This window comes from Rattus norvegicus, chromosome 13 (assembly GCF_036323735.1).
Source record: "Rattus norvegicus strain BN/NHsdMcwi chromosome 13, GRCr8, whole genome shotgun sequence".
NCBI classification, from domain to species: Eukaryota; Metazoa; Chordata; class Mammalia; order Rodentia; family Muridae; genus Rattus; species Rattus norvegicus.
Window position 1 is genome coordinate 104,725,608 of NC_086031.1, and position 72,089 is coordinate 104,797,696.

The 72,089-nt window shown below is 49.1% G+C and overlaps 2 long non-coding RNA genes across 3 annotated transcripts; one reads left to right on the top strand and one right to left on the bottom strand.

Annotated features, from left to right (window-relative positions):
- Positions 1–21,238: 21,238 nt before the first annotated feature.
- Positions 21,239–23,232, bottom strand: LOC134481635 (uncharacterized). The gene is made up of 2 exons (XR_010057338.1): positions 22,424–23,232; positions 21,239–21,446 (listed from the first exon to the last, which is right to left on the bottom strand). It is a non-coding gene; the product is annotated as an uncharacterized LOC134481635 (long non-coding RNA).
- An 80-nt stretch (positions 23,233–23,312) lies between these two features.
- LOC120096349 (uncharacterized) lies at positions 23,313–32,662 on the top strand. Of its 2 annotated transcripts, XR_005492748.2 has the most exons (4): positions 23,313–24,440; positions 25,544–25,648; positions 25,765–25,885; positions 27,075–32,662. It is a non-coding gene; the product is annotated as an uncharacterized LOC120096349 (long non-coding RNA). The 2 variants fall into 2 exon arrangements; XR_010057147.1 differs by having other exon boundaries at positions 25,765–32,662.
- The last annotated feature ends 39,427 nt before the right edge of the window (positions 32,663–72,089 follow it).

Genomic DNA, 72,089 nt, shown 5'->3' on the forward strand with positions numbered 1-72,089 from the left:
GCCTTGCACCAATGTCAGGGTAGCACAGAGCACCCCACCGGGTCTAGGACAGTGCCTCTGAAGGCAACAGACCTGTCCTTGCTACGAAGACCCACCCAGGTCCTCGGACCCAGCAACCCAGGTAATAAACAAAACAACATGTAAAAGTAAAGCAAGATCAGTGCCTCTGGGAGTTCTGACCTAATTTCAAAAGAAACTTGGGTCTCAGCAGGCGACTGTTAGAAACACAAACTCCCAGTGTCTGCCTCTTAAGACTTTGCTGCGGTGCCCAGGAGCCCAGACTCTCAAAACATCTCTGCCAGAGAGTTCTTGTTTACTTTCATTGAAGATAAAAGTTTTTTTTTAAAGCACAGTACAAGTGAATTTATTGGAACATCTAATGAAACTATGATACATTACAGTTCCCATTTTTTATTACTAGATTCAAAAGATGTAAATAGCTCTGTCAACTATTAGGGGGCATTTGAAATGCATGCGTCCTGTGACTGCTTTTATCTTCCTGAGGATTGGTTAGAAGCAGGCAGCTCTAAGTGTGTCGACTGTACTCAGAGTGTCCTAGTGTGGGACCTATTGTCAGTACCATAGGTCGGGCTAAGCCACCCCAGCAATTAGGAAGTAGTCGTTCACAAGTGAACCTAGAGAAGCATTCTTGATTGAAGAAGAGAAACAACTCCCAAAAATTGTCCTCTGGCTTCTATATGCATACCAGCATGAGCACACAAACACACACACACACACACACACACACACATACACTAATATACAAAAATCAAAGTCAACTATGAGTAAAAGAATGTAGAATGTCCAGTTAATCATTTTTATACTGGGTATTGTGAGGGTCAGTGTTCAACGTGACCAATGTCAGTATGACAGAGTCACCTGAAAGAGGGGCCTCTGGGCAGCTGGGGTGGGAGGAGGATTGTCTTGATGACTTTAATTGATATGGTAGAGCCATCTTAGTTGTGGGAGACTCCATGTCCTAGGCAGGGAGCCTAGGCAGAATATTTTGTCACAGTGAGAGGAAAATAAACTAAAACAGCTATGTTGTTAGTTTGGTTTGTTTGAGACAGAGTCTTGGTTTATAACCCAGGGTAACCTGAAACTCACTATGTAGTCTAGGCTAGCCCCAAACTGGCAGGGATCTTCTTGTCTCAGCTTCCCAAATGCTGGGACTACAAGTATGAGACACTGCAGCTAGGCAGGCGTGGGACACTGCAGCCGGCCTAATTGTTAAATGAACATTACCCTCATAGAATCTAGTGGTGCAGGCCTGTAATCCCAGCTACTTAGAACTATCAGGCAGGAGAATCACAAGTTCAAAGCCAACCTGGGATATAAACTTAGAGACCCTTTATCAAAGTAAAAGGAAGCCCAGGGCACCGATGCACATAGCTCAGAGGTTAAGCAGCCACCTGGCATTGTGAGGCCCCGGGTTCAATCCTCAGGACAGTAAAAGAAGAGAGAAACAAGAAGTTGCCCACAGAAGTCATGGCATCCATTACAGGTCTAATAATAGAGAAGGTTCTGCTAAGAAACTATCATGCCTTAAAGTTTCAGGGGCAGCCCCTACTTGAGATTTCAGATGCAACAGAGTTGGGAACTGTCACCTCCAGCAACTGCATGAGCCAGTACCTATACATACATCTATACATACGCCCACACAGTATCCACACACACACACACACACACACACACACACACACACACACACACACACACACTGCTCACACACCCTACACACACTCATACATCTATACATACGCCCACACAGTATCCACACACATACACTGCTCACACACCCTACACACACTCATACATCTATACATATGCCCACACAGTATCCACACACATACACTGCTCACACACCCTACACATACGCTCACACCATACATATACACACTCACACACACACTCACACACACACTGCTCACACACCCTACACACACTCATACACCATACATATACACACACTCACACACCATACATACACACACTCACACACACACTCACACACCATACATACACACACTCACACACACACAGCATACATACACACACTCACACAGACATACATACACACATACCACACACATACATACACTCACACACACAGACATGCACACACCATACATACACACATACACTCACACACCATATATACACACACTCACACACATACATATTCTCACACACATACACTCATACACCACCCCACACATATACACACACACATACATACACTCACACACCATACATACACACACACATTCATACACCATATACACACTCACACACCATTTATTAACATACTCACATACACATACTCAGACATACATGTTGTGGTTTGCCCTGAAGGTAAGAGCCGTGTAGATGCAGGCGAGGTGTACCTGTACTGTATTTTGATGCTAATTCCACTGCCCCAAGAACAGCTGCCTAGTCAAGGACTCAGAACTCAGGTGACTTCACCAGAGCCACCTCTCCATTGAATTTGTAAAATACTGGTGAGGGGCAGGTACAGGATAGAAGGAGGCCTGTTATTGGAGGAGAAGGAAGGATGGGTGGGAGAGAAGTTTGAAAGAAGAGGAGGAGACTAGGGGAGAGAGAAGAGGAGGGGAGGGGAGAAGCCGTGACAGGACAAGATGGCAGGTGATGTTAAGATTCTGCTCTGTGTATTTACAGGTTGTTATTAATGTTCTCAAAGGATGGCTGGTACCGGGCTTTGTATGTTTAAGTGGGCAATTATATCTTACCAATTGGGTCAAAGATTATTGTGTTGTGTGTTCTTTTATGTGAGGGTTTGAGTGTAGGAAAGTGTGAGGCTGGGATGTGTTTCTGCCAAGATATCTAGCAGGTATCTTGGGGCACCGAGGTGCGGACCTAGCGGGGAAAAAGACCAACATTACCGTTTTATTTTTATATTTTTACAACACATACATATACTCACACCACACACACACACACACACACACACACACACACACACACACACACACACACACGGAGAACCTTGACAGCACTTATCTAACACTTGAGAGCCAAGAGCGAACTTACCAAACACCTCACAGCCAGTTTGTCACAGTACTCAGCCTGGTGCTCAGTGCATGGACTTGAATCTCATATTTTCAAAACTCTGGGCACTTGGATTCCCAGAGAGAAGAGAGTGGACCATGAAGAGCTCCCACTTAGATGCCCCCACTCCCGAGACTGCACTAGGGTGTACTGCCAGTCGCAGCTGAGGCTTAGCAGTCTAATTGCAAGAAGAGGTATCTGTTGTGGAAGAGAGGATGCTGGGTCATTCAGGAGACTCAAGCCAGTGCCTGACCTGAGTGTTAAGAGCCGTGTAGATGCAGGCGAGGTGTACCTGGGCGGGGAGCTGGAGTTACTGTGCTCTTGAGGCAGCGGCTGATCTGTAAGGAGTAAGAGGTATCATAGAACCAGAGACCACACAACAGTCAGAGGATGGCAGAATCCAATTCTCTCTGCCTCTCTCATAAGTGAGGGGGAGTTCTGGTGGGGTCCGGGGCTCAGCTCCCTGAGCTGTAGGACATGGTTCCAGGTTACTGTGGCAGTTGTACACAAAGATTTACAGCAGTGAAATGGTCCTGATCTGCAACAACCAATCATGACTTCGAACTCAAACGGAGAGAAGCCGATGCCTCCAGGGAGCGTCATCACGTCACATGGAGCGTCATCACGTCACGTGGGTTGAAGGTTGCGTCGGGCAACGTCACTGCATCGGGCAACGTCACGGCAGCCTCAGTTTCCACATGCAATTGGGCACATTGCACTAACTGTACTGTCATGACACGCAGCGCCAACACACACTGCCTGGAGGACCTCGGCGGAGACCTGACACTTGGGGATTCCTCAAACTGCGGTGTTTCTAGTCTCCAGGATTTTCTGTCCTCACAGAAACATAACTCAGTGCGGACAACAGACTCGTGCTATTTCCCACCACTGTCCTCAGCGTGTGAGCATCAAATGAACACATCTTCGGGTTGGGCCGTGACACTGCTCAGGCTTGAGCACTGCTGCTTGGGCTGTTGAGTTGAGCTTCCTAAAACACCGTTCAAGGAACTTTGGCTTAGGAAAACCTAACCACTTCTGAAAGGCCTTAAAAGTTCTTTGGCCATTTTATTTCAATGTAGTCACCCAAGATGGAATTCTCTGCACGGACAGTTATAAAATGAAAATGTCAAACAACTCTGGATAATGCTAGAACGCTCTAGGCTGCACCAAATTTTTGGCCAAGACTTCTTTTTTATGTAAAATGAGAGAGACATACCCATCAACCTGCATATTTACATTCATATTTAACAACCACTATATGTGTGTGTGTGTGTGTGTGTGCCAAACAATCGTTTTAAATACATTTCCTTATGATTCTTTATCAGCAGAAGTTTGACATATACTTTTTATGCTTCTATACCCAGAGTTGTATAAAGGCCCACCAGTGGGGAAGGTTTAAGAATTGCTAATTTACAGCATCCTTGGTTGGTTTGGGGACCTTCGCTATGAAATAAAAGGTATCTGTACTGTATCACCTTTTTATGCTCAAAAAATATATCATTTCATCTTTATATCCTTCTATTTCCTCAACTATCTGCTAAGGGCTCTCTTTCCTTGATCAGACAAGCACCTTCCTGGCACAAAGTAGGTCAATCGATGTCTGTCTGTGGCGGGATGGAGAAATGAATGAATGAGCGAATGAATGAAGGGGCAGTAGAGTTGGAGACAGTCGTACTCAAAATTATGCAAGAGTAAAAACAAATCATTCCACACATGTGTTCAGGGTTTGTATGTCATATTTCAATAAATATTTTCAAGCTGAAAATGAATTGGGGAGGAAAGAAAAATTGGTGTGGGGGTATGGGTAAAGGCCTGCCTACATGCACTGACACAAGGAAATCTCTCAGAGCTTCCCTTGGCTGCCATGGAGACCCCAAAGGGGACACAGGAGGTGCAGTGGTGGCCAGATTCCGGGATGGAATGGCTGCTGGCCCCTGAAGCCCAGGCTCCAAAGTTTGGACTCGTGCTTGTTTGAGCAGCATGATGCTCTCCCAAAGACTCCAAGAGGCAGCACGGCGTTGGAGATAAGGCTAGGGTTTGGAAGCAGAAGACCTGGAGCACGCATGTGGTACCCAGTGCCCGCCAAGGGTGGGAGGAGACATGGAGGTGGAAGGCCTAGCCTCCTCAGAGCATGAGGCTTCTCCGTCTGTGAACTGGAGATAACACCTCCCACTAGAAAAGGCTTGGGGAGGCTTTGTGCTCAGTGAATGGGAGGGCTACCAGGCACCTGGAGCCAGACATAGGCCTCTTAGCCGCTGTGGGACTCTGCCTTGTGTCTCCAGTCAATTTCCAGCCCCTTAGGCCAAGAGAAAGTATGAAGCACAGTCACGAGGGTGTGGCCTCCAGAAGAACTTCGGATCCCTGCTTTGTTCTGTTCCGTGTCCCCAGTGCAGCATAGGCTAGCCTGTCCTATCTCCTTCCAAGCTGTCGCTCTTGAGATGCAGCCAAGTCGGCCTGCTGTGCACTCACTGTATTCTAAGTCTGTTGCCTTCCCTCTGCTCCAGACTGCCTGGATTTCATCAGTATCCCTCCACGAATGGCTTCTCCCAGCCAAGGGATACCTGAGAAGGTAATAATACCAGTTTCATAAAATATATGTGTTTGTGTGTATGTGTGTGTGTGTGCATGTGTACATGTGTGCATGTGGGCATGTGTGTAGGGGGTTGTGTTATGTTTGTGTGTGTGCAAGCAGGTGGAGGGGGTTGTGTATATGTGTGTGCATGTGTGTGTGTGTGAGTATGTGGGGGGGTTGTGTGTATGTGTGTGTATGTGTGTGTGTGTGAGTGTGCGTGTGTGCATGTGTGTGCAGGATGAAGCATGGGTTGGAATGATCAGACTCAAGAGTAATGCTCAGGGCTTAGTTACCTGTGCCGAGGAAAGGGGATGTGTCTCCCTGAAACTCACTAACAGCACTATGTCTGAGGGGTAGGCAGGCTGTCTGCTCCTTCCCTAGGAACAGCTTCTCAGAGGGAGATCCCCAGTAGCCTGTCCCTCGGTGACCATACCTGGAGCAGTGCTACAAAGAGGCTGAGAGGCTCCGGTGGCCTGCTACTGTTGTTGTTAGTGCTCTCCAATGCTAGAGATGCAACCCAGGGCCTCTCCCGTGCTCGACCACGGAGCCCTGCCTGTATCATGACCACAGAAGTGGCCTTTGCCAGCATGTGGCTGTTGACCCATTCCACAGGAAGAATTTGAGTTTAATTTACCACAATGCTCTCAGCTCCTGTGGACTGGAAAGCTAGACCTACCCAAAAATGACCCTGAAGAACAAAAGTATGGAGCTGTGGTTCCCACAGTGAAGACCAAGGAGCAAACGCACCGCTGGGACACAGAAATGAGTCAGATGAACCCGTGACTGCCTCCGTATGATACGCTGAGAGTTCTCAGGATGAAGTGCAGGTGGAGCCTGAGGGACCCTGAGTTGAGATGGGATTCAGAAATAAGACTGACAACTAAACTAGTGGGCAGAGGTGGGAAGACTTGTGAGTTCAAGGCCAACCTGGTGTATATTGCAAAGGGCTAGCCTGAGCTACACAGTGAGACCCTGTGTAAACACATACATACATATGTGCATGCATACATATATACATACATACACATACATATATGCACGCATCATGCATACACATACATCATATCTGGGGGTGGGAGGACCCCTAATGACTGAAACCCATCAAATCATGAGATAACCTCATTGCTTCTCAGAAGAGAGCCCTAGAACATTCACAGGAGCACAATAACATTCTCACACTCGATGTAAAATATATAGGCTCTCAGGTAAGATCAGAATGACGAGGCTTAGCCAGGCAGAGTGGCACACGCCTGCAATCTCAGAACTCGGGAGATGAAAGTAGCGGGAGCTTGGGTTCAAAGCCACCCTGAGCTACCTACTTAGGAAGGTTCCATCCCCCTAAACAAAACAAGGGCAAGAAAGTAGCAGGCGGCGGGATGAAACATTATCAGCGAAGATGAAAATAACTCGTAACTGGCAGAGGTTACAGTTATCAAAGGGCATTAAAGTAGCTATGATAATTATCATGTGAGGAGCTAAGTCAGGGGAGAGCAATATGAAAAATAAAGAAAATTATAAAAGTGGGCAAGCATTAGTAAATAAAATTAACAGCAGTATAAACAGTGCAGAAGAAGAAGATGAGCGAGCTTGAAAGATGTTAAAAGAACTGTCCGAGACGAAACAGTTTTGCTCCAGCTGCTTTTCCATCACCATTATAAAACTCTGAGCGAAGGCAGGATAGGAGTGGGAAGGGCTCACTGGCTTACAGATCCAGGTAACGTGCAGTCACTTTGAGAAGTCAGGGCAGGAACTGGAGGCAGGAGCCGTGGAGAAAGGCTGCGTGCTGGGCTGAGTGCTGGCCTTCTTTCTTACTTGGCTACCTTTTGTACACAGCCCAGGATCTTCTACCAGAAGAACAGTGCACTCGATGGGGTTAGCAATTAACTGCTAAGAGGGTCCCTCACTGACCAACCCCATCCAGGCAATTCCTCAACTGGGCCTCTCTGAAATAACTGTAGCCTTTGGGGGAGGTGACAACTGAGGACGGCAACTGAGGACACTGAGAATAAACAGAACATTATTGTTTCTAAAACCCCAAAGCCTGAAATAATGCAGTGTATGAGAAGACAGAATAATCTTGGACAAAATCTCACTGTGAAGCACGAGGTGAGCACCCGTCAGTCCCGGCTCTCCTGGCTCCCACCTTCTTGTCACCGATAAAAATATTCTCCCCAGGAGAAAGAACAGTTTCTGACTTTAGCTGTTCCTGGTTCTATACCCAATTTGACTAAAACACTCTTCCAATTCCCCCGCTTCACCTCTCAGCGTACTACAAGGCGAGATTCAGGAAGACGAGCGGTTATGAGACGGGCCCCCATCGAGGTACCGCTGCACCACACAAAACACCGTCCTTTTAAGTGTTCTTACCGAATTAGCGCCATTTAACATGCGTGTGTGGCCGGGGGGTGGGATGTAAAAAATCTATCAACGAGAACAGGAAAATGACTTCAGAGAACCTCTGCGCTCTGTGGGCTGCTGCTTAGCCGTGCGGTTCTACCAGAGATAATGACGTGGTTTACAATTTACAACAAGGTTTGGGGATACACAGCCAAACGTTTGACTTAAAATACCAGGAGTAGATGGGGTAGAACACAAGCTAGACCTCACCCAGATGCAGAGGGCGTTACACACAATCCCCCTGCCTGAAGGCATCAATCACACCAACAACTCATAGACAGAAGTGTTAAGAGCTGCACGTGGGTGACCCACGTGACTGACAGGAAGTCAGTTCCCTCAGTCAGATCGTGGAGAAGGCTCTTTCTGAACGTGCTCTCTCTTTTGTTTGCCATTGGGTTTTGTTTCCTGAGGTAGGCTCTCTTTATTATGTCTCCCTGGCTGTCCTGGAACCCCTGTGTAGACAGTGCTGGCTTTAGACTCAGAGATCCACCTGCCTCTATCCCTTGAGTGTTGAGATAAAAGACGTGTACTACCACACCAGGCCTGTTCCTTTTTTCTTTAAAGATTTTTTTTAAACTGATTTTAATTACGTGTGTGTGTGTGTGCGCACACGCATGTGCGTGTGCACATGCAGAGGACAAGTGCCCTCAGAGGCCAGAGGCATTGGATCTCCCTGGAGAAGGTGTTGCAGGCAGTCGTGAGTCGTTTGACAGGGGTGCTAGGAACTGAGCATGGGTTCTCCAAGTGCCAGACAGTGTTCTTGACCGCTGAGCCATCTCTCTTGCCTTCATGGTTGCTTTCTCTTTTAGGAGATCTATGCCCTAGTGATCCAGTTTGCATACAAAGTGATGAAATTTGTGCTGCAGAATTCCCAGGAACTAGAAAGTTAAGAGACATCTCTCTGTCCACTCTCCCCCCACCCTTCAGTCGTACACATTGAATGTGGGTAAATTCTTCATTCAGATTGGTAAAAATTATGATATACTATAAGGATTCTAGGCCCAGATCCTTTATTTTCTCTGTGTTTGTATGTATGTGTGTATGGGGGTGTGTGTGTTTTGTTTATGTGTGTGTTTATATATGTGTGAGAGAGAAGGTTTAAGTGTAAGAGAGCATGTGTGTGTGTGTGTTTCTGTTGGTGTGTGTTATATGTGTGTTTGTGAGAGAGTCCACATATGTATGAGTTTTCCTTTGTGGTGTGTTTGTGTGTGTGTGTGAGAGAGAGAGAGAGAGAGAGAGAGAGAGAGAGAGAGAGAGAGAACAGTGATACCATCCTAAGGAATAGTCATTCACATTCTCAAACAGGCTCTCTCTCTCTCTCATCGGCCTGGAGCTGTTAGTCTAGATTGGCCCAGGGACCCTCCTGTCCCTATGGTCCCAGCACCGAGATGGCAAGCCACACCTCCACTCCTGACATTTTTTTCATGACTTCTGGGAAATTATTCTTGTGATCTCCTCAGCTCCCAGACCTGAATTCTTAACATCACAGCTTCCTCAAGGTGGCTCCGGAACATTTGGCAAGCCTCTGCCCAACCAAGGCCTTCATTTCCTCCTCAGTAAACCAAGTGGAAGACAGAGATACCTCCCAGGCCCGCCTGGCCCTCTCTGCTCTGTCCAGCTTCAGCTCACCTCCCACCAAGACTGCAGCCTTTCCCGGGCTCATTGGCCTCAAAATAATGATTTCCATTTAAGAAGTGTCCTCCTAGTTCCTGTGGAACTCCAGCTTCTGTAGCAGATGGTAACGACTACAAAAGCAATAAAGAAATTAAGTAAGCTCGAAGATGGTAACTAAGAGAGGAGAGCAAGATTGGCCGGAGATAAACTGTGGCATAATCTGCTTATCGTCAATTGCAAGTTGGCTGTATTTCCCCTCATCTGGGTATTAGTGTGATGCTCAGAGGAGGAAAAATCCAGGGAAACAGGATAGATCGCAATGGCGCAGTGGCACGGAGCAGGGACCGTCCTATTGTTCCAATGGGAGCTCTTTACAGAGTTGTTGCCACTTAGTACTGTTTATGGGAACTCTTTACATAGTTGCTACCCAGTGCTGTTTTGGGGAACTCTTTACATAGTTGCTACTCAGCGCTGTTTATAGGGCCGGCTCCAGAGGCCTAGTGTTTTCTCAGGTCTGTGGTTAGTGTGGAGACCATACATACTCCGGTTCTCTAAGGAATTATGATGCCTACTAAAAGAACCGCAAGCCGTGAGGTCCTTTTCAACAGCAAAGTAGGTAAAAGGCAGTGTCAGAAATTGCTGGTGAATTCCCCAGCTCCAGGAAGGTCAGGGACTCTTCTCATTCTGAGTGGGGATCTGAAAACTCACCCAGCTTTTCAGCTAGCCTGGCTTGGCAGAGTGGCTCCCATAAAAAAGGGGAGGTAACTGGTCCTTCTGCTCTATGCGAGGAGAGAACTAGAGAACCCATCTAAGGGGGCAGGTTCCACAGGCTTTCACAAGGACCCAGAAATTATCCAGGAAAGAGGCAGGAAGTCCAGGTGTGCCCCTAGCAACAGACTCACCAAAGTTGTCTGGACCAATGGATTAAGGGATGTCCTGCCCACACCAAGGAGGATGAGCAGTCACTGCAGGAGCTCTCACCGATGCCCCTGCATCTGGTTCCACTTGGACAATCGGCGGCTATGTTAGTGAGACCTAACCAGCAAGGAGAGACAAGTGGGAAGGGCAGGAATAGGAGGGGAAGGCGTGAGCTCATTACCTCCTGGGGTCTGGCGATGCATGAAGACAGATTTCTTTTAAAGTCTGGGAGGGCCGAGGCTGGAACATGACCCAGAGAATGCTCAAAGGACTCAGCCTGGTTAGGGAAGAGTAAGAACATTATCATGTAGTCTAGCAAACGATGTCCCACCCCAGAAATAAAGAAAAGAAGGGGTTCAAGCCCACCCATCTCACCAGATTCCATGGCTAATCTCTGAACATCTGAGGAAGCCTGTTCTTGGCACAGGAAAAATTTCTTGTTGTATTAGTCCTGGTGTGGTCCAGGGAAAGCTCTGTCTCTTTGCTCTTGGCTCACACCAGAACATTTTCCTGCCATGTATTTAGACACTGCATAAATGCACAGGCTTGTGGGTGGACATGCAGGGGTGCACACACACACACACACACACACATACACATACTCACACACACTAACACACACATACACACACTCACACACACTAACACACAGGCACACACACTTATACACACACTTACACATACTCACACACACTAACACACACACTAACACACTCACACACACTAACACACAGGCACACACACTTATACACACACTTACACACACTAACACACACATACACATACTCACACACACTAATACACACATACACACACTCACACACACTTACACACACACATTCACACACACACACATTCACACACACACACACACAGGCACATACACACTAACACCAGAAGACCTAATAGAAGTATTTGCAAGACTGAGAGCAAAGCAGAGAATTTACAACGGTTCAGACAATGGTAAGGTTTGAGAGACATTAATAGACAAAGATAAACCATCTGTCCTGTGACGGCAGTGGGCTAACCTCACCTTTGAGCTTCCTAGCAGCCAGTGCAGAAAAAGATGATCAGATGTTAATGCAGGCTATACATAGGATTTGGGTGTGTGCGGGTCTTAAACAGAGACTTGGAAGGAATCCTCAGAGGTCTGTATGCAAGACTCCAGGGATAGCCTAGGTATCGCCCACAAGTTGCCAAAGCAACAGTTACCTACAGCTGTCCCAGGTCTCCCGTTTTCCTAAAGATGTACTAGGCGAGCTAGCACCGGTCAACAAAATTCTTCCAATGGCATGTCACGAGGTTTTTTTGTTTTGTTTTGTTTTGTTTTTTTATTGTTTTAGGCTCACATAGCACGTAGTGGGCTTTACTGCAGAATCTCCAGGTGTATGTGCCACTGCTTAGTGCTCTCAATGATCTTCCTCCCCTAGTCTCCTCCATACACTCCCGCCCAGTCCCAGATAGGACCCCTTCCTTTGGCTTTCTTACCACATTATGAAAATTGTGTCCTAAATAAAAAAAGGTGCCAGGGGTGGTTGTAGAAATCTACAGTTCCAGGCACAGAGAGGAGGATCAACAGCCCAAACTTCTCTGGCATACACAGAGGCCACTTTTCTACAAATGGAAGAGTACAGGGGGCCAAATGAGTTGGGAAGAAGGGAGGGGAGGAGGGAGGGAAGGAGAGCAAAAGGAAAGAAATGGGAAGAGGGGGGGGAGGAGGAGGGAGGGGGAGAGAAGGGGAGGGGAGAAGAGAGGAGAAGGGAGACGATAGGAACCTGCCCACCTAGCAAGGCTGCCTTTGGCTGAGGTAAGTTCATGAGTGAGTTTGCTTCCTGCCTCTACCCTGAGAAATCCTTGCCAGTTGGATGGAGGATTTAGCAAGACCTGGTGAGTCTCGGGACCTCCTCTCTTACTCGTGTAAGAGCAACGTTGTTTTTATCTGCTGTTAAGATTTCTATAAAGCAAAGCCCATGCCCACAGGGCAGCTGGGGGCCTCTCCCCAGGGCGTCACTTTCTTGGGATTTTCTGTTTACATTTTCACGGGCAGTAGAGTCAATAGTAATTTATTATTAAATGTGGACTCTTTCGAAGCATATCGGTGCTAACATTTTGCTGTGAAGAAGTAGAGCTCACCACTGTGCTAATTTGCGCTCCTCCGTCTGGTAGGGGGCCGCTAGGGAGTAAAGGAAGTAACCACATAGAGTAAACGCAGAGACCCCAGCAGCCAGTGTGCCCACCTGAGAGAGAAAATACACTGAGCAGTGGGAGCCTGGTAACTCTTAAACGTTTCCCTTAGAGCTCTTTGCTTAAGCTACTGGGAACATCCACATCCCGGCCAGGCTGTCCTACCAGAAAGTGGGAGAACTTCAGAGATGGACATTGGGTCTCCATAAAACTCAGCCCCACCCTCTCTCCCAAACACATCCAATGCTTATGCCCTACCCCCTCCTGATGGCATAGTCAGAACCAGCCCCCAGTCCCAGCCCAGGATACAGAACTGGAGAAAAGGGAGTTTCCTAGCACCTGAGGTCAAGTCGTGTTTAGAGACTGGAAGAGCCCCGCAGAGGCAGACTGGACAACCCGAGCTCAGGAGCCATCGTAAGACTCTAGTGCGTCACGCAGCTCAGTCGGTAGAGCATCCGTCTAACATGTATGAAACCCAGGGTCCTGTACCAAGCACCACGTAAAACCAGGCTTGGTGCCCATGCCTGTCATCCAAGAGCTTGGGAAGTAGAGGCCTGAGGTCAGGAGTTCAAGGTCATCCTCAGCTGTGAGGTAAGTTTTTGTCTTGCCTGGAGTACGAGAAATTATGTCTCAAATAAATAAACAAAGACCGATGGCAAGTTAGGGAGGCCACCACCCAGTCAGGATGCTCACCCTCCTCCTGTCCATGCTCGCACTGGGCCAAGTGCTTGTCATCACCTACCTGAAGAAAAGAGGAGGTCCAGCCACAGAAGAGGGAGAAGACAAGTCAACCTCTTGTTTTTTATGGTGTTTGTTCTGCCTCAACAGCACCCACCCTGAGAGTATGTCTCCTCCAACCCAAGGCCTCCATCCCCACAGGTCACACTTCAGTGTCTACCACAGCCACCATCACCACCACACCAGTAGCCACGGTGATCCTGAACAGACCCCCCCAACCCAACCCAAAATGGCAACTCATTAAAGAACTCATGAACAACATCCAATCGGGGCAGGTTGGCATGCCCCCCCTCCACCCTGCATTGTGTGACCACCTTGGCATGGAAATGGTTAGAGACCATCTCCCTCCACACCGCCTCCTCTCACCGCGGTGGAGAGCTCTTGAGAATGTTATTAGCTGGGTGTGCGCCTTGCCGTTTTTCCACACGAGGCAGATGGGTAATTACGAAGCTAATAGTCTGATTGAGAGAAATCAGATGCAGTGGTTTGCCCAATTAGATGATACATTAGCTTCCTTCTTTGTAAGCAGCTAATGTGTGAAGCAAAGTGGTATTTTCGAGGGTCAGAATCCTTAAACAAGTGCCGAGTTGCAGATTATTGTATCTGTCTTTTTTTTTTCTAATGGAGGAAAAGTGCTAAGTCTTCATTACTAAAAGCATAGAAAATGCAAATCAGCCCCAGAGACAAAAGAGAGAAGGGACAGGCGAGAATATTCGTGTCCGATGTGTCAACCTACAACATCAATTACATTGAAATGCGGTGCGTGGCAGCCTAATCAAGGGGAGTGTAATTGTAATAATTGCGTGCTTTTGTCGGAGAGGCTCTGCTGTTGTTATTTGTCAACCATTTGTTCCTCCTATTGTTAAGGGGGGGAAGACTTTTTTTTTTTAATGTAACTGAGAGATTGTGTAGGTAATGGGTGGGCAGGCAGGCGGCCGTCCTCAGAATGCGGATAAGGGGGCCCTTCTTCCCCAGCCTGGACAGCTCCTCCACAGCCCCGGGGAGCTGTGGGCACAGCCAAGGGAGCTGAAGGCAGGCAAGGATAAGGTGGCCGGCCATGTTGGGTGCGTTCAGTCTTATCTAGGTCCTGATGTTCCGAGACCCAGATGTCCTGAGAGACCGGAGCCTCTTGTTCCCTTCTCCTTTCCAAACGGAAGAGGAAGGTGACAGGGACATCACACCCTCCACCTCACTTTGCTGCTTGATGCTTGGGCCAAATAAGAGACTTTTAATTCTGTGAGTGACCCTTGCCAGCCCATGGGAGATGGGGAAGGAAATACCAAGTCAAATGACAAGATAGCATGAATGAGAGTAAGCCCACCAGCCAGACCATCCCTCACCAGCTTGGGGACCCAGCCTCTCTAGGACCTCACTGTCCCCTTGGGTAGCAGAGGTGACAGCCATCCTGAGCAGGGTCAAGCAGAGGAACAGCAGACTTAGATGCAAAGGGCTCTGGAGATGTGTCTGAGTCCTATAAGCAGGTATCTTTTCCTCTCCCTCTCTGCTGTCCACTTGTTCTCCCTGTGAACAGATGTCTCCTAAAGTGCACTGGTAGGGAAGGAGATGAGAGAAAGGTATCACAAGAAAAAGAGGAAAGGAAATCACAAGCCCAAGCAGCAGAACAAGCCAGGGGTGCTAATCGAAAGCCCGGGTTGTGCTGGGAAACCCATCTCAGGAGTGGCCTCAGCATCCGTATCAGAGAAGAGGTTTATTTCCCACTTCAACTGGTCTTGCCAATAGGTTGAAACGGAGACACAATGGGAATGGGCTGAAACATTTACCAGAGCTGTTAAATCACTAAAAAAGAACAATCCCGGGCCATCTCTACCAAAGGGAGGCTTCCTGGGCTGTGGAAGGCTTTGTGGGGATCCCTGACAATCCTGTACATACTCCAAAACTCACACTAATTAAAAGCAAATAATCAAATACATTCAATTTGAAAAGTTGGCAAACTCGTGAGTATTATTGCGTTAGCACCTTGGCATGGAAACGCTCACATTGTGCTAATCTCGTTGTACACAAGGGCTCTTGAGCTTCTATTCAGCCAGCCCATGCCCCCCTCCTCCTGCTGTCCCCCCTGGGGCCTGCCTCCCCCCATACACACCATTCCCCTCACCCCTCCCAACTCTCCCACCCAAACAGCAGCATAAGGAGAAAGTCTCCCCCAAGGTGGGTACTTGTTTCTACCAGGAGATGTAAATACTGAGATGGACGGATGGCTCCGTCCATCTTCCCAGCTTCTTGTCCGCCTGCCTCGATTGGGAGCTCGAAGTGCACAGGAATGGTCACAAAATGCCGCAGTTTTAAATAAACTTTGCAGCAGCGGCAAACCGAAAAAGAGTGTCCGTCCTCGCCTCGGCCACTGCCGCCACCCTCCTGGGGACTGTCCATGTCAGACTGGTGCCCAAATCTAAGCAATGAGCTGACAGAATGAAAAGACGACGACGCTGCCTCTAGGGTCACTCAGGGAGGGAGGAAATGGTAGAGTTGCCCAGAGGCACATGAAACTCCTGCCACCAAGAATGGGGTGAAATGAGCCCATACTGGGCAGAATTTTTCTGGCAGATCTGTTTCCTAAGGCACATTTGTCTTGTATCCTGGGCTACTGCCAATCACAGTCGCCCAGCATCCAGGGCTCGGAGGAAGATGGGCAGCTTCTCCTTAGTCGGGAACAAAAGAAAAACAAACAAAGTGACATTCAGCCACGTGACTCTCCTGTCAGATAGAAAAGGAATGGGGTCGCGCCGGAACCGCGTTTTCTAGGTAAGGAGCAAACACGTGAGGCAAACGTTGGGTCTGGCGCTCCTCCGGAAGGAGATGCTGGAGGAAGCCACAGGGACACACAGTGACTCCAGGATCTCATGCAACGTTTCCTGGGGACACGTGAACAGATCTTCACACCAGGAAAGGCGCCAGTGACAGACAAAAGAGCGAGTCCTACCCAGGTCGTGCTGGATGAAGAAGCAGGGAAGAGTTTACTGGGAGGAATACTGGTCCTCACAAGCAACCGTCCCACTAGAAAACCTCACCAGTGTGGGCAATGGTTCTGGAAGATCCATCCCTGGAGTTCCCTGCCTACCTTGTAGGCAGCTTCCCTGAAGAGCCCCTGACCTCTCCATTAGGATGACTGTTGCTGTGATGAACATCATGACCACAAGCAACTTGGGGAGCAAAGGGCTTACTGGGCCTATATTTCCACATTGTACCACATTACCTCCCAAGGAAGTCCGGGTGGGAACTCAAACAGGGCAGAAACCTGGAGGCAGGGGTTGGTGCAGAGGCCATGGAGGGGTGCAGCTCTCTGATTGTTCCTCGTGGCTTGCACAGCCCTCTTGCTTACAGAACCCAGGATCTCCAGCTCAGGATGGCACCACCCAGAATGGGCTGGGCCTTCCCCCATCGACTGCTAATTAAGAAAATGCCCTACAGGCTCGCCCAGACCCAGATCTTACAGAGGCATTTTCTCAGTTGGGGTTTTAACGCCTCTCAGATGACTTTAGCTTGTGTCAAGGTCACATAAAACCAGCCAGAACACCTGTCATTTACTGTCATTGAGCCTTACTTGGAGGTGTGTGAATCCTGTACCTTTCTGAGCATGCTAAGCTTCATGAGTTACAAACTCCTTGGTGTCCTGAGTCTTTGGAGCCTCCCTCCTCCCTCCTCCCTCCTCCCTCTTCCCTCCTCCCTCCTCCAGTCTCCCTCCTCCCTCCTCACTTTCCCTCCTCCCTCCTCACTTTCCCTCCTCCCTCCTCACTTTCCCTCCTCCCTCCTCTGTCCTCCCTCCTCTCTCCTCCAGTCTCCCTCCTCCCTCCTCACTCTCCCTCCTCCCTCTTCCCTCTCCCTCCTCCCTCCAGGAGAGCATGTCTCCGTTCAGAGAGAGTAGCAACACAACAAAGCCCTAGACAATTGCTCCCTGCTAAGTCCAAGATTCCACACCAACTCCTCCAGGCCTGTAACAAGGTGTCAATCTCACAGTGCTTTTGCTTCAGCATAAGGGCATTAGGACTAAGAGGTGTCTTGGTTGAATAGGAGCCTGTGCAGACAGCATGGTGGGTAGATCTTGTGTGTTCTTGTATAGTTTGTTGTTCGGCACAGCCTGGGCTCTCTTGAAATGACCCTTTCCTCCTTGACCAGCCTCCTGTCCCACTCAGTAGTTCTTCAATGTACTCATTCAATGATACACGTATTATCTAATTAAATTCAGTAGTATCATAGGGGCCATGCAAGGGAAGTTGACAAGGAGGCTTCTTTGAAGATTTGGGGCCATGCCCCTGGGGGGATCATGGGATACCTTCAGGGCTTGGGAGAGCATCTAGAGGCTGAGATCTGGGAGCATTGGTTTTCCCTGTCTCAAGCACTCATTAATCAAAGAAAGGTCTCCTTAAGAATTGGACTCAGGGCCATCAAGATGCTCTAGTGGGTAAAGGAGCCTACTGAGGAGCAGGCACACAGCACACAGGCACGCACATGCACACACACACACACACACACACACACACGCACACCCATGCGTGCACACATTTATGTGCATGTGTGTAACTTTTTAAAAGGAACCTGGCCTATATTTCCCTGCTCGTTTTCCTCCTCATCTGATTTGCACACTGGAGACACTGGCAGACCTTCCTTGTGGCTGTGTTAGCTAGCTAGTGACATGTGAGAGCGCCTGAAGCTCTCAGTGGGTAGCTTCACAAATGACCTGCCCAGAAACCACACGCCTCAACCTCTAACTCTTGCTTCCATTCCTTCAGAAAGTCTCCCAGATTCTAATCTTGCAGCTGGATTCTCTCTGCAAAATTGTCCAGCTATGGTTGGGTTAAATGTATGGACTTAAGTAGGGCCCAGCTGCCCAGCCTAAACTAGTCTGCAAGCCAAGGGACCCAGGGAGCTCCATCTCCTCTCCCAGTGCCTGACCCAAGCGTGAGATTAAGCTGAGGGCTTTGCGCAGAAACTCCAGGAAAATACTGATAAATTGAAGAGCAATCGACAAAGCACTCAGGCTCCCCCCCTGAGCTCCACCCAGTCCCCCAAAGTTGTATCCAATCTTTTCTTTCCTCTCTCCCACGGAAGCCCTTGTGCGAGTAGAAATGTTTCTACATTAAAGAAAATCAATGAAAACATCTCAAAACAATTTCAAGCTCCTCTTCTTCCCACGGGGTGGCAAAGTCAGACCCTGCCGTGCTGCACAGGGGTCACAAGGAGAGCCAAGCCCATGTGGGTGGCAGAGTTCAGCCAGAACAAAGCCACAGACCCTCCTCCCTGTGGCTCACTCCTCCCTGGCTCTGAAGCCCTGCACTCTGTAAGTCCCACCAGCCTGGGCAAGCCCTCACTCTCCTCCCTGCACACTATAACTGCATTTGAGTACAATCTTTGCCCTTGACCCCAGTGGGCTTGGTCACACGTGAGCACAGCTCCCCTTGGGTGGTTCGGTGCTGAGACAGCAGAAAGCCGCCTGCCTATCTGAGCTCAATAATCGTAGTTGTGAATGTCGGCCCTATACTGAGTTATACAACTTTGTCCCCTGTCACTTTACCTCTCTGTCTCTGGGGGGGGGGGTGTCACATGTCTTTAAAATCAGAATAGATACGTGGATGTTTGCCTGGTTTTTGGAGGAAACGGGAAGAGACCTGAGCACGCAGTAGGCACTCAATAAATGGCTGGTTTTGATCCTGACCCTGGCGGCCCAGCTTCTTCGGAATGAGTGCATGTCAGTGCTAGCTAAGTCAGGTGGGGAAGACGAGATAGGATTGAGACCAAACTGATCACAAACCCCAGCTTACAAGAGCAGAGCCAGACGGCATGGACCACCTGGAAGAAACGCTTCAGGGCCAGCGGTGTGTTTTCGGGTGAGGGACGGCGCTCTGCCTCCAACAAATAGAGGAACACATTCATTTACTAACTGAACCAGGCATGCTCAGGCAGTTGGGCCAGGGGGACACAGCGAGAGGGGGGCAGGGACTGATACTGCAGCAGATGTCTTGGCTGGGAGAGAAAGTTCTAGAGAATGTGGCGTGGGTTGGGGAACGGGGGGCTTGGGCTCGATTCCGAACAGCACAGTTCCCTTCCAGACGTGAAATGGGAGTAGCAGAGGGATCCCCTGAGACCCTGGCGTGCAGGCCTGGCAGCCGTGGGCTGGGGCTTGGGCTGGGGGCAGCCAGACACACTCGGCCTGGACTTGGAAGTGGAGTTGCCTCAGCCGAGAGCCCTAGAGAGCCCTCACCCTGGGGAGGAAAAAGAAGATGGTATTTCTCCTGGGGTCGGAACAGGACCCTGCCAGCCAGAGACAATGCCTCCAAGAGCCCCAACAACTCCACCCCTGTTGACTAGGGAACTCAACACCCTGGAGATCTGCGTGTGAAATCTGTACTGGGGAGAGAGTCCTCATTTAGCAGAGAAAGCGCTGCACTATCTATGTGTGAAAGCTTTTTAACACTGTTCCCTGCTCTCCATATGGCGAACTTCACCCAAATTAGGAAGCATGGATGAACAAAGCTCTGACAACTTGAACATGAGAGGAAGCACCAGGAACCTATCCCAGTGGCTGCTGTAGCCCGTGCCCCAGTGAGTCCAACAGGGCAGAGGATAACCACCCTGCAACGTTAGTCCCCCGAGCCTTCCCCAGAGCCAAACAAGGCTTCTTCTCAGTGGATGAGAGCGTGCTCACTGATGATTAAAATAGAAGAATTACCAACAGTTATTGTGTACCTACTGAGCACAGACACTGCCCTGGGAGCCTACTGAGTGCACACAGCATAGGAACCTACTGGATACAGACACCACACTAGGAACCTGAGTGAAGACACCATTCTAAGAACCTACTGGGTGCAAGACACCACACTAGGAACCTACTGAGTGCACACAGTACACTAGGAACCTACTGGGTGCACGCAGTACACTAGGAACCTACTGGGTGCAAGACACCACACTAGGAACCTACTGGGTGCACGCAGTACACTAGGAACCTACTGGGTGCAAGACACCACACTAGGAACCTACTGGGTGCACACAGTACATTAGGAACCTACTAGGTGCAGATGCTGCATTAGGACATGCACACTTATGTTTTTGGACCCTCTTAAACCAGTATCTTCGTACTGCTTTGGTCAGAGTAAGATGATGGAGAACTAAGAGCATGGCTCTTGTCGAAGAAGGAAAAGGAAGCCTCAGAGGCAGACTGATGACATTCAATGGAGGTCATCCACATCCTCAGAGGAATCCCACTGCTTTGAGATGGAGATGCTCCAGAGAATCAGAGGCAGGTTCTGTCATAAAGCAAGAGGCCAAACCTTGGACAATCTCACATCTCACGGGTCCCATAAGCAATAGACACCAAGTGTGTAAGGGAACGTACTGGCTCATACCCAAGGAAAACCAAGAGTAGGAGAGGTAAAAGGAGGCACAAAGCAAATTATGTTGGTTGGTAAGGTCCCCAGAACCCAACCTTATGTTCTTTCTTAGACACACTGAGTACTTCTGGCAGTAGACAGGAGTTCTTTTCATCCCTGTGTCCCCAGCTCCACTCAACTTCCTCCAAACAGGGCCAGCCCTTCTAAGGGCAGCCCTACAAGAGCAGGTTAGGACTGTCTCAACCTTCCTCCCACCTCCCTTTAACACAGCTGTTTCAAACAGCCTTCCCCCTCTGTTCCTCTAGCTGCACCCCTGGGCTCGCAGGGCCGCACCCTCTCCAGCTTGTTCCTCCTGCTACCACGCTGGCTGAGCACAGCACAACCGAATGAGGCTCAACGCAAAGATGTTTAGAATGTTTATCGTGGTGAGTGTACTATTTACAGCAGCTCGAGCGTCGCTGGGGCATGGTACGGTTTGAAAGACGCTACACAAGCAGAAATCGTGCAGCATTGTTTGTCCCCCCACACTCGGCGACAGAGAACCAATCTAGTAATGACTGTTTTTGCTTCTCAAATCAGGGACGCTCCGTGCTGTGTGCGTGGTGACTAATCTGGAAATAAAGATTTATAACCAAGTGTGAGGAGTTTGGAACGCTGTGGTGGTAGGGGGAGGAACCCACAGGGGGAGAAGGACTCTCTGAATGGGACAGTAGCCCATCCTGGGGTGCCACGAAGCGCCATTTCACCTATCTGTCCCTAGCAAAGCAAACAGGCCCCAGGGAGAGCTCTGGCCCAAACCTGACCAGGGCCAGCTACAGCCCAGCCACCCGCAAAAGCTCCCTGATGCTGGGCCTTCACCCCAAGGTCTACTTCTCTAGGGCTGGGGCTGACCCTCTCAGAGCCTATGCTAAGGAAAGGGACTGAGGAGAGGCAAGGTCATAGCATGGCACAGCCAGAGGAGAGGACCAGACGGCAGTGCATGGGCCTGGAGCTGCCCAGCTGGGCTCTGCTCCTACTGCCTTTGTCCAGCACACAAGAGCACACACAGCATGACCTGTTTATGGTCAGTCACACATGAGGCATGGCCGGGCTCAGAAGAGTGACAAGACTCTGGCAGATCAGGACTGTGACACGCTGGCTGACCTTCCCTTCACCTCTACAGTGTCCCTCCATTATCTTCATCCCCTTTAACCTGCCCTGCCACCCAGCAACCAGCCACCTGCTCACAGCCTGCTTTCTGTGTCCAGACCCAGACCTCTTGGTCCCCTTTACCCCCTTACCTTTCCCCTCTGCAGGCCCCAAACTTCCATATCTTGAATGCCCAACTCATGAGTGCCCAACTCATTTATCACCTTCCCCACCACACCTCCTACAAACCCCTCCCATCCCGTGCCAAGATGACACAGTTACCACTGAGCCCCAGGTCCTCAGTGTGTGTCTCTGCAGATCCTACACTTAGGTGACCCATGGGAATGTCCCTGGAGAACTCCTACTCCTGAGGGGCAGAGAGCTGGCAGAGACCCACCCAGAATCCCTTTCACGTTCCTTGGCAAGGTGCCTGGCAGTGTATGAGGTCGTGGTGGGGTACCTGGGGTCCTCATCTTCACCTCAGGTGCCCTCACTCTTCACCTCAGTCTGCCCCACTCCTGTGCTCCCCATTCAGGAGAGCAGCGTGGCGGTGGTGGTCACAAGAAAGCCACAAGGCCTGAGGACTTCGCTAAAAGCAGCGTCTCCATTGTGATGGAAGTTGGCGATTCACTTGTAGTTCACGTCCTCCACCTGACACATCCCCGTGTGTCATCCGGCAAGTTAAATGGTAGCTGCCAAGCTGCTGTGCAGTGTGAGGCCTCCCTCTCCATTGCTTGAGCGTTTAGAGTGAAGTGATGGTGGTATATGCTGTCCCGGAGCCTGAGGCTCCTCGCTAGCATTCGGGTTCTACTTCCCGACTTTCCGATTGTTCCTGCGGGCACAGGGACTGCAGCTACCCCTGCGTCTCTGAGGTCGGCCCACCCAGGAGGATGTGCTGGACTACCCCACTCCACTCATACCCTTTCACACGTGGGGACTGGAAGCCTCTGCACAGGCAGGGGAGGCTTCTTCTGTGTCTCCTGACCTCACCCCAGCCCTGTCCACCTAGGTTGTGCACAGACAGTCAGTATTTGATGAGAGCAGAGTCCTTCCCACTCTGCCTGAGTTGAAGAACAGAATCCAAGCCCTGACCCCCTGACCTTGGGCACGGGGTCTTTCAGCCCCATAGCCGTCCTCGGCTTTCCACAGCCACTTTTAAAAGTGTTCGCCCTTTCTGAAGAGAAGCCCATCAGATGACGACTGGTGTCAGAAGGAGCATCAAGGATTCTTCCCAGTGGTCCTGGAAGGGCTGCAGCTTGGGGAAATCATCCTGAGCCTAGGTATACGGGGAGAATTGACGTCATAATAAAGGGAGAGAAATAAGTTCCGGGTAAGGGTGGGAGAGTTCAGGGGGTGGAGCTGGGGAGGGGAGAGAACAGCAGAACATGTTTTGTTTGGAGAAAGAAAAAAACACTACAATGAAACCTAACATTCCGTATGCTGATAAAGACAGAACAGAATAGAAAAATTCCACAGCCTCGTCCAGGGCCAATCCTGAATTAATAATGTCGTAATTAGCAAGTGCCCTTTCTGACAAACGCGGTGAGTGGGTCCTTAGAGAGGTCAGACACGGTTTGCCCCTGTGCCTTTGGAACAGAGCGAGCTAGTGCCGAGCCTTCGGACCTGACAGCCCTCCGGAGGATCAACAGCTCGGGGGCTAAGGGCTGAGCTCCATCGTGGAGAGGAAGTGAAGAAGCGGGAACTCGACCCCGAGGTGCCCAGCACACAGGCGATCCTTGGGACTTCCGGGTTTCAAAAGTTCCAGTCTGGAGCGATCCCCTTCCACCCACAACTCCTGCTTCCTGACACTCGCATAGACCAGGGGAAAGTCTGGGAAGATCTTTCAAACAGCTCACCTTCATGCCTGCCTCCTCTGTCCTGTCCCTAGGACAGCCAGTGTAAATGGCTACAAAGCGAGGGGCTTAAGGCAACAACACACAGGTATCCCTCCCTGTTCAGGAAGTAGGGAGCATGGTGCCTAGGTGAGTTCAGGGATGGGTCCTCCTGGAGGCTGCAGATCTGCTCCCCACTTGCTCCCAGCTTCCTCCCGGTGTTGCCAGGGACCTTGGCTACCCTCCACGGGCAGATGCATTACTCCCTGTCAGCCTCCAGCTTCAGCTCACCTCCTTCCCGGAGTTCCTCTGATAATAAAGTGACAAGGATGAGACTATGGTACCAACTCAATTAGAGGCCTTGTTACCAAGGAAGTCAAGAGGACATCACGTGGGCCTGTATGGGATGACACCAGCAAAACCAGACCATGACCTGGTAGAAAAGACCAGACTCATGTGAGAAGAAAAATGGCTCCTAGAGGTGACAGGAACGCCAGAGAAGAACACGGACCCGGGTAGCTAAAGACACAGCCACCTGCTCCAGGCACAGCCTGGCCTGTGACCTGGACCCACTCCTGTCCCTCCATGAACACACTCTGCCTCTGATGAATCCGTCCTCAACAGTCTTCAGACTTACAGGCCTAGGTAAGGCACCCATGAGCCAAGACCTCAACCCCTGCCTGTGGGCGGGGGAGGGGGACCCAGGGAGACCAAGGGGCCAGGTGCCAGGGGTGAGGGCAGCGCACAGAGGTGTTACCCCCCCCCCATCTTCTTCACCTGAATCATTTAACAGAGAGAGGGCTGGATATGAGGGTGTGGGACCTAAACCAGAATTCATTTCTGCCCATGAAACTTACTAGAAGATCACCCTGGGGGACACGTGTGCCTCACTGTGGCCTGCCCAGCCTTCTCGAAGGGACTTAGATCTCAGCCACAGATACTAAGTGATGCAGTCTCCTGGGAACAGACATGGCCAGGCCTCCCCATGCCTGCCCTTTGCCCCAGGGTAAGGGTGACTGCAGCAGCCATTGGACACCTCTCATGGAAAAGTGGGCATTGAGCAAAAGACTTCCATCACTCACAGATGTGCCAGGAGGCCAGCGAGACAGATCATGCCAGGCTCCAGGGCGACCAAGTTCTTCCTTGTCCCCTGCTGATGCGTGTCATGTTCTCGCCCTGTGTCGGAGACTCAGTGACCCTGCGGTCTGACCTAGTCTTTGGCTTCCTAGAGCCTCAGTCACTCCCTCATGTCTAGCCCCAGGCTGTCAAGAAGCACACACTGGCAGCAATAGCTCAGCTTCCCCCAGCAGTCCCTTAGGCTCCTCCTCAGCTGGATAGCCCACAGCTACCAGGCCTCCAGTGCCTCAGCCTCCTCAGCCCGAGCCGCTGATGTCTGTTGTCCTAAGCTAACCCGCCAAGCCACCGAGGCCAGTACCCCAGGTCGGATGCCAGAGAGTGTCCATCCTCATGTCCTCCCCCTCCCCCAGACCCCTGCTCAGGATGACCTTAGCCAAGGACACAGGCCTTGAGAACTCCTGTCTTTCCTCATTTAGGCTGCACCACCTTACCAGTCCTGCACTGCCCTGGCTTGCAGAAGGAGCAAAGGAACTTTAGCCAGAAGCCCAATGGCCTATGTGACCCACACATGCCCCACCCCCTCAGTGGCCCACAGGTCGGAGCTCCCACCCCACGGCTCTTCTCCCTGTCAGGTGTGCGTCTCTGAAGGCACCTGCATTTCTGACTTGCAGCTGCCTTGTTCTTGCCCTTGGACATTCTGGAGACACGGACAGCCTTAGCTTCCCCTGAGATCACCTCTGTGGAGGCTGGAGAGCCATGCAGCAGATAAATGAGAGGTAGGTAAGGGGTCTGCAGTTGACAGCCAATGGAGGAGGGGCAGAAGGCCCTGCACTCCAACCCCACTGTCACTCCCCCTGGCTGCCAGACTCTCAGTCAGGCCACCATTATCCAGGGGCACTTCAGAGACACAAAGACAAACCTTCAATACCACAGCCGGAAACACTAAGTCTGAAGAGTCAGCCGCCTGCTCTGAACAACTCTTACCTTGGTTTCCCTTTTCTGTCCAGAACCAGGTAATTTCTCTCTACCTAGCATCTCCTGTGACTGTGCATTCTGCTCCCACTTGACTGTCTGCCTGTCTGTCTATCTATGTGTATGTGTGCATGTGTGAGTGTACATGTGTGTGTGCATATGGACATGGTTCTGTATGAGTACACACGCCACAGTGTAACCGGAGACAAGAGTCAATTCTCCTTCATCTATGTGGGTCCTGTGGATGGGGTTCGGCAGCAAGCACCTCTACTCACTGAGCCTTTTTGCTGGCCCTGCTATGACTTTAACCATTACCCCCACATCGCTTGGGGTGACTTCAGAGCTGCCTGAATGTGGCTCATGCTTTCCTGAACACCACACACACACACACACACACACACACACACACACACACCATTCCTTTCCAGAGCTATGGCTGACCTCTAGAAACGTCTCCCGGACTCATCTTTGCCTCTCTTGGCAAACTGAGTCATAGTCCAGATGTAGTGGCACGGTGGCTCTGAGAAGACCCGCCTAGGCCTCCCAGTGAATGCCACGTTGTGCTATGGCCTCTTCTTGCCACACTGGCCACCTCTGCCTGCTGTGTGAACGTCTTTGGGACAAAAGTGATACCATCCGCTTAAGGCCACAATAAGGTTCCACCTGGACTGACTTAGAAAAGCATCAAAAATAAGCCAGCCATCTGTCCTGACTCCCCTGCTCCCTCATGGTCCCACCTCTCAATAACTCCCCAAAGTTCTGCCTCAGGCAAAACAAACACCCTCCATAGAAAGTACAGAGACACAGCAATCCAGGGAGAATTTTGAGGAAAAGCCCCGTCTTGCCTCTTTGACTCTTATACAGTCCAGCACACAAGAGTTCTCACACTATGCCCAGAGAAACCTGGTGGGCTCACACTGCTGGTCACACACTCCTTCCTGCTCCTCCAAGCTTTGTGAAGTTTCTGCTCAGATCATATTTACACGGAAGAAAGCCGCCTGACTGAGAAGGGGTTGAGTGAGCAGTTCCTTTCCCATCACCAAGGAGCTGAGGGGCCGCACGTGCAGGCCCGCAGGTCAACCGACAAGCTGAACTAGTAGGACTCCTAACTAAAACAAATTCCGGGTGGGACACTCCCAAGTGGAACGCAGCGGGTAGCCTGTGGAAATTCCCCAGCCTGATTCCCACTCTGTCTGGGTCAGCGGCCCTCACGTGTGTCAGTCTCTTTAGGCGGCAGCTCCAGTTTTCCAGACCCCAGGGAGCAGACACCTTTCCACTTTGTCCTTTGCTGTCACATGCCAGCACCAGGCCCCTTGGATGCTCTCCAGTCCCAGCAGGTGAGAAGTGACCTTTGACCCCTCTCTTGGCTCCCACCCCCAGGCCCCCAGCGTTCTCTTCCCCTCCCACCTACTTTGTGAGTGCACTGTGTGCATCTCTGCCCTGCCCATCGTTCTGATCGACCACACGTTCTGATGGGAGAAAAAAGATGGAGGGAAAGTAAGTGTGGACTTTTCACCATAAATGACCCCACAAGACACCCCCAAACTCCTCTCCCGGACAGTCCTGTCCAATATCCCTCCGACAGAAACGTCACCGCCGCGCCTCCGCCGCCACTGACGCTGCTACTGAAATTAACGGAATCTGGCAGGAGACCCTATTGTTTTTCCAATCCCTAGTTCTGCCAAGCAAACACAGGGATCTTGATGAAAATGGCCGCTCCAGACAACTGTGTTTCAGGGGCACAAGATGCTCCCACATCGCCCTCAGCCTGGGTGCGCGGCGTGAGCGCAAGCTGGAGGCTCTCTGGTTCGGACATGCTGACAAGTTTTTGTGAGGTTTTTTTTTGTTTTGTTTTTTGGTTTTTGGTTTTTGGTTTTTTTTTTTTTTTAATGCAACTAAAATGTTAAACAGGAAGCCTTTCAGGACGCCTGCCACGGACGGCGACCGAGTGCCAAGTTCCCCCTCTCCTGTGGCAGCAGCTCCGAGCCGACATTTTGTGATGTGGGGATGCTGGGTCCAGGTTTAGAGGACTGTAGCCAGAGACCCTGGAAAAAGCCTCGCCGCCTTAACGAAGACCCTTTGTCCTTCGTGTCCCCACACCTATCGATCTGGCCTGAGGTGCCAGTGTCCAAATGAGTGTCCCTCCTGGCACTGCTGGTTTGACTGACAGTGACACACTCAGGCCGCATCAAAAGCGCCTGTTTATTCCCCAGGTGGGAAAAGGATCCTCTCTTCCCACACCTTGAACAGTTCAGAGCCACCATGGTCTCCTCCCCCTTGGTTTTCGACTGTGCTGAGAGAGGATTTGATTACTGGCCGCCCACTTGAAAAGCAGCATTTGTGCCTCAGTCGCCTCTGTCTGTCCTTGCCCCATTGTTTTAGGGCACAACAGAGTGGCAGTCTGCACTGTCACCCCTACAGGAGGAGGCTTTTGTTGAAACAGAAACTTCGTATGGCCTAAAGGAACTGAATGAAGTGGGAACAGAAAGCTAACAATGGACAATCAGTATCACTTGAGAAGAAAGGACAGGAGCACTGGGAAGAGGAGCTGAGACAGCAACTCTGGGGACCAGGCACTTTGCAAGGGACCAGGGAGTTTCATTTCCAATCCTCAAAGATAACCAAGTCCTCCCTGGTCTCTGCTTCCCTCAACTCCTGGGGACACACACTGATCAGTTAATAGGCTGGGGCATCTCTGAGAGAAACAGCCCCACGCTCTTCCTGAATGTTCCTAAATGCTGTGGAAGGAAGAAGAGTGCAGCACTGTGAGCATGAAGGCAGGAGGTTTGCACTCACTGGGAAAACACAGAGGATGGCAACAATTTTCTTGCTCAGGGCCACACTCGCAGGCCCGCCTGACCCTCCACAGTTGCCTCCCTCAACCACCAGCCACTGGAACTAGCACCCCCACATTGCCTCTCACAGATGAAGCGTAGCCAGCAGCCTCTCTCCCAAGGCAGTCCCCAGTGAAGCTCATGATCTGGAGCTCCCCAGGGTCCAGGCAGAAAGTGGCTTGCCCCTGTCTCACCTCTCCTTGGTCTCCCTTGGGCTCTGTCAGCCATGTATATCCAGACACCTACCACAAACTCTGAGAAGACAGGAAGGTGAAGCTAAGAGAGGAGTGGGTCCCCCACTGCATCCACTGATCCACTGGAGCACCTTTCAGTGTGTGCCAAAATGGCGTCACAGCACCATCCCCCCCCCCCCCCAGTTCAAGCATCTATATTAAAAAAAAAAAAAAAAAGAATGGCCACTTCTGTCTTTCATTCTTTCTATAGTGGGGTTTGAACCCAGGGCCTTGCACACACACAGGCAAGCTCAACCATTAAGTTCTGTCTTCAGCCTTAACTTCTTGAGGCAAGATTTTACCATGTGGCCTAGGTTAACCTTAGTCTCAAGATCCCTCTGCCTCAGCTTTCTGAGTGCTTAGATACAGGCATGTGCCACCATGCCCAGTGGGATCCCGATACCGACTGGCACACTTCATGAAAACAGCTACCTTATATATACACAGGAAGACCGAGGAAGGGAGCGGCCCAGCACCCAGGCTGAAACTCGGGAAACCTGGGAGAGGCTTGAAAGTATGAAGAGCTGTGTTGGTGTTATGGAGGCAAGCAGGAAGTACTCTCACTGAGGTCATCCGATGAAGGTTAACAGAGGAAGTCATGGGGTAGCTGTGCAGTTCTTAGGGCAGATGGCAGAAGAGCTGCTACACCTGCTAGTCCCGAAGGGACAAGAGGGGCGAGAGGAAAAATGATCAGATCGGGAACCTGCGTGCATCCTAGGAGGGACACAAAGGAAAACTCTCCAGTCCCACCTCTCCCCAGATACCCAGAATTTACCACTCCAACCCATCTTACTAGCACACCCAAACAAGAAGACAAGAGACTCAAAGGTCAGAGCAGAGTCAGAAGGGGCCGCGTGTAAAGTTGGGCAAACAAAAGAAGCCAACACACATGGGGCCCATGCTTCTTGATACAGTTTTTAAATGTTTGTATGTCTAAACATCTCTGTAGATTAAAAATACCTAACTTTAAAATGTATTTTTAACCATCCTATCTCTTCTCAGCCAGATCTCACGTCAGTTCTAGCATTTTCTAACGGGTCCAATCCAGACTTGTGTGAGAGGTTAGATCTCTACGCTTCCTGGGAAGAAAGTACTCAGCAGAGCGTCTTGCACACCCTCCTCTGTCTACTCAGCTGTACGTGTGTGAGTTCCAGGAGCTGGGGAGACACAGATGCCCCCAGGTGCATCCCTCAGCTCTGTAGAACTCAGGGCTCAAAACCTGAGCAGATCGGGTCCTGCCTCCCCTCCTCGTTCCTAGGTCGCTCCGTGGCCATTGATAGCTTCCTCATCTGAACAGGCTGTTGGCATCTCTGTGCTGTGGGAATGGTAAAGGCTCCAGTCAGGGCCCAACGTAGGTAGCTGCTTCTCTGGGGAGTCGAGGGGGTGTCTGTGTTATCTCCTGGGACTTGGGGGCACAGTGGCATAGTATGTGGGGAAAGGACACATGCATCTGGTTCTGATAAAAACCAAGGTACAGCAAAAGCTGTGACCCAGCTCCCAGCCAACCACACCTCCTCCCTCCTCAGACCCTTCCGGCCCCAAGCTCCATGGAAACCAACATTGCAAGGAGACACAAGACAGGACATGTCACTAACCAGAGAACCAACCCTGTGCCCAAGAGAACACAGAAGAGCACAGCTTCCTGGAAGGCGGTAATGAGGGTTCTATTGTGAACAGACCTAGATTTCCATTCTTCCACCTTGCTTTCGGGTATATTTGACTGTGAGGAAACCACCTCACCCCTCAGTATGCCTCTTCCTCTGATTTGACCTCTCTGGGACTCAGTTTTTTCATCTGTGAAAGGGACACAGGAGTGGCTGTCAGGAAAGAGAAGATGGATCGCCCATCTGTGTGTCTTGACAGGAAGATGAATTCAGGAGCCACACACACCCGCCAGTTCAGTCTCTCTTTGAATTAAGCACAGGGTAAGCACCTGCGGAGTGATTTCAAACTCTCATCTAGAGGAAGGTCCCGGTCTTTCACTTCGCTACAGCCTGCTCTCTTAGGGTAAGGTAAGTGTTGTTCTGGGGGTGCACTGATTCCTCAACATGAAACGAGTTTTTCTCCCACCTCCCTTCCTGCTCAGGGTCCAGCTCTACTTAACCTGGGCAGCCAACGTCTGCAGAGGAAAAAGACAAAAAAAAAATTAATTAAAACTAACCAATCTCAAAGGACCAAGAGTTCCCGATGACATCCCTACCTTCCTGTTGTTTCAACCAATCTCTCTGCTGAGTGGTGGTCCCCCCAAGTAATTTGATGCCCATCCCTCTTTGGCCAGTCTGTCCTTGGAAAACTAACAATGCCCAGGCCCAAGCAGAAATTTTTGCTAAAAATACCCTGCATTCCTGAGTGACAATAGCTCTCTCCTCAAACTCAGGGACAGCCAGGTTAAAAACAGCAGCCGGCAGCTTTAGATGGCAAGAGCAACCAAGACAGGGAGGCCTGCGACCAGCACATCACGCTGAGACATCTGCCATCTTGGCCCATCCCGGCTTCCCTCTTCCCAGAGGCAGTGGGCATCTCAATGGCACAGGAAGCTGGACTTCTCCGCGGGGTCTGTGGGCTCTGCAACGTCTTGGACAGAAGATGAGAATGGCCTGGAAGGAAGCAGCAGAGACCGGATGCCTCAACTATTCACTGGCCCGTGTGCTATCTGGCTCGATGTGCAAATGTCTCTCTAGTAGAAGTGTCAGAAGCAAGGAGAAGTTGAAAGCCATGTCACAATCAGGTGGGCCCAGGAGCTGACACAAGCTGAAGCAGTTTTCAGGAACCATTGACCCCCTGAAGCGAGACCAGACAGACAGAAGTGAGGAGAGTATGCCGTGTTCACTCATGGCTGAGTCCCTTGCCTTCCTGGAAGAAGTCAAACATCCACTTGCTTCCTTTCCTGTCTTGAGAGCCAGTCTTACAGGTTACGCCCTCCTGCGAGCACCTCAGTCCAGCCCTCGATACACTTTAAGGACCAGCTGCTTGCGTAGACCCACAGCCTGTCCCCAGGGGCTGGAATCACCCCGTTGTTGAGAGCTCCTTGAAGGGACATCCGGACTGTGTCTTGGGTGACATGTTCCATGAGGAACACTCAGGGCTTCCTAGGCGCTCAACCCTGTGTCCTGGGCATCTGAGGTGGCAGGAATGACCTTTTCACCTGTGGCTCCTCTGCAAAATTGTAGGCGAAGGGTTCGGTTCACTTGAATCTCTCCTGTCCATGCCCCAGGCTCGTCCAGTTTGTACCTGTGAACCACACTGCCCCAGGGAAGCCGTCTGTGCTATCCATCCCACTTGTAGACCACAGCATCGAGTCACAGTGTCAAGGGCTGGGCACACCTCCTAGGTGGACTTTAAAGGAGACTTTAGCCATGTGTACCCCCTTACGACCCAGTGTTGTTTGCTGAGTTTTCGTGCAGTAGTCAGCAAACCTGCTTATGGATTCTGGTGTACATTGATTCAACAGAGCAGTGAGATCTCACAGGGATTGCTCATTTAATTACAACCTCCATTTATCTTTTATTGGATTACAAATATTGGGTTTCATGATGGCATTTTTCATGCAATATTTGTTGTTGTCGTTCCTCTCCCCTATGCTTCTCACCCTCCTCCCACTGACTCTCATCCTCCTCCCACTGACTCTCACCCTCCTCCCTCTGACTATCACCCTCCCCCCAACCAATTTTCATATTGTGTCATCCTTGCCCCAACTTCCTTAGCACCTCCTGTTTCTCCTTTATGGTATTGACCTAGTTGCATATCCTGCACCCATTTTCTTATTGGATTCTGAAATACTGAGATTATTCATATACACAGACATGAAGAGAAGTGAGAGGCTGAACGACAGGACCTGAGTTCAAATCTCCAGAAACCACATATAGGTTGGCTGCAGTAGCACACAGCTGTAACCCCAGTGCTCTCATGGAAAGGTGGGAGTCGGAGGCAGGAGAATCCCAAAAGATGTCAGGACAGCTAGGGCAGTGCAGGCAAAGTTGAACAAGAGATCTGTCATAAACACACACACATATACACAAGTACACACATGCATATACATACTCATACACTTACACACCCAAACATACACACATACATGCATATACATGCACACACATGCACACACATGCACACAGATACACTCATACATGCGTACATGTGCACATATATGCATACACACATGTACACACATGTATGAATATACACAATACACATGTGCACACACATACATTCACACATATACACATGCACATACATGCATACATACATATACATACATACACACACATGCATGCATTCACACATATACCTGCACACACACATGCATATACACACACTTACACTTATTTTTTTTCTTTTTTCTTTTTTTCGGAGCTGGAGACCGAACCCAGGGCCTTGCGCTTGCTAGGCAAGTGCTCTACCACTGAGCTAAATCCCCAACCCCCACACTTACACTTATACACCCATACATACACATATATGTGCATATACACACACACACTCATATACATGCACACATGTGCACATATACAAATACACACATGTGCACATACACTCATATACATGCACACATGTGCACATATACAAATACACACACATGAACACACATACATGAACATACACACATACACATGAACACATTCACACACACACATATACCTGGACATATACGTGCTCACACACAGAGTAAGTGAAATTAGAGTAAAGAACAACATAGGAGTTGGGGATTTAGCTCAGTGATAGAGTGCTTGCCTAGCAAGCGCAAGGCCCTGGGTTCGGTCCCTAGCTCCGAAAAAAAGAGAAAAAAGAAGAAAAAGAAAAAGAAAAAAGAAGAACAACATATAACTGACTTGTGCACAGCACAGTAGGCCTTCAGAAATAGACAGCTCTCTGAAGCTGAGGCCCCATGGATAACAGAACAATCACAGTTTGAAATATCTAAAAGTCACTGTGTGAATAAGGCGAGTCCTTTAAACCCAGACCTGTAAACATGCACTTCTATGCATGACTCAAAGGGGCCCGGGCATCTCAGCAAACTGCCCACCAGTGACGACACAGACCAAAGCATGTGTCCTTCAAACATGAAGAGAGAAGGAGGGTTCCATACTTCTGTGTGAAAAGTGATCGTTACCGCATCCCAGCAAATAAGAAACCAAAAGCAAAACCTGGTGTAAGATTCTCTGTGTCCTGTGATTATTGTCACTGCGGTTACCTGATGCTCCCCTGACCTTCTAGTGGCCATACCTTCCTTCCCAGGGCCCTGAATGGATTCTCTCCAGGAGGAAGCATGTTGACATAGAAACTGGTGCCAAGGACTGTGTCTTAGAGCTTCGTCCTTAGCTCTGACTCTTTGACTCCTAAGTATCCAATGACAGCGTCCCTATCTGGACCCATAAAGCTTAAGCCCATCCAGCTCTGAGAGGCTTTTCTAGTTTCTCCTCTTCTGCTGTCCGTTGGCCCAAAGAACTGTAACCCATCTCCTGATCTACCTGTCTTATGCCTACCTAGAATCAGTGTGTGTGTGTGTGTGTGTGTGTGTGTGCGTGTGTGTGTGTTTCCAGGCTTATGTATGTGTGAGTGCACTCTGTGCCTATGTGTGTGATATGTCCATATGTGTAGCATGGGTGGGTATTTATGTATGTAGTTTATATAGGCATGTGTATATGTGTTAGGTATGTGGCATACGTGTACTTATATATGTGGATGTATATATTATGTGTGTGTATTCTGTATGTGTATGTGCAGGTATCTATTGTATTTGTGCATGTGTGAACATATTTGGGTGTGGATATGGATCAGTGTGTGTGCCCACATGTGCATGTATGTGTGTGCCCACATGTGCATGTATGTGTGTGCCCATGTGTGCATGTATGTGTGTGTCCACACATGAATATACTCTGGACTCCTGAGCTTACCCTTCATACACTCAGGGCTGATACTCATCCTTTTCGGTGAAACACAATTGGTAATACATTGGAAACACCAGTTACCCTATAAAGAAATGTAGAAACACTCTAGTATGACAGGGATGTTTCCTAAGCTACGGTGATGGCAAGACACTGACTCAGGGAATACCGTGGCCCCTGAGCATTTTAGAACAGCTGATCACAGAAACCATAAGGGAAAACCAAAGGCAAGGAGCAAAAAATCCAGAGAGAGGGCAGTCAACCACTGCCCCATGGAAAGTGGTTTCAGAGTGAAATCACTAGGCCATAGCTGTGCAGACAGGCTACACAACAGAACAGGGGTGGAGGGCCTGCGGTGGACCATTATCAGCCACATAACGGCACAGCCGTCTTCTCCCTCACAGACGTAGTCCTTCCCACAGTGAAGTCTTTCCAGGCTGATCTTTCATCTCAAAGATTTCAAAACGGTTTTGTGGAAGTACCCGGCTTTCCAAGTCAACCGTGGCCAGGCTGCCCTTCTCTGTCTGTGCATACTGATGTGGATTCATACGTGTCTCTCCCCAGCTCTCAGATGGGAGCTCATGGACAGGCCAACGTCTTCTCTTGTCCCCTGGCAACTAGCCCAGGGACAGGCACAGGCCGCCTGTAGACGTTCACAGAAAGATGCCTCGGAGTGGCATCTGTCGGGAGGGGAAAGGACCTGGGCATGGCATGGTCATCCTCAAGATAAGAGGTTCTCCAAGCTGTGGCATGACCTAAGAACCCAGAAGGGCAATGAGAGACGACAGACAGTGTCCTAGAGGCATGCTCTCAGGTGCCACAGCAAGGCAGGTACCAGGATGTGTTTGCTGCATTCTGTGCTGACTGTGGAGAAAAGACGGACACAGAAAACTCAGCCCCCATCATCAGAGACAGTGAAGCCTGAGGAGAAGACAGGTTACCCACAGTAAAGAAAGTGCATGGAGCCAGGCACTGTGCCCACCTTCTACCTATGATCTCTCATTTGATTCTCTCAGCATCCGTCAAAGGTAACGGCAACTCCATTTTGTGGGTGAAGCTTAACAGAGCAAAGACCCAGAGAGCACTCTCTCAAGATTAGAGGAAGGCCAACATTCTTGGTTGCCTTTCTTAGATGTCAGACCCACCACATGCTCCTTCCCCAGGCCACTCCCACATGCTCTGGAGGCTGTCACTTTTGATTCCTACTTCAGGCTCCTAGAGAAACCACTTACCACCTAAAATATCTACCTTCCCTGCATCAGTCCTTTCCTACCAGGGCCATTGACCTGGCCTGGCTCTGAGCCTCCAGGACGGATTCACTGGAGTTGAGCAGTCTCTGTGGTTGTGCTTCCTAACCACCCGGAAACGCTTGGCTGGTGGTGCTTATCCTTCCTGGCAGTTAAACTTCACTATCAACTAACTGGATTGAGAATTCTAGAAGATACACATACCTCAGGTTGTGTCTACAAAGACCTGGAAGCATTTAACCGAGGAGGGAAGACCTTGAATGCAGGTGGCATTACCTAATCCACTGAGGTCTGAAGATGGAGGAAAAGTAGGGATGGAGACTGGGGATGGAGATGAGCGCTGCCTGCATTCATCTCTCTCTGCTTCCTGACTGCAGGGACAAAGTGGACAATCACATGCTTCCACCGTCTGCCCCTTCTCCCCCAACTCCCTCCCCCGCCCCTGCTGCCCTATGCTCCACCCCTGCTGTTCTGCGCTCCCCCCCAATACCAACCCTCCCTTCTCCAAAGCCCCTGCCAGCTGCCCCCACTGCCCCCACTGCATCATGCCCCCACCCACTTCACGCTCCTGCTGCTTTCTCTACCCTTAAACTGGAAGACAAGATAACCCCTTCCTTCCTGAAGTCACTCATCGGATGTTTCGTCTCAGCAATATAGTAATAATAATAATAATAATAATAATAATAATAATAATAATAATAATAATAATAATAAAAATACAGGTGTTCCTGCAGCCTACAGATGTTGCACTTCAAGCTCTCATGGATAAAGGGCCTTTTCTAAATACTTGCTAGGATCAGCTCAGGTTGCATTTTGCAAGTCATTACAGTAGCAACTTGAAATCAGCCATAGTGAGGAAATGTTTATACTCCTGAAACCGATGATGCTTTATCAACAGAGAAACTGAGTCACACACCGCTGCTTTCGGCTCTGGCTTCCCAGTTCGCTCTCTGTCCCGCGTCTCATGCTGCACAGTGCTCCCTGGACTGTCTGTAGGAAATGAGCATGCGTAGACCTGGGGCTTCTCGGAAGTCTAGGTGTTCAGTGAGGGGCAACAGACATCCAGAAGGGGATATTGATCGGAAATTAAGCTTTAGCCTGCCTCATTTGTCCCTTCAAGCAGTACTGTTTGAGATCTGACCAGGCCCTACAAAAAAGGTCACACTTGATTCTCCAAGATGGATTAATAATTTACAACCCTTCTAAAGTTATAGGAATTACCTGTAGGAGCCCAAACCCAGCCCCGGATCTCCACAGCACCGTGGCTGGGACTCTCCGTACTCCATCACTGCAGTCATGACATCACACTCTCTCCATCACTGCAGTCATGACATCACACTTTCTCTATTCCTTCACAGCGGTCATGACATCACACTTTCTCTCCTCCATCACTGCAATCATGACATCACACTCTCTCCATCACCGCAGTCATGACATCACACTTTCTCTACTCTATCACCGCAGTCATGACATCACACTCTCTCTACTCCATCACCGCAGTCATGACATCACACTCTCGATACTCCATCACTGCAGTCATGACATCACACTCTCGATACTCCATCACTGCAGTCATGACATCACACTCTCCGTACTCCATCACTGCAGTCATGATATCACACTCTCTCCATCACTACAGTCATGACATCACACTCTCTCTACTCCATCACTGTGGTCATGACATCACACTTTCTCTCCTCCATCACTGCAGTCATGACATCACACTCTCTCCATCACTGCAGTCATGACATCACACTCTCCGTACTCCATCACTGCAGTCATGACATCACACTCTCCGTACTCCATCACTGCAGTCATGACATCACACTCTCCGTACTCCATCACTGCAGTCATGACATCACACTCTCCGTACTCCATCACTGCAGTCATGACATCACACTCTCCGTACTCCATCACTGCAGTCATGACATCACACTCTCCGTACTCCATCACTGCAGTCATGACATCACACTCTCTCCATCACTGCAGTCATGACATCACACTTTCTCTACTCTATCACTACAGTCATGACATCACACTCTCTCTACTCCATCACTGTGGTGATGACATCACACTCTCCGTACTCCATCACTGCAGTCATGACATCACACTCTCTCTACTCCATCACTGCAGTCATGATATCACACTCTCTCTACTCCATCACTGTGGTGATGACATCACACTCTCTCTACTCCATCACGGCAGTCATGACATCACACTCTCCGTACTCCATCACTGTGGTCATGACATCACACTCTTTCTACTCCATCACTACAGTTATGACATCACATTCTCTCTATTCTGTCACTGCAGAGTTATGACATCACACACTATCTACTCCATCGCTGCTGACATGACATCACACTTCATGTTCTCAGTCCCAGATTCCCTGACTTCTGCTACTGGCCAGTGGCAGACACAGAAGCAGCTGTGACAGGCAGTGGTGGAGGGACAGCATGGGAAGCCAGGTCCAGGTCTCTGGAAGATAGGATCCATCTGTGGAGCCTGCACCAACAGCCCTGTAAGCTGCCACTGTACTGATGGAGCCCTAATCCTCAGCAGGAGGGGTAGCTGCCCTGCTGGCTTCTCTCTGAGTATGTCATACAGCTGAGGCAGAGCAGAGAGAAATCCCTTTCCTGCCACAGAAATAAATAATTAAAACCAAAGTTGGCTAACCTTGCCAGTGGGTAGAGAAAATATGGTGTATCCAAACCAAGTCTCTCACAGAAGCGCACCCGTGGGCACTCGGGCCCGCCACCACCCTGGCAGTGCTCACTGTATGTCTCAGGAGCCAAACTCTGCACCGTGCATCTCACATTGCCACCTGGCCCCCAGGTCGCAAAGGGTTGGGGACCGAGAAAAGGCGGACGCACAGGAGAGCAGAGATACAGCACACTGAGGCTGGGAGGGGCTGGGTGGTGCCACCAACAGGCAAACTGAGCCAAGCAGAACACGCGAGAGCTCAGGATGGCATAGGAGCTGGGTGTCTAACCTCTAGCATTCTGGCAAGCGAAAAATGTGACCTGGAGCTGCTGCCAACTTCTGTGATGTAAATACTCCATGGCTGCTTTCAAGGTACCAACTCTTCAAACACCAGGCTGCAAATCTGACAACAGCACCAGCATCCTGCTATTATAAAGGAGTCCTAGGAAAAACTCTAGTCCGTGGTGAGCCTGGACACACGGTTTGGAAGTAAGTGATGGGGAAGAGTTGCTAAAGAGCAAAAATGGTCAAGAGTCAGCTGGATGGAGTGTGGGACTCTGGGTGCCATCAGCTGTCCAGAAGTCCCCATCCACCCAGCTCTTCCAAGTCCTTGCGTCCCTTAGTCCTGTGGCTCTGCCTTTACTCCTATCTCACCTGGGTTAACCACTTCCTGGTGTCTCATGCTCTGGACCCCATAACATCTCGCCCTGGATACTTAATCTTGACCATCAGCTGGACAGGATCTAGAATCACCTAGGAAACAAGGTGATCTTTTGTTTTCTAGACACATCTCCAGGGAAGCTTCTTGATTAAGTTAACTGAGGTGAAAAGACTCAATGTGGGGTGCCGTTCTATGTGTTGGGGTCCCAGAGTGAATGAAGAGAGGAAAGCCAGCTGAACAGCAGCACTCATCTCTCTGCTGCTGGACTGTGGGTGCCCTGGGACCCTAAGCCTCCCACTTGTGTTGTGACAGCCCAATGTGGCGGATTGTACACCCAGGAGTGATGCACAGGAAACCCTTCCTTTCTTCTTTAAGTTGCCATGCCTTTGTCACATCAACAAGACACGTAATATGCGTTGACCTTTAGCCTCAGCCCCTCTGCTGACTCCCTTCCCACAGGAGGGTGAACACACTTTGCTACAATTTCTTGACCTTTTATCTCACTCTCAATCCCCATCTCTCACTTTATATTCAAAGGCAACATCTACTCTGTCTTTCATTTCTCTAACGTACACTTATGCACACTCACACACACTAACACATTCACACACTCATACATGCACACTCACACATACTCACACACACTAACACATTCACACACTCATACATGCACACTCACACACACACATTTCCACACACTTACTCATATACATTACACACATGCATATACACATAAGCTCACACACAGATGCGCTCATCCACTCACACATACACTCGCACACACTTACATATATAGTCACACAGTCACACACAGATGTACTCATATACAGATGCACACATACACATGCACACACATGCACACACACTTGCATACACAACACACATACACACTCTGAGACACACACTTACACACATGCACATACTCACACATACACTCACACACACACACACACTTCTCTGTCCCTTAGCTCCTTTCTAGGCCTCCTGAAAAAGCCTGAAGAAGAAGCTATTGAGGACTTCATGCAGACGTGGCTCTATTCATACTTTATTCCAAGGACCAAACAGCAAAATCCCCAAGCAAACACGTGGGCAGTCAACACAGATGATCATGACCATCCAAGTCCTTCCAGAAGGAGTGGCAGCCCAAATGCTACAGATAGTCGGCCTTTTTGCTCAGAAGGTCTTAAAACTGCCTGAGCTCTGGAATAGCGGATTGCAGACTTGAGAATGAGGAGAAACTGCTTGAGAATTGGAGTCGGGGCTGGTGGGGAGACAGAGAGAAAAAGTAGGAAAACAGAAAAACCAGTTTCTGAATGATATGGATAAAGAAGGAAGGCCTTTAGGAAACTGTTCTTGGAACTCAGGAGCCGGTGACAAGGAAGCAACAGTCCACGGCAGGCAGGTCTCCCGCGAGGTCCTCAGCATGCACCCCACAGCTCACTAATGCATTAGTATGAGGGACTGGAGGGAGGGGTGCTCAGAGAGAAAAACAAGGGGCCAGCTGACATCTGGGTTACCCCAGCTACAGCAGGGAGGAATGACAAGTGAATTCAGCAGAAATGTTTTATTTCCACGTCTATTGTCTAGCCTAATTATTGGTTGAAATTAGAGGTTCTGCCCCGATCATGGCCATGAATAAGTAAAGATATGTTTGAATTTCCACAGATGTTATCGAGTTTCATGTATCTTTCCTTTCTGGGAATGAAAAAGAAGCTGCAGCTAGGCCACATACACTGACATCTACGTTTAAGCTATAAAGGCCTTGCCCCGCTGAGGAGGCACCTGATGGCACCCGCACAAGTCAGGCTTCTGACTGCATTCGGATGTCTCCGTCCATCAGACCCCACAGCTGACTAGATAGAACCAAGACAATCTGTGTCCCCGCGCTTTCCTCCGGGCTGTGGAAGATTCACTCAGGCATCAAATCCAAGCCCAGCAAAGATAACGGCAGTGTGTGGCATGTTTCCCTCCGTGTGCGCCACGTGTGCAATCCTCACGTAGTTGATCATTTAATCAGATGGTCTAGGAGCCAACTCAGGACTGAGAATGTAGTGGCAATGGGAAGAGCACAAAGACAGGGGAGACACAGCTTCTGCTTGAGGAGCCCAAGAGCTCATGACCATCAGTACTCAGGACACTCTCCCGTTGCCCCTGGTGTCTGTGAAATCTGCGAGTGTGCGACTAAATTCTGCCAACCCCGGGTGGAAAACAAAGGGGGAAATGTGCCTTGTGTTGAGGAGTGCAGACTTCTAAGCCTCATCCTTTGATAAGGAAAGAATAGTTTGTATAGCATCCACTATGCACGAAGCCATCCGAGTGAGTTGAATAAGGTTTAAATTGTGTGGAAGGTTAAGATTGGCCCACAAATGCCTATAATTCAGCACTCAAGAGTTGGAAGACATTGAGCTCAAGGTCAACTTTGACTCTGGAGCCAAGTTCCAGGTCAGCAGAGCTGCACAGGACCCTGTCTGGAAACAACGATGGACAATAAGCTCACAGAGGCAAAGCACTGAGAGTGCTGAGGCAGTGCACAGACACCAGGCAGAGGATGGGAAGCATCTGCAGACTTTGCTGAGGGGACCGGAGCCTTCACCCTCATAACACCGAGTGATAGCCAATGTTGACGTCTGTCAGTAGTGAAGACAGCATCCTCTAATTCCTTTTCCTGGAAGCCACCCTACAGGATTCTTGACATACGCAGCACCCTCCAACCCAGGTCCCTTCACCTCCCACCTTTTCAGTCTCCGCTCACACTTCAGCCTGGCCTGCCTTCTGCCAGCTTCCTGCTTGCCACAACTTGAGAAAAAATTGTAGAGCCCCCATATTATCCCCTGCCTTCCCTTCTCCCTCTGACCAAGCACACAAGGCTGCCTGCCTAACAGGGTGGCTCTCAGTAGCTCTGGGTTCTGGTGACAAGACTGCCTTCAAAATCAGTTGCAGTAGCTTCATAGAACCTCAGTAGACAACTTACTCTGTACTGTGGCTAAGCTACCTTTGCCTGCTGACCAACTCACCAGAAAGGATCCATGTCTCAAGGCCAAACAATGCAGAGACAGAACTCAGAGGAACCAAACTATGCATGAAGTGAGAGGGACTGAATATGAGGACCAAAGGGAGGATGGGAGGGCTGTGGGAGGGAGATGACGAAAGCAAAGTACAGCAACACTGTGTGTGTGTGTGTGTGGGTGGGTGGGTGGGTGCGTGCCATCACAAACCCATTACTTTATAGAATAACCACCTTTGTAAAGAGCCAAGATTCTAGAAGTGACTCTGAGGGGCCACAGGGCCCAGCTTCCTGCCTCTGACTTCCTTTTTAAGGAACAATCACACTCTTCCTTGTCATGAATGACCCTGAACAGAATTATAGCATGTAGTTGGTCTTGTATCTTAAACAAGAATAGTAAGGGAAACAACACAAAAGCTACCAAGACTAAATATACTTGGTTGTAGACTCTGCGGCAGGCACTGTGCTGGGCTGTGTCATTTTATGGCAATGAGCATGCAGTAAGGATTATGATTCTACCTGATTCGTAGATGATGAACCTGAGGCAGAGAGAGAGGAACCAGGGACACTTGGTGAGGAGCTGGCTAAGCCTCCCACTGCGGGTCCTCTCCTTCTCACTACAAACCGTGCACTAGCTAGGTGGACTAGGCAGGCTGGTGGTGTGCCTCCACTCTGCCCAAAACAAGGTTCCATTGTGTCAATCAAGCTAAGCAGGAGCTGCTTTTGGAAAGTCTGGTCCTGTGCAACAATGTTTCTCTCCTCTCCTCTGCCTGCTCATTTCCTTCATCAGTGGAATCCGTCACTATGAGCATCCAACCCAGAGGTATGTTCTCACCCTATGTTTCACGCTCCCACTCGGACTCACAGCTCTGGAGTGCTGAGTGTATCTAATTGTGCCGAGCCAGCCTCGACCACAAGGCATGTGAGCTTGGCCAGGTGTAAAAGGCAACGTGTTTGCCTTTCCTGACTCCTTATTACACTCAGATTGTAAACACATGGTGCTCAATAAATGCACACAGAAGGACTGAATCTATGTGTGACTTTAAATGCCAGTGAATTCAGGAGGGTTTTTTGGTTTTTTTGTTTTGTTTTTGTTTTGTTTTTTTGTGTTTTTTTTTAAGGCCAGAGGCAACCAGAAGAAGAAAATTTAAACTGTAGATTGACATAAATTGGTATCCCTCCAAAAAGTACTCCCAAACCTTCAACCTCAGGTTGCCTATGCAGTACAGAATCACGCTCACACACACACATGTCCTAATACACGCTACATTTGATTGTCAAGCCAAGGGCAACACAGCTACCACCAGCTTGTCATCACCAGAGAGCTTGTCATCTCTAAGCAAATGATGAGCGTGACCCACCCCAAACACAGAGTCCACAGACTCTCTACAAAGTGCCCATTTGTATCTAGAAAAATCCAGCCCGGTGAGAAAGCAGATGGGCAGCGACACCAAAAGAGCGATGGCCGGCCTCAAGGCAGAGCTGACAGACGTGCTCTCCGGTGTGCACTAAACCCAGGAGTGCTCCTCCAGGCTTTACGAGCAGGGCAGTACCCCACCAGAGCTCTCCAGACAGCGAACTCTTATCCCAGGGACTGTCACCACCATGTACCATATTTTCCATCCAAAATCGTCTCTCGCCGCTGCATGGCGAGCAGCTTTTACAGCGGAGATGAGTGTCCGCCCCTTTCAATTTTCATTGTTTCATCTGCTTTGCTATTTCCCTACAGCAGGTTGGATTATGGCGGAAGGATTAACGAGGAGATGGGTGCAAACATTTTTATTTCAAATAGCCGCTTTCAGACAAGATCTGGAGAACAGAATCCAGCCATATGATTGTAAAGGGAGAAAAAAACTCCCCACCATCCAACCATTGGGCATCATGCCATTATTTGTGAATAGCATGTAAATACAAACAACTTAACTGGGGGGGGAGATGTACATTTTTCATTTGTGTCTAGCTAATCATTTTTTTTATTATTAATTTGGTCTCTTTTATTTCGCATAAATGTCATCTCAAGCACCAAACATCAACAAATAAGATCGTTTATCTTGCTGGGGAAAGCAAAACACTGCGCACTGCCATTCAGAGAGGCAGCTGACGTCCCCGCCGCACTACTAATAAAGATGGCCTTCAGAACAAAAAATAATCATTCTCTATTACTTTCCACCAGGCCTCGTCCATAAACGCAGGGCCCCGCTGGTAATTGCCTTCAGTGAAGAAGCGGGCTCTGCCTGGTACAATTTCCTAGGATGAAAAACCAAAGAACACCCCACATTGAGGGTTGAGCTGGGGTGCCTCTCTCTGCCTGCTGCTCTGAAGCAGAGGATGGAGGCGAGAGGAGGGGGAGGGGTGGTGTTCCCTTTGGACTTCCATTTTCCTTTTCTTGGCCTGAGTAGAAGGGAGGCCAGGGCACGGTGGACGTAAAGGAAGAGAAGACAAGCGGGTGGCGTAACCCAACAACCTGAAGGCTGGTCCAGCAGCTGCAGTTCCCAGGCTCGAACACACACACACACACACACACGCACGCACGCACGCACATGCACACACACGCACACGTACACACGCATACACACACATGCACACATGCACACATGCACACATGCACGCACACACACACAACGCATGCACATACAGACACACACACAGACACACATGCACGCACACAGACACACACACTCACGAATGCACACACACATGCACACATGCACACATGCACATGCACACACGCATGCACACACGCAGGCACACACACGCACACGCACGCACACGCACACGCACACGCACACAACGCATGCACATACAGACACACACACAGACACACATGCACGCACACAGACACACACACGCACGAACGCACACACACATGCACACATGAACACATGCACACGCACACACACATGCACACACGCAGGCACACACACGCACACGCACGCACACGCACACACACACGCACGCACATGCACACACGCGCACACGTACAAACGCATACACACACATGCACACATGCACACATGCACACATGCACACATGCACACGCACACACGCATGCACACACGCAGGCACACACACGCACACGCACGCACACGCACACACACACACGCACGCGTAGGACAGCAGCATCTCTGCACACGTGCGTGTGAGCCTCCTGTCACGGGCAGGAAGGCTGCATGGCTGCTCTGATGGATCCAGCGCAAGCCCGCAGACTCCACGCTTCCCCGTCATGGAAGCATTTGGCTCGCCTGCCCGAGCCGCCTGCTCTGCCAAGCGAGGCGCTGACTCCACAGGAGAACCGTCCTGTCGATCTCTGCAGGAACATAAGACCTTTTTTTCCAAGTAAAATGTTCCCCAACTCTGCAAGGGAGGTTGGCAGTACATCTCCAACTCTGGCCTGTCTTTTTAATGCGCTTACAATAGCTCTGTTGGACTGAGACCAGCTGTTGGGACATTACCATTTGTAAATGCTTAAAACAGCTAACTCCTTGTTTTCTTGGCAACAGTGACTGGGGGGGTTGGGGGGGGAGAAAAGAAAAGAAAGAAAAGAAGGCTAGCTTCAGCCACTTCCATTCAAACATTAAGAACCACTGCCTGCCAGCTTTGGCATTCGGTGGCCATTGTTTGCAGAGCTCTCTCCAACAAGTTTCTCAGCACACCTCACTATCCCTCCATTCACCCCCTCAGTCCCCACCCCAGCAGAGCTCACAGGGGGCTCCAGTCCCTGGGTCCTCCTGGAGTTCACACCAACCTGTGCTCAGACTTCATCGAGAGGATGAGATACCCACAGGGCTCTTTAAGACCTTCTCTCCAATCCATGAGGTACCTGCTCGGGGTGGTGATCATTCAGTGTTTCTAGATGGGGGAGCCACATGAGATCTTCTAGAATTACCACCCTTTCTTATTTGTTTTGAATGCCTGCAGATGAGGGGAGAATTGAGGAGGATGAGGGGTGGGTAACAGAGACTGGCACAAGCTAAGTCCACAGGAAGCCGTTCTGAAGAACTGTTCCAGGTCCACCTCTCAACTAAGGCAAAATCTCAGAGTGTCAGTCATCTGCAGGAACGTCCCCAAGTCATCCTTGGCTACTCAGAGTAGATTGGGAATTCCTGGATGCACGAGGTTCCTACTTCCCTGCTGGGCGGCCGCTGCTGGCATGGGCGACCTCCAGGGCCATGTGCCCATCCACCATGGGCACTTTACAGGCCTCCAGCCCAGCAGCCCTGGAGAAGAGGCACTGACAGGCCCAGTGCCGCCACGGTGGGGACAATAGACTTCATGTGCCATGGCCTGCTCTCGTGGCCTTCTGTTCGATGGCCTCCCCCACCAAGGGCAGTGGTGGCTGCATCTGTCCTTGCTCCTTTAGTGGGGTTTCTGGGCATGGGATAGCGCGGTCTGTCTGTGTCGCACGCACTCTTGGAGACAAGCGGATTCAAGTAGCCAAATGTCTCGGCAGGGTTGAAATCCCGCACAGAAGCTCCGAGAGCAAGGACGGTGCCCGAAATTAGGCTCAGAAGGATGAGCGCTTGGGAGCGTTGTACCACTGAGCCTGAGACTGGAAAGTTCTCCCCTCATTAGACGGCAGTGAGATGAGGTCGATTCCTTAACGTGCAAGACAGGAAGGAGTGTGGAACGGAAAAAGCTCAGACAGAAAATCCCGCTGCAGGCTAAGAACAGAACAGAGCACAGAGGAAGGAGCAAAAGACAATGAGCCATCAACAGTGTCCAGGCGGGACCCGCACCATGGTCTAAACCATCTCATCTGCCACAGCCCGGCGTTTGGTTAGAATGCCACCCACGCTGCACCTGTTCTAGGATCACACTCTGAGACCCTCAGTGTGCAGGCGCCCCGATGTGAACTGGATGCTTCATTTAAACACTAAAGGTCTTTCTCTACAATTGTTCAACTTTTCAAGAAAAGAAATAGCATGAAGTCCTTTGATGGAAGCTCTTGATTCCTGGGCAAGATGCAATGGCCACACATACTAGGCTTAGCACACAGTGGGATCTTTATGGATCACGTCCGTTGAATGGAACAAATTCCATTTGCAAAGTGGGGTTCTTGAGAAGGCAGCAGAGGTGACGACATGCAAGAACCAGGGTGTCCTGAGGACAGAAGTCTGAGGCTAAATCTTGAGGTGGGGGTTTTACACTTGCCCAGATGTAGTTGATTTAGATCGTGGATGGAGAACTGAAATCTGGGGTCTCTATTGACCCTGCAGTGGAATTATTACTACTGAGCCAGAAAAAGCCCAAGGATTCCTCAGGCAGAAACAAGGATGACAAACAGGGCTGGGCGAGGCTTGCATGGGATCATGTGGTTAGCCAGCCTCCAGCCCTCTTCATGCCTGTCTAATATTCTTCCCAAGCTGAGGCTGGGTCCTATCTGTCATACTGTGTTCTCAGAGTCTTGCACCAAAGGTTCTCTGGTGTCGATACAAATAAAGAGAACATGGAAGAACTGAACCTTGGCCCTCGGATCTCTTCCCCTCAAGATATGTGGGGAAAACCAACAGACAAAAAGAAAGAAAAAAACTCATGACGGCTTGAGTTTTAAAAAACAAACAGCAAGTAGAGAGAGAACAGAGAAAAAGCAAATCTTAGGAAGCAGAAGCGAGGTGAGAAGCAAGCAGGATGGGTCTCTGAGCTCAGTCCTCACATGTAGCCGTGATATGGCCTTGGCTCCCAAGAGCCACCAATGGGACCCAACAGGGTTGACCCCAGCACCTGCCAACAGACATGAGAGGACACATAGATTCATGTCATCTCTTCTAATTCTCACTCACGACGACAAATCAGCCACAACGTTAGGACAGTCACTGACAGGGGGGTACAAATAGTAACCAGAACACAGCCAGTGGCCACCAAGTACCCGGTCCACATCATCCTCACCTGAGCCCTTCGAAGAGGGCTCACAGACCAGGGACACACAGACGGATTGGTAACTGGGTCACAGTTAGCCAGCTCGTGACTGAGTGGACCTGAATGCCAGCCACCCGGCATGAAACCACCTTGTCTGGCTGAGGTGCCCGCAACTGAGTCAGCCCCCGTGAGCAGCAGCATGCAGGGCTGTCTGTCCATCCCACACAGAGCCCTGCAGGCACGCATCTGGGGCACGTCACCTCAGACATCTGTCCTGTGAAGGTCTATTGTTGGCAGTATGCGTAGATGGTTTGTAACAGTCTCCATATGCAGACTCGGCTAGCCTGGATCTCACAATCCTCCTGCCTCAGCCTTCCCAATGCTGGGGCCACACTGAGCTACCCATCTATTCACCAGCATTGAGACCCCCAGGCAGTAAAAAGTAGAAGCCACTTGTGACCCGCCTCTGTCCAGTCATAGAGAGAAGTACGATACTGTGTTCTCGACTTGGTCTACAGAATCCCCAACCAGACCCATGTGATCAGCCCTACACCTAGTCACTGAGGCAACATGTTGTAATGTCTGCGGTGGTTGGAGTAGTTATGTCCCACGTTTGACTGCTTGGCCTTAGGAAATAGCACTATTAGGAGGTGTGGCCTCGTTAGAGGAAGTATGTCCCTGTGGAGGCGGGGCTTGAGGCCTTAAGTGCTCAAGCTACAGTCCCCTTCTGCTACCCATGGACCAAGATGTAGAGCTCTCAGCTCCTCCAGCACCATGTCTGTCTGCACACTATCATGCTTCCCACCATGATGGTAATGGACTTGACCTCTGAAACCGTAAGCCAGTCTCAAACAAATGTTTTCCTTAAGTTGCCTTGGCCATGGTGTCTTCACGGCAATGGGAACCCTAACTAAGATAAGAGCTGAAGAGGAAGGACAGATGGCACAGCCATCAGACCACCTGGGTCCAAAGCTTGGTTTTGTCACTTAGTAGATATGCAGCTCTGGGTAAGTATCTTAGCCTCTCTGTGTCTCTGCTTTCTCATCGTCAAAATGGAAGCAAGAACTTCCCATTTCCTCATACTGCTGGGAGGATGCTTATCTCCAAATATAGCAGCTGCTTTCCTGAGTCCTCCTCCCTCCTCCCAGTCCCACCTACAGAGGCCCAAACACACGCTCTCTCCTCTGCTGACCTGCCTGTGACGCTTGCTCCCGTTCTGTTTTTAACACTATTGTTTCAGGTGCTGGAGAACTCGGCTGGCGGAGTGCCTGTCTGGCATACACAAACCCCTTTGTTCAACCCCAGTACCTACTGCATGGACTGGGTGTAATAACACACTTCTATGATCCCAGCATTGGGGAGATGAAGACAGGATCAGAGGTCTAACCTGAGCTATCATAGAGAGTTCATTGCTAGCCTGGGCTACATGAGAACTGTTTCTGCCACTGGATTGAATCGCCACTGCTAAGACTCACATTCCTGCCTCCAAAGCCCTACTATGTGGGTGTGTAATGCCCCCCACCCAGGCTCGTGGGTTTGAATGCTTAGTGCCCAGCCCATGGCAGTGTTTTGGGATGCTTCAGAACCTTTAATCAATGGTCTACCTGGAAGAGGTGGGACAGTGAGTGTGGGCCTCGAGGCAGATATATTGCCTGGTGCACTTCCTGTCTTCTCTCTGCTTCCTGCCCCGCCAAGGTGAGGCAGCTAGCACGTTGCCTGCACTGTTAAGAAGCAGGGAGAGATGAACGCACTCAACTGGTCCCTGGGATGGCAGCCCCCATACTCGGGATGAGTCTTTCTTGAATAGACACACCCGGACGTTTCCATGGTGGTTCTCAATCCAATCAGGTTGGCATTACAGCTACCCCTCCCCCGAGTTTTGTTACTTCCTTAGAGGAAGTACAGCCTTAATGAGACTTTGAGTTTCAACTTATGAATTTGGAGAAGTGGGGGCAAACATTTGCTCCAAACTGTTCCCCATAAGTTTGAGGTGGGTGTAAGGCATATTTGACAGGGACTAAGGATCCAGGCCCCACCCACGAGCCTACAAGCAAGTGGTCATCCCAAAGGATTGCTTTGCAAGGGTAAGGTCTCCCTTGGAGCACAACCCAGACACAGAATGCTCCAAGAGCCCTAAGAGCCGAGAATGAGATGAGAAGAGCCTAGAGTGTCTGTCTGTCTGTCTGTCTGTCTGTCTGTCTGTCTCTCTCTCTCTCTCTCTCTCTGCCACTGTCTCTCTTTCTCTGTCTCTCTCCCTCTCTCTCTTCCCCCTCTCTGTCACCCTCTCTCTCTCTCTCTCTCTCTCTCTGCCACTGTCTCTCTCCCTCTCTCTCTTCCCCCTCTCTGTCACCCTCTCTCTCTCTCTCTCTCTCTCTCTCTCTCTCTCTCTCTGCTACTGTCTCTCTCCCTCTCTCTCTTCCCCCCTCTCTGTCACCCTGTGTCTTTCTCTCTCCCTGTCTCTCTCTCTCTTTCTTTCTCTCTGTCACTGTCTCTCTTTCTCTGTCTCTGTGTGTCTTTCTCTCTGTCACTGTCTCTTTCTCTTTCTCTCTCTGTTTTCCTCTCTTTCTCTATCTCTCTCTGACTCTCTGTCTCCGTGTCTCTCTGTCTCTCTCTTTCTTTCTGTCTCTCTCTTTGTCACTCTGTCTCTCTGTCTCTCTTTCTCTCTTCTGCCTCTCTATCTTTCTGTCTCTCTGTGTGTGTGTCTCTCTGTCTTTCTCTATCTCTGTCTCTCTCTGTCTCTCTCTCTGTCTCTCTCTCTCTCTCTGTCTCTCTCTCTCTCTCTCTCTCTCTCTCTCTCTGGAACATCATAAGCAACTGTTTTAATTTGGGTGCCAGTCATCAGTAGCGGGCAAGCTGAGTTCCTAACATAACTTATGGTTAGGTTGGTAGGCAGGAAGAGGCCAGTGCTTAGCTTAATGCCTTAGCTGATCTCTGTGTTTTCTGCTGTTATTACACAGCACAAAGCTGAATGACCCGTAAATAATAGAGGTTTGCTAAACCCTACCATTTGGGAGTCTCTATCTGGTCACACGTCCCCAGCATCTTCTTGGCTTCTCCAAGGAACCTCTTGCTGTGTCATCACACCAAAAGCAGGCACAGGCATATGCGCACGTGAGGCAGCCTGTCTTTAAGTCAGCAGTTCTCAACCTGTCATAGGGTTTGCCCCATAGTCATCAGAAAACACAGATATTTACATTACAGTTCTTAACAGTAGCAAAATTACAGTTGTGAAGTAGCAATGAAAACACTTTTATGGCGGGGGTGGGAGGAGGGTCACCACAACATGAGGAACTGTATTAAAGGGTCGCTAGGAAGGTTGAGAACCACTGCTTTAGAAGGACTTATTCTCTGGCAGCAACTAAACAAGCTCTGAGAAAATGAACCTGGTCCACTGAGAAAGGCATTAACCGCTCTTACCACCTCATCATCTCCTAAAGGCTGCCCTTCCCAACACTGCCGCCATGATGAGTTTAGGAGCCAGGATCAAACTGTACTGTGTATCAGTGGGTCCTGGCTGGACAGGTGGGCCTTATCCATGTACCAGTGAGGTCTGGCTAGAGGGGGCGTGGCTTAACCATGTGCCAATGGGGCATGTTAGAGGGGCGGGGCTTAGCCATGTACCAATGGGGCATGGCTAGAGGGGCGGGGCTTATCTATGTACCAGTGAGGCCTGGCTAGAGAGGCGGGTCTTGGCCATGTACCAATGGGGCCTAGCTAGAGAGGCAGGGCTTATTCCGTAGAAGGAAGCTTTGCTCTGCAACAACAGTCCCCAAATGCCAGTGCACACGAGGGACCCATACTGCCCAATGCAGTCACTTAACTGTTTTGACCCGCGTTGGGATGTTACAAAAGCAAAGCCCCAACTCTGCCAGGATGCCCTCCCCTGCCCTCGGGCATCTCATGCCTGTGTTCCAGAAACACAGCCCTGGGCTTGACGCTGGCAGGTTCTTGGGGATATTTCAGGAGCAGGCTTCCCTCCCAGAAGGAAATGGCTGCGCCCAGTCATGTGGACAGCAGAGAAGAGCCTGTGCGAACTAAACTCTAATAGAAAACAATCAAGCTACAACCTTAGGTGTGACCTTCATGGCCTCCTGAAGGCCAACTGCAGGACCTCCCACCTCCAACCCTGCTCTGGCGAGGTAGGAGGGACAGGTTTCATTAGACCACCTAGGCCAAGCCTGCCAAATTCTCCCAAAACCCTTTCAAAGAAAAGAGGGGACAGAAAGAGGAGACAGAGAAAAGACAGAGTGAAGGGAAGTGGAACCTGCATGCCCCCCACCCAAAAAAAGAAAAGAAAAACAAAAAACAAACCTCTACTTTCCTGAGCCACGTGAATTATTTAGCAGACAGCTGAAAGGACTAAACTCGACAGAAGAATACAAACCCCAGCTTGCAATACAGACACCTTCCCCAAAGCCCGTGACAATGAAATGTGTTTTATGCCCCAGATCAGCATGCCAGGGAAGGAACTTCGGAGATAGATGCCCACTGGGATCATTAGCCTTTTATCTCTCAACCCTTGCCACCAGCATCAGATCCCTGAGCCTGGGCGGCCCAGGGGGAGTCGAGCTGAGAAGTGTCTATATTGTAAAGTGTTGGTTAAACAACCCCACCGCATTCTTATTTGCTGGAGGTTTTAGGGAGCAGATGTAGGACTGGCAGGGCTCAGAGCTGGCGATATCGTTCTAGCTCACTCAGAGCCAACACGCACAGACCCACAAAAAAGAAAGCTGCATTCGGTGCGTGTGCCTGGGCATGCGCCTCGCCTCTGCGCCGTTCTCCGGTCCAAGGTTCCTCGGAGTCCGAGTTGACCAACGCAAAACCAGCTTGGGGGCCGGCCAAGAGAAATATGAGTTCTCCCAGAATCTGCGTGTGGGTGTCTCTCCGCGAGAGGGCTCGATGCGAGTCTCCCCGCCTGCGGGCACAGGGGCTGGGCAGGCGACTCGCCCACTGCAGGCTGGTGCAGTGGTTGCTGGAGAAAGGGCGGATGAATGCAGAAGCGACTATAAAGGCCAGCGGCGGCGAGGCGATGCTGCAGCTGTCAGGCAATAACTTAGATAGTTACAGCTGCCATCACCTAGCTCGCGCGAGCTTTTTAATATCTTTTGGCAGCTCGCGGTGTCACAGCACAAAGGGAGAGTTGGCACTTCCTAGCACACTTTGTTTGACATAACTGTAGGCAGGACCCAGCTGATACCTTCAGTGCCGGGTATGGGTTTGCTCTTAAGGTGCATTTGATCGGATCAAATGCCAGGATTCCCCCTACCTCTCTCCCTCCTCTCACCACTGCCCTGCTTCTGCGCAGGGCACATGACACCCCTAAATCACACGTTGGGCACTGGATCAGATGGATGGGAGGACTCGGCGGGTGCTCGGCATAAGGCTGGCTCTGTAAGCATCCAGCAAAGGAGAAGGGAATCGGGGAGCACAGCAAGACTCGGAAAGGAGGGGTGGAAAATGGTGGTGGAACTTCCCCTAGCCTTGGGGAGAGACGGTCCTGCTTCGCCCCTTCATCCAGAGAATATGCCGTCAATCATTGCACGGCCATCTTGCTTCCTGCTCGGCACCCTAATCCGATATTGCTGGGCCACACGCCTCCTCCCCAGTCACATGGGAACCTGGCCTGTTTCAAGCAGCTCCTTCCCTGCATATCACGATTCTTCTGAGGACCAACAACTAAGAAGACCGATTGAAGCAGCTGTTCCCACCACAGTGACAGCTCCACCTGTCTGGGCATCCTGGTTAGTGAGAACTATCTTTCCCCCCGGGTGGGAGTTTAGTAGCAAAAGAAGAGTTCTGGTTGCGGCCTCAGTGCCCATTCATTCTGGTTCTGACCAATAGGTATGTGTTTGTGCTCCTCTCTAGGAAGTGGCTCTGGATGTGGGGGAACACCAGGAAGACACAGAAAGGAAAGTGTGTGAGGTTCGTCAAAGCAAGTTCGCTATCAGCTTTCCAACCACTGTGGCAGAACCTGGTTAGAAAAAGAGGTGATTCATGCTCACACAGTAGAGGGATCCAGGTCGTGACAGGTTGGCCTGTTTGTTTTGGGCTTGGCAGGGCCGGCAGCCTATCATGGCTGGTGCACATGGACCTCATACCATCATCAGCCAAGAACCAGAGGAGGAAAAGAGGAGACCTGAGATTCCCTTTTAAGCATACTTCCTGCTGGTCTAACACACACACACACACACACACACACACACACACACACACACAACCTAAACCCCATCTATCCATCTATTAAAGACTCCACCACCAAAGCACCTCCCTGGGTCCCAAGCCTCCTGCTTATGGACCTGGGGACAGCTGAGACCCAAACTATAGCAGATTCTGACTGTGTTCATTGCTAGGACCACTGTGCAAACCAAACTGCTACAACAGAAGATGCTCTCACCTCAGCCTGGTGTCTAGATGAAGGCAACAGCAGATCTGAGTCTTCCTAAGGACTGGAAGGGAGCGCCTGGCCCTGCCTCTCCCTTGGCTTTCAGTGGATTTTGCACAAGCTTTGGTGTTCCTTGGTGTGTAGATACATCTCTCCAGCCTCTGCTTTCATCTTTATGTAGTGTTCCACATACATTCATCATGTGCTTATGTATGTGTGCATGTGCATATGTGTGCAAGCTTATGTGTTTATGTATGTGTGCAAGCATATCAGATGTGTATATATGTATGCGTATGTGTATATGTATGCATGTGTGCATATATGTATATGTGTGTGCATATGTGTGCATACTTATGTAGAAATGTCTCTGTGTACATGTATGTGTGCAAGCATATTCAGATGTGTATGTGTATGCAAATATGTGTATATACATATATATGTATACAAATGTATGTATATATATGTATGCATGCACATATGTGTGCATACTTATATAGAAGTATATCTGTGTATATGTATGTGTGCAAGCATATTCAGATGTATATAAATGTGTATGTGAATATGTGTATATACATACATATGTATATGTATGCATGTGTATTATATATGTATATGTGCACATGTGTATATGTATGCATACATATATAGAAGTGTGTCTGTGTATATGAATGTGTACAAGCATATTGGATGTATATATATTGTGTGAATATGTATATATACATATATGTATATGTGTGCATGTGTATTGTATATGTATATGTGTGTATGTGCATATTTGTGCATACATATGTAGAAGTGTATCTGTGTAGATGAATGTGTGCAGGTGTAACATGTGCATGCATGTGTGTATATTTGTAGGCATATGGGGAGGAGGGGTTTGGGGGTTGTTTGGCTTTCTTTTGATATCACCTCACTGTTTGAGGTGATACTGGTTCATGTGGCAGTGAAGGCATGGCATTGGGAGGCTCCAGGCTGGTGCAAGCATACAATGGAGACTCATCTCCCCACATGCTGGCAGACCAGGAAGTGGGACCAGCTACAAGCAAAGATATGTCCCTAGTGACCTGATCCTCCAATGAGGCTCCCTCTGAGAACAATGACACCATCTGGGAACCAAACCACGACAGGGCACAGCCCACTCCACTCTGACCACAATGCCTCTGTACAGGGTTAGAGCTCCATCATCCAGTGCAGCTGGATTGTAACAGGCACCACACAGCTACATTTGGTGTCATTTCTAACCCTTCGACAGTGCTGCAAGGGAAGTATGTCATCTACACATTACATACAATGAAAACAAGACCCAGAAAGAACACAGAACTTGCTAAGGCCACCTGTTACAGCCACTCCTTGGTGAGGGTGGTGGGGGCTGGCAGATGCCATATTCCTCCCCAGGACCCTGGATGGGAATGAGTACCTTCCTTGGCCTGGATCGCTGCAGGTGGCATGTGGTATGGAGCCCTGGTGGCCTAGGGGGCGGGGGTGTGGGGTGAAAACAGAGCCCACCTTGCTTGGTAAGAGTCTCTACCTGGCCCAAGCTCTAACAGACAGAACACAATGTGTGTTACTATCGCAGTTGTCTGGTCTCCAGCGTTATCAGTTACTAAATAATGAAACAGCAACCAACGAAGCCTGCTACATATCTGGACTCCATAAATGCCAGCTTTCCCTTCCTGCCTCAAGGCTCTGAAACAGCCCTTCCTACTGCCGCTGTTTACTTTCTGCTCATGGGGACAAGCTCACTGGCTGCTGTCAGTCAGTACAAGCAAAATACCAGTAAGATCCAGCAGGCAGCAGCTAGGTAGCACCCATCACCAAAAGACACCTTTGCTGGTCACCGAGTTTGCACATGCGTGGCACCGTTACCAAGTCATATGACTGAGCCCAGCAAATCTCCCAGCATTCTGAGTACAGGCACCGCCACCCTCCCCACTCTACAGATAAGGCAACTGAGGGGTAAATGTTGGTTACTCTGGAGCTGCGCTCTGGTTTTTCCCTCTGGGGTTTTACCTAATCAAAGGGTGATCTGAGTTAGCCAGTTGTCGGGGGTCATGTTTGTCCCGTAGAAACTTGGGTTTTATCAGCTTGAAACAGCACTCCTGTGTCCACCCAGATGGCAATGACTCCATTCACCAAGGGTGGCCAGAGAGGCCTTCAGAGCTGCCCTGAGAAGAGGCTGTCATCCTTCCAGAGATACAAGGAGCTGAGCAGATAGCTGAGCCAGCAAAGTGTCCTCCAGCCAAGCATAAGGATCTGAGTCCAATCCCCAGCACTCGCTAAAAATCCAATATGGCGGCAGACACTTGTAATCTCCGGGACGAGGGCGGGAATATGCAGAATCCTAGGGCTCCTGGGCCAGCCAGCTTCGTCTCTTCACGAGCTCCAGATGAACCAGAGACTCTGCTTCAAAAAGGTGGATAGAATGATACCTGTGGTTGACCTTTGACCTTCACATGCATATGTACACACACACACACACACACACACACACACACACACACACACACACACACACTGGCAGAGAAACGTAAACCCTGCTCTTACTGTGTTGTTTGCACAGCTCTCTACCTCCCAAATACTTTTTCCCTGGAAAAGCCACAGATCGGTGCCCCAGATACCAAGTTAGAGTACTAAAGTCCAAATAAATGGAGTTTACCGATACTCGAGATCTGCCACATCGACCCCAAGCTTAGAGGAGTGACCTCCCCGTGCAGGCAAGGTCAACATCCAGCTCCGGGCTCTAGCTTCTCCGACTAGGTGAGAATCCTTTACCCTCCTTCCTCTGCTCCCTTTGACAAAGCCAGCTTCTTGCAGCTGCCTTGCCCTGCTAAAAGATTCCAGCAGCTTCCAAAACAAAGTCCGATGCAGCCACAGCTTGAGAAGTGCCCCGGCTCCCAGGCTCCTGGCCTTTGGGGCCACTTTTCACTTAGTACCATTCAAAACAAATAACGGCAAAACATCAGCCGGAGCCAGGCCAGACCAGAAGCAACTGGAACATCTCATAAAAGTGTAGTATTCTAGATAGAAAGTATGGGGAAATGCAGAGAAAAAGATGGTTTAAGACACTGTGACCTCCCCACAAACACAGACCACCCGAAATAATAGCACCGATGAATACCGGTCTCACAGACAGCAAGGGCACCCTCTATGGCAACCTTGGAGAAATAGAGCAAACACCCACCACACATAAAACAAAAACTTCAGCTCATTCCTCTCTCCCACCGGACAGGAGAGAGTCCTGCAGCCATGATCTCCCCAGCAAAGGAGAGGGGGCAGCAAAGGAGAGGAGGCTGGGCTGGAACCTTCATGTTAGACATAATAAAGGCATTGGAAACAGTTCACTACCTGTCCCTCTCATCAAGGACAGCTCTGATGATCCAGAGCTGAGAGCTCCTTCCTCTCTGGTTTACGGTGTGGGGTCCTGTCCTTGCTGTGTGTGTCCCTGTGTCATCCTTGGCCTGCAGACCATGTCTCCTACTGCAGCACTCTGGGGGTCACCAATGATGGCTTATCCCAAGGTCAGCCATTCGCAGAAAAACTGTGGACGGGATGTATTGAAAAATAAACAGACGGAAAATTAAATAGAAAACATAATGTGTAATCAAAATGGATTACTACTCAGTCACTCAAAATACACTGGTCCTTCCAAAAACGAAAGCAAAGAACTCAGGGATGGAACAAGAGCTCATAGTGTTAAATCAAAGAAGCCAAGAACAGAAGGAAAAGGAGAGAGAGAGAGAGAGAGAGAGAGAGAGAGAGAGAGAGAGAGAGAGAGAGAGGAAAAGAGAGTGGAACACTGCTCCCATCTCCACACATGATGTGAACACTACATGATGTGATCACTTTGTGATCTTTGCTTTACTTGCTCCTCAAAACCTCCGCAATCTGGGATTCTTTGGGGCTTGTATTCTCTCTCCAGGAAGCTCTCAAAAACTTTAATTCTCCAGAAGCCCAAGGCCTTTCGCTCAGGAATCAGAACTGTCACACCCCCTAGTGGTGACCTGAAGAATCCCCTCAGTTACACTACTCACCCCACCCACAGGGACTAGTTCTCCAAGTGTGCCACACACACAATCCTGGTGCTTCTGGAAAAACAGCCCAGGAGAAAGGGACTTTACCCTTCAGGCAAGCCTGAAGACAATGCGTGGATCGGCTTTTTCTGGGGGAGTCTGGTAAGTGTCAGCCTGCTCGGCACTGTGATTCTGTGGCTTCCGTTCTGTATTCCTCTGATAGAACTTCGGGGAATTAACCAGATAACTGCCCCTTGGTGGATATAAAACATCACAGTACTTCCAAAAGTGTGTGTGCGTGCGTGTGTGCATGCGCGAGTGTGTGCGTGTATGTGTGCCTATGTGTACATGTGTACAGGTGCCCACAGAGGCCTGAATTGAGGATCTAACCTTCTGGAGCAGGAGTAACATACAGTTATGAGTCATGTGAAACGAGTGCTGTGAACCGTGACCTCTGGTAGGGCAGTGTGACTGCTTTGAACCAGAATGATATCCCCCACAGGCTCAAATATGTGAATGTGTGGGTCCCGCCTCGCCCCCACATTGGAGGAACTGTTTGGGAAGGATTAGGAGGTGTGGCCTTGTAGGAGATGTGTCACTGGGGGTGAGCTCTGAGGTTTCAAAAACTCCTACCATTCCCAGTTCGCTCTGTGCCTCCTGGTTTGAGATGTAAGCTCTTGGCTACTGCTCTTCCCTCATAACAGCCTGCCTGCTGCCATGTTGGTCACAGGTTCACCCTCTAAAACTGTAAGCCCCAAATAGGCTTTCTTCTGTAAGTAGCTATGGTCACGTTTCTAAGGCAGGCAGCAGGCACTCTTAACCGCTGAGCCATGTCTCCATCTCCCAGTATTTCCATTTTCAGACAGAGAGATTGATGTTCAGAGTGCTCAATAATATCCCATCATCAGATGAGACAGGGTGATTTCCATGAGTCCCAGGACACACTCTCCCAGTCGCCTCTTCTAAAGTTAAATTAAATTAAAACGTCAAATAACTTGCTTAGATGACCCAGAAGTCTGAGATATTAATAATGACAAAATCAAATTCTCCCAATTCTTCTTGATCCCTGTGTCACTGGCTACAGGAAGCAAAACAGCAGGATGCTTCTGGCTGAGAGAGAATAGGAGTGAGAGCCAGAGCCAGAGTGAAAGAGGGAGAGAGGGAGGGGAGGGGCAGGGGAGAGGAAGGGAAGTGGGAGGGGAAACGGAGGGGGAGGGAAGGGGAGAGAGAGGGGGAGAGAGAGAGAGAGAGAGAGAGAGAGAGAGAGAGAGAGAGAGAGAGAGTCCCAAAGCACAGCACCTTCTCTCAGCTCTCAACAGAGGGAATGGGCCACCACGTTGGGAACCCAGTGGCACACTCCTGGTGGCATTGCAGATGCTGCCTGGTTTTCTGAGCCAGCCATGGTTTTCCTGTGTTTCCTGTGCCTGTTGGCCTGCTTTTCAGCAATAGCACATTCTGTAGGCATGTCATCTGTTGAAAATGGAGATGACAAATCACATTTTAAAATATTTTCTCCTTTCATTCATTAGGTAGGGGAGGTTCACTCAAGCCTTGGCACGCATGTAGAGGTGGACTGCTCTCCCACCAAGTGGGACACTGGGGATTGAACTCAGGTCATCAGGGTTGACAACAAGCCTTTACCACTGTGTCATCTCACCAGTCCAATACCTCACATTTTAAATGCCACATTTAAGTGCATAATATGTTTAAAAGTTTAATTCTGACAGTACAGGTTTTGGGATTTGCAGCACACTGGGATTGTTTGTTTGTTTGTTTGTTTAGTTTGTCGTTATTGTTGCTGCTGCTGCTGTCTGATGCTGCTTCTGACTCCTCCTCTTCTCCCTCCTCCTCCTATCCTTCCTCCTCTTTGATGTTATGAAATAGACTCCAAAGATGACTTTTCCCATATCACTGAAAGTTTGGCCTCAGGCACAGCCGGATCTAGAGGCTAGTCACTGAGCCCCAGTGAATGAAACTGGGAACAGGCTACTAGAAAATGCCTGGGACCCTGTCCTCATTGTCATAGGTATCTTCCAGTAACTGCACAGCACTCAGAGGCTGAGCAAAGCCATTCTTTCCAACACTGGCAGCCTTGCACTAGCCTTGCTGAGAGTCTACACAGGCTGGATTTCCCATCCGTACTGGCTGGTTTTGTGCACATGATATAAGTAGGAGTTATCACAGAGAAAATGCCCTTGAAGAAATGCCTCCATGAGACCCACCTGTAAGGCATTTTCCCAATTAGTGACCATTGTGGGTGGTGCCATCCCTGGGCTGGTGGTCTTGGTTTCTATAAGAGAGCAAGCTGAGCAAGCCAGAGGAAGCAAGCCAGTAAATAACATCTCTCTCTCCATGGCCTCTGCCTCAGCTCCTGCTTCCTGACCTGCTTGAGTTCCAGTCCTGACTTCCTTTGGTGATGAACAGCAATGTGGAAGTGTAAGCTGAATAAACCCTTTCCTCCCCGACTTGCTTCTTGGTCATGATGTTTGTGCGGGAATAGAAACCCTGACTAAGACAACATAGCAATGTCCCATGCGCCTCTGCCTCTGCTGCTACTGTGGAGGCTGCGGTAGGTCATGGGGTTTTCAGACCCGTTTTCCTCAAAGGCTTAGTTCTTAATGTGTCAGTACGTATAGACCCATGTGGGCATATACTGTTATCAATGGCCATTTTCCCAGCGATAACACTTTATACTGGCAAAGGTTTCCCCTGTGTCTGTTTTACAGACTCACCGTTTAAAGCTCCATAATTAGCCTGGCAAAATACATACGTTCCACAATATAACTATAGTTCAAGGTCAATTAAGCTATGGGGGTGTAGAGGGAGATGGATATGTGCATATTTAAATTCACACTGTGTGTGTGTCTGTGTGTGTCTTGTGTGTGTGTGTCTGTGTGTGTCTGTGTGTGTGAGAGTATGTGTGTATGTGTATGTGAGTGTGTGTGTCTTTGTGTGTCTGTGTGTGTGTCTTGTGTGTATGTGTGTGTGTCTGTGTGTGTCTGTGTGTGTCTCTGTGTGTGAGAGTGTATGTGTGTATGTGTATGTGAGTGTGTGTGTCTTTGTGTGTCTGTGTGTGTGTCTTGTGTGTATGTGTGTGTGTCTGTGTGTGTGTATGTGTATGTGAGTGTGTGTGTCTTTGTGTGTCTGTGTGTGTGTCTGTGTGTGTGAGTGTGTGTATGTGTATGTGAGTGTGTGTGTCTTTGTGTGTCTGTGTGTGTGTCTGTGTGTGTGTCTGTGTGTGTGTGTCTGTGTGTGTATGTGTGTGTATGTGTGTATGTTGTGTGTCTGTGTGTATGTGTGTGTATGTGTGTATGTGTGTATGTGTGTGTCTGTGTGTATGTGTGTATCTATGTGTGTCTGTGTGTGTGTGTCTGTGTGTGTCTGTGTGTGTGTCTTTGTGTGTCTGTGTGTGTGTATGTGTATGTGTATGTGTGTGTGAGTGTGTGTGTATGTGTGTGAGTGTGTGTGTCTGTGTGTATGTGTGTGAGTGTGTGTGTCTGTGAGTGTATGTGTGTGTCTATGTGTGTCTGTGTGTATGTGTGTGTCTATGTGTGTCTGTGTGTGTCTGTGTGTGTATCTCTGTGTGTGAATATGTGCATGTGTGTGTCTGTGTGTCTGTGCCTCCGTGCCTCTGTGTGTGTGTGTGTTTGAAAGACACATATAAATGTCAAATAAGGAAACTTGACAAAAAAATAAAAAGAGAGACAGCTAGATAGAGATAGAGAGACAGCTAGATAGCCCCAGATTTTAATGCCACCCCCAAGGTAGAACAGGTGGCGAAAATATAATAAAACATGTTGCAAGGAACTTGTCATGAATTTTAAAAACAAAAACGCCTACAGACCAAATAAAGCCGCTCTGACACCGGGCTAAATCCGAAGTTCCCGGACTATTTTAAATGACAAAGCAGAAGCTCCCCAGAGAAGGTCCAACAGAAACGGTTTGAGGGCAATTGCTGCTAAACTCACACAGAAAGGAACTTGGAGAGAGGATGCAGCCTGCTCTCTCTGCCACGAAGGCCACGTGCAAATGTCCACAGCCAGACCATGTGCAGAACCAAGGCTGTCCACAAAGGCCATAGGAGCCTCCCATGCTCCCTTGACGGTGGGTTTCTCAATGCATGTGTGACGGGATGCGGAGCTCGGGCTCATGGGCAGCCACCTGAGGGCCTCCTGTGAAATAGGCTGCAGACAGAGGTTCCAGATAGCACAGTGCCCCCGCCACAGCAGTGCCCATCCTCACACATCCACATCAGTTCAGTCATTGCGAGCACCAGCGTGTGCTTTGTTCTTTGGCCAACCAACTGTATGTGAAGAAGTCACTTGATGACCCTTCCCTGACCACAGGGAAGCTGGGTACCGCACAGAGGTGACCTTGACCTACTTCCTGGTATCAAAGCGGCTGGACCGACGGCATAAATCTCTGTCCCCTCCCGCACTTTGTCAACTGCAGTATGCTTAGATAATCTAGGGGGTGCACATAGTGTGCACTCCTGAAATCCCAACCCTTGGGAGGCTGAGGGAAGTGGTACATTATGCGTTTGAGGTCAGCCAGGAGTGTACAGCAAAACCCTATCTAAGGGGCTGTAGGCGTAGTTCTGAGGTAGGGTGATTACTGAATGCACAAAGGTCCTGGGTTCAAAGCCCAGCACCGGAGTTAAAAATGAGTTCCTCAAGAAAGAGAGGTAGAGGAGTCAGCCCCCCTGCCTCCTTCCCTCACATGTTCAAGCATCCGAAGAGTTCTGGAAAGAGGAGCACTGAGCCTGCTGCACAATGAGCGGGAAGCCTGTGTCCGTTCCAGACTTGCGACTGCCTCTGGGTACCAGCAGTCTGCTGCTGTGCAAGAGTGATGAGGGAGGCCGAGGGCTGAATCTTCACGCACAGAGTCTTGACGCTTAAATATTTGGTTCCCAACCACAAGAATGGCATTGATCAAAAGGAGCCCCTGGAGATGTAGCTCAGTTGGCAGAAGCCTTGCTTAGCATGCACGAAGTCCTGAGTTCAAACTCCAACCCAACCTGAGAAAACCGTGTTCCAGGGAGACCTGCACATCACAGTCTTGCAGGACTGTTCAGAACACCCAAGTCAGAGCGTCAACAGAGGAACCGATAAAGACATGATCTAGCCACACAGAGGCGTTTCATCCGGCTGGCGAGATGAGGATTTTGGCCTCTGCAGGGAAATGGGAGAACTGGAAACAGTCATGTTCAGCAAAATCAGCCAAGCTTAGCCAACTGCTGCATGTTTTCTCTTGTATGTAGAAGCTAGAATTTTTTTTTTCGGGGCTGGGGACCGAACTCAGGACCTTGCGCTTCCTAGGTAAGCGCTCTACCACTGAGCCAAATCCCCAACCCCTAGAATTTTTAATAAATGTTAAAGTAGAAGCAGGGACTATTTGGAAAGAAAGAACCAGGGAGAGAGACCACATTAAGTGGATCAAACAGGAACAAAATACAGGACATTCACATATAAAAATATCACAGTGAAATCCATTATTTTATACAATTGGTAGATGCCAAGGAAAGAGGCCTGCCCGAGGCTTTCTCTGCAGGGTCAATATGAGAAACTTCCTTCTCAGGAGATCCTAATAAGACAGAAGCACACTGGCTCCTGGTAGTGGGCCAACCTTCTCCATGCAGTGCTCCCATGCTGAGGGACTTGTCCTACCTTTGTCTCCTGTCCCTACGGTAAAATACCCTGCAAAAGCAATTTAAGGGAGAAAGGTTTATCCTGGTTCATAATAGTCCATCATTAGACAGCAAGGAGGTCAAGACAGCAGGATCCTGAAGCAACTGTCCTAACATATCTATACTCAAGAGCGGACAGCAATGGATCAATGACCACTTACATCCAGCTTGCTTTTACAATCTTACAAGATCCAGAATCCTAGCCCAGGGAATAGTGCCACCCACAGTGGACAGATCTCCGCACCTCGGTTAATAAAATCAATCCCCCACAGATATGCACAGAGGACGATTTAATGTAGACAATCTTTCATGGAGACTGCCTCCCCAGGTGGCTCTACATTGTATCAAGTTAATAAGATTGATCATCAAATGGCTTCACTTCGAAACCCATTCCCTAACCTAGGGACTCAGCCTCTCAGTGCAACTGCTGGGCCAGTTCTGTCTACCTTCTGTTTACTCAATAGAGTTTTACTGGAACAAAACTCCACCCACTTATTTCTGATTGTGTGTGCTGTTCTCCTGTGATGCATGTGGAGTCCAGTCTGGCAAACCTCACATGCTCACTCTGTGTCCCTTTCCAGAAAAAGTCTGCAGACTGGCCTGGGACTTCACTGTGGTATGTAGTTAGACTATGTCTGCTTTCTATTCAAAACTGAGGAAATCCTGCAAGATTGGGAAAACCATACAAAAGGCATTTCCTGATAGTAGGGGTCCTAAGACTTTATAGGTCAAAAGTTTTAATCTTCTGTCCCTTGGGGTTTTGTGTACCACTGCCCTAGGGAACACACATAATAAACAAGTTGTTCCATCCCTGGGTTTTCTAATAAGTGTGGGCATTGCTTCAGAATAGTTATGGAAAAGGGCAGGTACTCCCATGACTTGATATTCGAGCCTAATTGGCCAAGCCCAGCTGATAGCAGCCCATCAAACTCCATTGCCCAAAGAAAGCTCAGGTGAAGAGAAGAGGAAACAAATAGCTAATTATGATAAACAGGTTTCCCTGGCAACACTGTTTATAGCGGCAGTGATGCCGGCGGACATTTAATGATAAGCACAAAGGTTTGATGTGACATGTTACAAGATGCCCGCCGTCTTGATGTTCATTCCACTCTAGCAAAGGCAAAGCCAGATGCACCTCAAATTTTGTCTGGAGACCTTGGAGGTCTGCTAGTACTTTATTCTCTGAGAGCCAGAGGTCAGAAGTATGGAAATATTCGCAGTGTCTATGGCTCTTGTACCCATCCGACCCTCAGAGTTTGAGGCTCAGTATTTCCTGTTTCATGGCCCAGCTAGACAGCTGCCCTGTGGCTTGGGGAAGGCTGTGCAGTGTGCAGTGGGCTGGGGTCCTCACTAGCTTGTCAGTCATCAGAGGCACCCCTGGGACTGCTGGATTTTCTCACTTCCATTGGGGATGTGCGCATCTACGTTTCTCTTTTTTCTTTTTTTTTTTCTTTTTTTTTTCTTTTTTTTTTTTTTTTTTTTTTTTTTTTTTTTGAGCTGGGGACCGAACCCAGGGCCTTGGGCTTCCTAGGCAAGCGCTCTACCACTGAGCTAAATCCCCAACCCCATCTACATTTCTAAGAATAATAATTTGATTAGGATATTTGGGAAATGTCGTATACTGTATTCATTACTTTGGTGGCATTTTGAACAAAATACCTGAGAATAACTTAAAGGGAGAAATTACATATTTTAACTCAAATTTCAGAAGTGTCAGGCCAGCATGCCGGAGGAGATAAGGCCTAACGGTATGTATGCATGTGAGCATCATGTAAGCTCAACACTCAGGCTTCGTGTTTAGCACGTGTATGACATGTATGCTGACTTGTTACATCTCGGCTCAACACACGCCCAAGCCAATTAGGAAGAAACCTCAACTGAGAAAATGCCCCCGCCAGGCTGACCGCCAGGTGGTGTTTGTTGGTAGTGGAATTTGGTGGTGGTGGTGTTGGTTGGTGAGCAACCTGTGGTGTATTCTCCTGATTGATGATTGATTTGAGGGCCCAGCTCTCGGTGGTTGGTGCCGCCCTGGGCAGGTGGGCCTAGATGATACCAAGGAGACAGGTTGAGAAAGTCATGAGGAACAAGCCAGGGAGCAGCATTCCTCCATGGCCCTGCTTCAGTTCTTGACTCTAGGTTCCTGCCTTGAGTTTCTGCCCGATTTCCCTTAGTTATGGAGTGTGGCCTGAGAGTTTTAAGTCAAAATAAAGCCTTTCCTTCCAAAGCTGCTTTTGTTCATTGTGTTTTATCACAGTGATAGAAACCCTAAGGCAACATGTATATGTTTGTATATACATACAGATGTGTGTATGTGTGTATACACACTGGGGGCAGGGGCTCTGGGCATCAGCAGCCTGATGCTGAAGATTCCAATCACAGGAAACATAGTGCCTTGCTGTCCCTGGAAGGACATTCTGAGAGTTATGACCTTACACACTCTGCCTCCGTCCTCCACATCTCTAGACCTGCCTTGTATCATTCCATCTATAGCTATAGCTATACATATAGTTTGACTATATGATTTATTACACACACACACACACACACACACACACACACACACACCTCGCACACAGGATCAACTTTAAAGCGACATATCTAGTTTCATCATCTGCGTGCTTCGGTGACGATCTGTTCTCACTGCTTGACGGGCAGCTCTAACTTTGCTCCTAAGACACTTGGTTTCCTTGTTTGCATGTGACAGCAGAGGGCTTTTGAGCTGGCTGTGTGCTTGTTCTCTTTCACTCTTTAATGAGCATGTTGGCCAAGATGCTGAAAATTAATCTTGTACTTAAAGAAAGAAGGGAGGGAGAGAAGAAGGGAGGGAAGAAAGGGGGGGACAGGAGAGAGGACAAGTATATGTCCAACCTCAAGTAATCACATCAGTCTGGAACTGGTTTGGTGGTAATGGTGGTGTTGGTGGTGTTTGTTGGTGCTGGTGTTTGAGGTGGTGGTGCTGTTGTTGGTGGTGGTGTTTGGTGGCAGTGATGTTGGTGGTAGCAGTGGTGTTTGGTGGCGGTGATGGTGGTGGTAGCAGTGGTGTTTGGTGGTGGTGATGGTGGTGGTAATGGTGGCCTTTGTTGGTGCTGGTGTTTGTTGTCCATTGGTGGCACTACCAACAATGGTAGTGGTGTTTGATGGTAGTTATAGTAGGAAATAACAAAAAAAATGATTTACCATCCCCTGCTAGCACTGGCTACTCTCTGGCCCCAGCGATCTCGCTGCCTCCATGGCTAGCCCCATGTATCGACCCCCATCTGAAGGTTAGCTGTCACAAATCCCTGTAACCTGGTAAAATGAAAACTTTAGAGGCTTATAATTTATCAGTCAGATTTATATCAGTAAATTCTCAACCCACAAAATGCCCAAACAAAGGACTCAAAGCCAATTGATACTGATATAAGCTGCCCACTTAGATTGGACAAATTGTCCTGTAATAACCCTCCCTTAAATGATATTCATAGCTACCTGTGACTATTTAAAGCCACATGGATCTGGGTCATCCTTCTCTTCCTCCATCTTCCTTCCTTCTCTCTTCTCTCCTATCTCCCCTGCCTCTGAAAAACTCTCCGCCTGCCCTCCTTTTCTATTGTCCAATCACAGGCTCTTGCCTTATCTTTCACCTGCCCTCACCTGCTTACTGACAGCAATCTACAGGTAGTGATGGTGGTGGTGGTGGCGTTGGTGGTGGTGGTGGTGGTGGTGGTGGTGGTGGTGGTGGTGGTGGTGTTGGCGTTGGTGGTGTTAGTTGTTGGTGGTGTTTGTTGGTGGTAGTGTTGGTGGTAGTGTTTTTTGGTGGTGGTGTCTGTTGATGATGTTGGTAGTGATGTTTGTGTTGGTGGTGATGGTGATGATGCTTTAGACAGGGCCCCACACATCTTACATTAGCTTCAAACTCACCATATAGCCAAGGGTGACTTTAAACTCTGATCCTCATACCTCTACACCCTATGTGCTGAGATTAAAAAGGTACTTAGAGTTGATTTTTTACTTCTTCCTCTATAATTTTCTTCTCAAAATCTCTTATCTTTCAGCACACAAAAGAAAAGCATCAGTTTTCTCCATAAAATAATAAAATCCTAAGTATCCCAGGAGCATGTCAGCCTGGAATAGCATTGATATTAAACAAACAGCTCTTCATGTGTGAATGACACATAATTTGCTCACCTCCGCTTTCAAGACACAGAATCTCACACACACACACACACACACACACACACGCACATGCACATAAGCATACACACATATATAAGTATTGTACACACACCACACATGTGCACATACAAGTATGCACCCAAGTACAAACACCAGCATATACATACATACACATATACATACATATATACATATATACTTGCACATGCAAAATACATACATACACATGCACATATATACTTGCACACATACATACATATATGTGCACACATGCATACATATATGTGCACACATGCATACATGCATGCACATATACATGCAAACACATGCATACTTGCATACACATATATATGTACATGCATACATACATATACTCACATGCATGCACACACATACATACATCATACACACACACATGCATGTACACAGACCACACATATCAGGTCACCTTCATCTTGTCTACAAAGCTCCCCTCAGTGGACTCTTAATGCTCAAAAACTGTTTTCAATATTTTAAGATTTGGTTAGTCAATTTGAACTTAAGTGATTAAACTTCTCTGTGCTGTTACAGATGCTGCCACGGCTCCAGTCAGCTTTTAGCTGTTCACGCTGACAAGGTCTCTGCTTCTAACGTCATTTGCTATGACTCTACTACATTCCGGCAAGAATATCAATGTCCAACCCCAGAACTGTTATCCACTTATAAGGACAAATGATAGGAAACAGATGCCCCTGAGGACATGGGTAGAGAAGTCTCATTATGGAATTAATTATAAAAGATAAATGTGTACACTTGCTTAATTACATATAATCTTATAAATAATATAGGAGCAGTCAAATCATTTTTGAAAAACCATAGTAACTGCTTTATTATACAGTCGTTAATTTTTTTTTTAATGTTGGCACAGTGTTGCAAGCCTGTAATCATGGGACTCAGAAGGCTGAGGCAGGAGGAGCCACGGTTAAGCCTCAGAAAATGTGAAATATTTAATTCCAGGAAAGTAAGTATCCGGTAGGCTGTAGAACATTACTGAGTAGGGTGTAAATCTCCATATATGCATATGTGAAAACATATACTTAAAATTACATTCACCACTGTTCACATGTGAACCATTTCATTATACAACTGCACACATGGTAAAAACATAGAAAGGAAGTGCTAGACACTAAACTCTGCCCTGCTGAGTGATTGATTGTAGAGTGTTCTTTTTCCTTTCAGCATTCAATATTTTCTTTAATGAACATGTACCACTTTACAGTCTAAAAAACAAATTTAAAGAAAAAAGAAAAATGTTCCAACATTTTAATGAATTCAGTTATTCTCCAACTGCACTGTCATCCTTAAGAAGCAATAACCAGTGTGGCAGGGGAGTTTCCAAGTGTCTGCTTTGGAGAAATCGGATTTCTTACACACTCGGGGCAGCATTCTCTCCCCTCCCCCTCCCTCCCCTTCCCTTCCTCTCCCACTCCTTCCCCTCCCCCTCCCCCTCCCCCTTTCCCCTCTCTCTGTCCCTCCCCTTTCCTTCCCTTCCCCCTCCGTCCCTCCCCTTCCCTCCCCCTCCCTTCTCCTCCCCCTCCCTTCCCTCTTCCCCTTACCCTCCCTTCTCCTTCCCCTCCCTTTCCTCCTTCCCTTCCCTCCCCTCACTTCCCCCTCCCCTCCCCTCCCCCTCCCTCTGTTCCCCCTCACCTGACTGTTTCTCACAAGTATCCATCCCCTGTGCCAGAACCCCTCTCCTGCCCTTGGGCTGGATCACAACTGCACTATGGCACTTGGGTGGAGTCTCAGCCACAAACTGAGTGACACACCGTCTCATAGCATATAAAGGAAAATTACCAATCTCTGCATTAAAAACATAAAGAACCTACCTGGCACCTCTAGCCCTAGACAGCAGCAAATATTAGAAAACAGAATTCTTAGCATGCCAGTGCCTGCAATTGGCTCTTTCCTACCTCAGCGAGGATAGATACTTAAACCACATCTGTGTAGCTAGGAGGACCCACAAGAGTGGCCTGGCTCTCAAACACCAAGCCTTGCTTCCACTCTTAGTTCTAGAAGCCATCGCTGGCAGTTTGAGAAGAGCATTTCCAGTCTTCCCTTGGAGTGGAAATCCACATTTCCCAAGCCATTCAGGTCCTGGCCCTGAGGATAGAAATAGAGGCTCCGTGTGCCCAGTGATCAGGGCTGGAGAACACAGACCAGGGAGGGAAGGGTCTATCTGCAGTTTGGAAACAGTTTAAAAAATATCCAGATGTCTACACCAGTGATTCCCAGCCTCTGGGTTGCCATCTCCTGGGGGTCAAACAACCCTTTCACGGGGATCACCTAAGACCATCCTGCATATCAGATGTTTACAATTCATAACAGTAGCAAAATTATAGTTATGAAATTGCAGTAAAAATTACTTTACGGTTGGGGGCCACCACAACATGAGGAACTGTATCAAAGGGTCACAGCAATAGGAAGGTTGAGAACCGCTGGTCTATACTTACTGTGCACAAGGCTCTCTGCCTCTGAAATGGCAGGCAGTGGGATGTCTTCATTGCATGCTCTTGGCTATGCCTTCCTGACCCATAGGCTCAAGGATTCCCCAATGGCTTCACTGCATAGCATATAAGGCTAGTTTTTCAATTTTATTTAAAAAAAAAATACCAAAAAGCAAGCCAGTTCGTCTGTCCATCCCTGTGCCTCTGCGTTTGACAGGGTTTAAGGTTAGCAAACTGTGGGTTCAAATGAAACAGCTACAAATTCCCTGGAGACTTCTATGGAGGCTAGCCAGTCATGGAGACTCCAAAGGTCCAGAGACATCAGCTCTAGACTTCAGGCTGGGTCCTGTCTGCAGCCATGCTAAACTGCAGGCTTCAGGAACCTGTGCAAACCTGAGACAGGAACCATGATATGTCAGCTCAGCATCTAGAAAATGCCCCCAATGTGCTTGAAAGTGCCCAGAAGCCTAAATCCATCCCCTTCTCTTTGCTGCCATAGGCTATCCCAGCAACCACCTGTTACCCTCATTTAAGGTCAGTGGGATGGAGAGTGAGGAAGGAAACTAACTTTATGCTCAAATTACACAAGTAGGCTAACCTCAAAATGACAGCCACCCTCCTGGCTGCTGGGATTACAGGTATGCATCATTGTGACCATTTATGTAATTTTACAAGAATAACTGATTCTTCATCTTATTTAAAGAAAAAGAAACATGTACAAGACCCACATCTGGTTAAAAATAAATGTTTTTCCTAAGCTAATTAAAATGTATTCTTTATAAGCAACAAGTAACAACTGTTCTAGCTTTATGTTTGTTGCGGTGATAAAATGTCTGACATGATCCACTTTAAGAAAGGAAAAGGGTCATTCAGTTTATAATCTCAGGTTACCATGTGTCACTGAGGGGAGTCGAGGCAGGAAGACTAGCTGCCGATCTTATCACACACTCTTACCACACAAGAGAAGAGAGAAATGAATGTGTGTGAACATGCTTGTTCGAGTTCAGCTGGATCTCTACTCAGAGAATGGCGCCACCCACAGTGGGCTGACTTCTCCTGCATCAATTAACATAATAAAGACAATCTCCTACAGATGTGCCTACAGA